Below are 57,443 nucleotides of genomic sequence, written 5' to 3' on the forward strand. Positions count from 1 at the left end.
ATTAAATTCAATGACAATTTGGTATTTAAGTTTGTTTATATTTATTTTTAGTAATTGATCATTAGAGTTGTTAATGACACATTTGATTTTGTTTCGGGTTGTTTGGCATCCATACAAAAATATCGAGAGATACAAACCCGATCGATGACATTGCATTTTTGAGGGATTGCTATGTTTTTCAACATTGTCGAGCTTTACGTTTGTCAAGGGTGGTCGTCGTCGGTTGGGTCACGTGCAACTTGTACCTAAAGATCCTCCAATGCCAAATTGGAGAACAAGAACTGTGGCGGGACGGGTATGAGGTGAGCTAGACCAATATTGGGCCACTTTTTTCCCGAGTCGTGGCGAATCCGTGATCCAACTCTGCAACCGAGGACCTATTTCGCCTTATCCATGGGAGTGTCATCAAAACTACATGACTTGGTATGCGAGGAATTCTCATGTAGTTTTGGTGAACCCCGAAGCTTTTTCCTATTCATCCCTCCACGAGAACCTTTGCCCTAACTGTTCACCGATTGTAAGTATTGTGATTTTTAATTGAGTTTTCTCTAACTGTGATTTTTGCATTCGATTGGTAACTTATCTTGATTTTTCTTTTTCAAATGATCCACGTCATCGATGAAACCGTCGTTTGCTAGAGAGAGGTCCGCAATTGGTAGGAATGAATGATATGCCGAGGAAGCAAGGTCCTCCTTCGAACAGCGCATAACTTGACTAGCTAGGTGCAAGTACATTGGTGAGCTATAGTTGATTTGTTTTGAGTTTAGGGTTTGTAACTTTGTAATTTAGTTTGATGGATGTAATTTGTTTTGAGGTTTAAGGTTTGTAATTTTGTTAACTTGAATGAATTGATGGATATGATGTTTGCATGAATGTTTGAATGGAATTTAATGTTTAGGGTTTAGGGTTTAATGTTTGAATGTAATTTGTTTTGAGTTTAGGGTTTAATGTTTGAATGGAATTTTATGTATGGATGAATTTGATGAATGAGAGTGTTTGATATCGATGTTTGAATGGAAAAGTGGAATTTGATGAATGAGAGTGTTTGATATTTGATGTTTGAATGGAAAAGTGGAATTTGATGAATATGAAAGTGTTGTAAAACAAAAGCGAATTTTGAAAAAATTTCTTCCAAACGACCAGCCCGCATCGTTTGGCATAAAGGCCAAACGACCTCGGCAGATCGTTTTTCCTTTATACCAAATCGACCACGGCGGATCGTTAAACTTTTAATCTCAAAGCGACCCGGCCCGGATCGTTTGGTCTAAAAGGCCAAACGACATGACCACATCGTTTACATCGCCAAACGACATGACCACATCGTTTGCCCTTTAGACCAAACGATGGGTTTTGGGTCGTTTTGTATTAAAGTCAAACGACTTCACCGTGTAGTTTCGGTCATTATTGACAACATACTGAACGTTATTTCAAATCACTTTCGATTAGGGTCGAATCAACTAGTCGATCACTTTCGATTGCCATCCGAATCAACTTAGTCGATCATTCGATTTCAAAATCACTTTCGATTGACGTCCCAAATCAACTTAGTCGATCGCTCTATTTCCAAATCACTTTCGATTGCCGTCGAATCAACTTAATCGATCACTTTCGATTTCCAAATCAAATCAAATAAAAGCCCTAACATTATTTCCAAATAACAAAAAATAAAATAAAATTACATTTGTTCCAAATTACATCAAAATATCAAATTACATCAATATATCACTTAGTCGATCGCTCGATTTCAAAATCACTTTCGATTGTCGTCGAATCAACTTAGTCGATTACTCGATTTCCAAATCAAATCAAATAAAAGCCCTAACATTGATAACATAAAAATCAAATCAAATTACACTTGTTCCAAATTACATCAAAATACAAATTACATCAAAATATCATATACAATACAAACAACTTAGTCGATAACATGTACCGTTGGTCTTCAACGAGCTCATTTTCCCATATTAAATTGGAAATGTTCAATGCCATAAATTACAATTGCCTTCTTGTCAAGGCCAAATTCCAACTTTCAAAGAATATCATATCGAGCTCTAAGCCATTGGCATTCTTGGAGGAACCGGACAATCTTCAACAAGTTCAATATTGACAAAATGATTTCAACCAACATGTAATGCGCTACCCAACACTTGGGTCACTCTCTCGATTTGCTTGGGTTCTCACGGCGGCATGAGAAGGAAGCAAGCGGACGAGCTCCTAAATGCATAAGGACAACATTAAATCTTGAAGCAAATAAGTATCCAAAGAAAAGGCATGCTCATCCACTTATTTAAGGGTGTGTAACCTTCTTCATGTAGGATTTCCTTCATCGAATAAAAAACCTCACTTTGATTGTACAAAGTACAATAAAGGGGAGGTTGTCGATAAGCTCTTCGCATACAACTCCCTTCTCATCCGTGGCCATTCTTCTTGACTTCTTCTTAATGCAATGCGATCAAGCTCTATAACCGCAGTTGCCATTGCCAATGGTCATGGACTCTAACAATGTATTTATGCATTTCTTCGGGAATATCCAACCCGTAATCCTTAGGACCCTCGTCTTTCCAAAGTCTAAGCCATCTCTCACATTTAGGTGGTGTGACCGTTTTTGGAGAAGGTTTATTTAAGTGGTGTGGTTGTTTTGGTGTTTTGGGAGAAGGTTTATTTCTTGGTGTGGTTGTTTTTGGTGTTTTGGAGAAGGCTTATTTGTTGGTGTGGTATGGATGTTTTGGGTTGGTAGTTTTGGAGAAGACTTCTTTCTTGGTGTAGTGTGGGTGTTTTGGGTGGGCGTAATGTTTGGTTGTGGCGACCCACTCTCTTCATGGTCACGTTGAAAATGTTCAAAATGAGATGGATCTCGCTTTGAAGAGTTATCATCTCCAGTTTGAAGCTTTACTGCTGCAGGCTACCTTTCGGCCGACCTTTGGTTTTGCTTCCTCACAAGGCGGTACTAGCCATGTACTTTCTCAGTGCGGCAATCTCCATAAGCTTCCTAATCATAACCCTCGCTCTTCTTGAAACCATTGCAAACCTATTCATGAACAAGTCCATTGAAGGTGCAACATCGGGACCAACACCCACCGACACATTGGGAGAAGGCATAATGTTTTCCAAAGGGGTCGATAGCGATCAAAGGGATGGACCGCTCTTTGCTCTTCAAACTCAATTAATTCATGAGCACATGGCGGTCCATGGCTCGTGCACAAATAGCACCAACACCTTATCTCTCCATCTTTAACACGCTTTTACGCGGGTATCTATTTCTTCAAATAACAAGTCTAAACACTTGCGTGAGACAAGGCCTCCGAGTTCACGCGAAACAAAGGAATCGGTGGTGGTGGTCGAAGTTACAATCATACTTCTCTCGAAGGTAGCTCTAATCTCGGACATCCGGATCTCTAGAATCGGATGGATTAAGCTAAACATACTCAAAAATCATAACAGTTTTGCATTTCCTAGTACACGCTTCACCGGAGCATGAGACCCTTCAACTCTATTGGTCGTTGTACTTCCAAAGTGAATGTGTTGGTCGGTCCCAACAACATACGAATCGATCCCTGTGAGGAAACCAAGTCTCTCGCAAATAACAAACAAAATTGGAGTACTTTCAACCCCGTAATATTTTTCCAAATCATCCCATCTACGGTTGAAAATAACCTCGTCTTCTTCGATTTGACTACGGTGTTCCACGAGAACGGGCCTTCTCTACAAGTTACGTAGTTGGAAAAATATCGTAATATTTTGAAAGGGCGCCGCGTAGCGATATGCCATCTACATAGATGCTTGTGTGCGTTAGGAAAAACTCTCGGCGGCACTCATCGGGGCTAAGTCCCCTCGCCCACGATCCGCGGATGGGCTTATGTCACCAAGCAAGCCACTAAAATGATGCGGGGCCCACTCATAGTTGATTGTTGTTTTGGTGATCGGCGGCAGACTGACACACGATGAAAGATTTCCACATTGAAGTCACCCCAACAAACTGTACGAAAGGCCACCGATACCTGTTAGTTTTGTAAGTAGCGTCTAACATGAAAACTGTTGAAAAAGTCCGAGCCAACTTAACACCTTCTGGATGGGCCCATAACAATCCCGTTATCTCCTCGGTATTCTCATCCTGTCTCAACTCCTCAAAATAATGTTCTTTTGCTAACAACTCACGCAATCTCTGTAATTGTGTGAGACCGTTCATATCCAATTTCCTCACCTTCTGCCTTGCAGTGTAGACTTGGGATATACTAGAGATGTTATCATGATACCTATTCTTGATGGAATCTAATATTTGTTTAGGTTTTATTCCACACTTACTCATCTCTGACAAATACTTAACTCGAACGGTTAGTCGAGTAGCAAATGCATGTCCTTCAAGGGTCTTCGCCAATGGATGGTTGTGAACACCATTAAGAACCGACAATTTTCCAACTATCGACGGTGCGCATTGGAAAACACCTTTTAACTTAACTGGAAATCCCGATTTCTTGGTTCCCGACCTTCTCTTATTAGCCTTCTCTTAGCCTTCCTTCTTGTGTGACCGATACACACCCGAAAGCACTCGCAAGCCAAATTCAATCTTGCTACTTTCGGTTTCCTTTGGCACACTCAGACTTTTAATGACCACAACAACATTAACTTATCTTCCTCTAGCGGTTGCCCAATCGATTGCCTCGCTACGTGTATGAAAGACCTAAACACATAAAAAACAACAACTATTATTAATACACTAATAAAATTATATTTAGAAAATTTAAAAAAAAAATGAAATCAATACCTACTCAAACATACCTCTTCCGTAGTAAAATTTCATTTGTATCACTTAAAATCGGTTGACAATCCACATCATTCGAGTTTGCAGAAGATCGGTTCCCGGATAGCGGCAAAGAATTCTACATATAGAAGAATAAAACAAGAGTCTCAAACAATTTGCATTTAGTTTCAAAGTCACAAAAAAAAAACTTTTAATTACATTTAGTCCAAAACGACCCGACCATGTAGTTTCATCAAGAGTCCAAACGACCCGGCCATGTAGTTCTATAGTGTAATGAAACGACCCGCCATGTAGTGCTATAGTGTAATGAAACGACCCAGCCATGTCGCTTACGTAGTGTTCTCAAACTACACCGCCATGTCGTTTCGGTAGTGTTCTCAAACCATCTGAGGCCCATGTCGTTTGATAGTGTTCCCAAACGACCCAGCCATGTCGTTTGGCTCGGGTTTTGCATTCATTCATTTTGCATCCATTCATTCATTCATTCAATCAATCAAGTGTTTTGTATTCATTTTAATTAAGTGTTACCTCATTATTTAGGTTTGCATTTTGTCGCCGACGATTTCTCGAATTTCATTTGCTCGACTTGTCGCATCTTCAAATTCTTCACCTTGACCTTCAACATTTTGTTCCACTTCTTCACTTTCAACATATCTTCTATTTTCTCCTTCTCTAATTTGTTGTTCTTCTCTAATTTGTTGTTGTACCTCAAACATTACCTCAAATACTTCTTCTTCATCTTCATGTTCCATTTAGAGAAACTTGAGTGTGTAGAGAAACTTGAGTATGTAGAGAAACTTGAGTATTCTATGTAAACCCTAAACTCTAAACTGAGTGAATGAGTATTCTATATATATTTGAAATTTTGATATATTTCGAATAATTGAGTGAAATATATTTGTAAACCCCCCAAACTAGTTTATTATTTACAATTGAATAAAAAAAAATGGAAAATAACAAGTTTAGATATAAAACAAATTATTATTTTAGATTTGGATAATTTAGTGAAATATGTTTGAAATTAAATTTTTTTTTATGTCGGTACAAAATTTGTAAACCCTAAACCCTAAACCCCAAACCCCAAACTAGTTTATGATTCAAAATTTGAAAAGAAAATAAAAAATAATAAGTTTATAAATAAAACAAATTATTATTTTGAATAATTAAGTAAAATATGTTAGCAATTTAAATTTGTAAACAACTCTAAACCCTAAACCCTAAATCTCAACCTAGTTTATGATTCACAATTTTAAAAATAAAATAAAAAATAACAAGTTTAGATATAAAACAAATTATTATTTCAAATAATTAAGTGAAATATGTTGGTACGAAATTTCTAAACCTTGAACTCTGAACTCTAAACCCCAAACTAATTTATGATTCACAATTGAAAAAATAATAATAATAACAAGTTTAGATATAAAACAAATTATTATTTTAGATTTTATAGCATGTTTGATTACATGTAGCATGTTTGATTACATGTTTTAACTTGGTTATAAAGATAATATGTCATAACAGATAAAGAGTGCAGAGTGCATGTAGTTTTATTGATGTAATTGTGTTGTTTCTAACCCAATTTCTTAAATCGGATTTCAATTTTTCTAATTCAATTGAAATCGTTTGAGTGCGTGTCCACGTCGTTTGAGTGTACACTCAAACACGTGACCAAGTCGTTTGAGTGTATACTCAAATTACATGTCCAAGTCGAGTTTGTCCAAGTGTTTGATACTCAAAACTACATGGACAACTCGTTTGAGTGTTACTCACACTAACACACAAACTTCTGGCGGCCATATCGTTAAACGGCCATGTCGTTTGAGTGTACACTCAAACTACGCCACCATGTCATTTGAGCGTACACTCAAACTACGCCATGAACCCAAACTACTCGCCATGTCGTTTGAGTGTATACTCAAACTACATGAACCCGTCGTTTGAGTGTTACTTCACACTAACACTCAAACGACTTGGTCATGTAGTTTGAGTGCACACTCAAACGACATGGCAGCGTAGTTTGAGTGTACACTCAAACGACATGGACACGTGTCGTTTCGATGTTAGTGTGAGTAACACTCAAACGACTTGTCCATATCGTTTGAGTATACTCAAAACGACTTGCGTCATATGTAGTTTGAGTGTAACTCAAACTCAAAGTAACACTTTCAAACGACATGGTAAACGAAACGTTTACATTTTACACTCAAACGACCAAACCACTTGTCGTGTAGTTTGAGTGTAACTAAAACAGTAACTGACTTGGCAAGTCGTTTGAGTGTAAACGCAACCGCCTGCGCTTAATGGTTTGAGTAAAACGAACCGCGTCGTTTGAAAACTTGTAAAACGCAAATTTGAAAATTTCTTTTTTTGGTTCGTTTTAATCGATACCGTTGAATTGGTTCTTTGGGCTTGGGCTTTGATGGCAAAAATTGTAATATGGCAAATTTGTAAAATTTCTTTTTTTTTTAGGGGTTGCCCAATCCAATTTGATGAGTGCCCAGTGGAATCACCTTTATCATTGACTTAGAGCATTCCCAATGCAGATAAATATCAAGGAGATGTGACAATATTCACTTCCAAATGGTTAAAAAAATTGTCCAATGCAAAGGTGAATATCAAGGTGACTATTTTCCCAAGTCAAAATGAGAGTAAAAACTTCAACTGAGATAGTAGCTGAGTTGGGAACTTCGGACGGAATGTTTTATTCCATCTCGTGTGTTTTTTCGATTTTTTTTTAACTTCAGACGGAATATTTTATTCCGTCCGGCGCATTTTTTCAATTTTTACATTCAGACGGAATTAAACATCCTCCTTGCTTTTCACCAAAACGGTGGAAAAGAAGGGAAATAGAACTGACGTGGAGGTGAATAAGAGTGGCTTGCATTGGGAATGCTCTTATGAAAATTCCGGTTGATTGATTGATAGATACGGACTGAATATTTCAAATACAAACGAGAAAGGTTACACTATTATGGATTGATTTAATTATAACCAACTTGTATATTATGTTATACAACTCTCATACAAAAGAGATTCTTTACAAGCTATAGCAAAGAACTGAGGTTCTTAAAATCTATGCAATATTATTCTTTATTTACACCAAAACAAAAAATTATGTTATAGGAAGAAAAAATATAGAGAAAATCTTTACTTTGCAAAAAGTTGTCTGCATCGCCTGCCTGGCCTAGCTCGTATACTCGATGCTTCACCACTTATAATCTCGTCAATCAAATCCTTAAATATCAACCGTTCAACGTCCAACACTACTCCTGAATTTCCACTATGGAAGTCGGTCCATTTCTCAGTTTGAGACATCACATCTCTGCATAAGATGGTTTTTAGGAAGTCGTCTGCATCGTCAAAGCTAGAGTCTGAATTCTCATTTGCTTGAAGCTGTTCTATTTCGGAGCACAGCTCCTTCAGAAGCTGTTGTCCATTTAGTGTTCTTCCTGCAAGTTTATCTGTGTGTTGACACAACTCGGTGGAAGCGAATTTTGCTTCGAGAATCTCATTAACAGCATCAAACACAAGCTTCCTGTGAACCTTCTCCTGATTAGACTTCGACTGGGAAGACTTTTCATGGTAACTTCCTTTTGAGAACCCATTGCTCGATTTGGTTTGTTCAAGGACAACGAACAAATCAGGATTTATTGGGTGACCCGATTTGTGGAGTTGAAGGGTTGACAAGCCTGATCCCAAGTCTCTGAGTAGGAGACCTGATGCTAACAATATCTCAGAAATGTATCTGTGATCTGGGTCAGTGTTCTCACACAGTGATGCAATGTAATCTGTGCTGGCTTCGTCATGGTTTGAGTTTAGTTGTCTGAGCTTCTGAACCAGTTGCTCAACGTTCTCCAGTTTCTTGCGACTGATCTCAGTGCTCAACGTCACCTCCTTGTCGTCTGACAAATAACCCTGGTCCATTGGTTTATAGTTTTTCTCACCAGCTAAGACGTCCAAGTTGTGGATGTCGTCTACTTTAAAATGGTAAAAATAATTCACGTTTATCAGAGAAGCCTATAACTAGTAAAGCGGATATTGAAGACAATATGAGAAACTTTATCAGTTCAACAGAAATATTACATGAAATGAACTTTACCATGAACAAATGAAATGAACTTTTACCACGAACAAATTATGTTTTCATGTCTACTTCATGGACATTTTTGTTTATTATTACATGCAACTTTGCTAAGGTCTGGTACTCTGGTTTATGCAGCCAAATTATGGATAATTGTTACATGTTCAAAGTTGCGGTAGAAATGAGAAAGCCATGGAAGATTGGAAAAAAATCCAGGGGACGTGCTTAACACCAGGGAAAAAAATCAAAGTTGATTCTGGTTGGACGTGCTTGACACCAGTAATCACTTCTTGTATGCAGGTTAAGAATATGACAGACCAAAATGATAAGAACAATATCTGAGAGCACACGCAAAGCAAAAAAAACTAAACGACTAAATCTGAAGACGCGCTCTCTATGGATGACTTCAAATTTTGGCTGAGGCTTTGCTAGTTTAATAGTGGCAGTTTCTTAATTACGCCATACTGGTGAATGCAAACAAGTGCAAAAGAACGCATTTAGTTGATATAAACAGTAGAAATGTGAAATTGCCCAGGAATAAGGCCTTACCTCTAAATGGCTCCAACGTCTTCCGTTCTGGAGATGGCAAATCATCACTGTAGAATGAGGCATCAAGAACAGAGACTGGACTTGGTTGTTCAGGAGCAACTGTCATGAAATCAACCACTGACACATCTTCACTCTGCCTTGTTGATGGTTTCTGAAAGAGAAGATGAGAAACTTCGTTAACTTGCAGTCCAAGCGAAAGAATGAAACAAACATATAAAGAAAAAATTACTTACTTTCTGCTTTAAACTAGTCATATTGTTGGTGATTTTCCTCGATGGACTCCTGCTGCCGTGGTTGAAGAAACAGTTGCTGACATGACCAGATCGATCAGCACTAGTCACTTCTTCATCTATCTGCGAAGCCAAGCTAATGTTGCTGTCTGATTGTACAGAAATTTCATCACCTTGGTAACTCCTATTCCTTGTTTCCCCACTGGCTTCACTCATTTGATCATCACTTTGCTGCAACCTTAAAGACCTTGGCCTCCTTCTTCCATTAGGTGAACCAGAGTCCATTGGCTGCCTGAGAGAGCTCTTTCTAGGCTTGGTTAAATCTGAGGTAGGGGTGGGAGGACGAGATCGCTTCTCCAAATCGAGTTTCTTCTGTTGCAGTCTTGGGCTTACAGATCCTGAGCTTCTTCCTAAGTTTACCATGTTTTCTCTTGGCAACTGTGAAGACCTTGCTGGACTGTTTGTTGATCTTAGGTTCCTGGTACTCGCTTTCCTATCAGTGGAATTAAGAGGGAGCTTGGCAGGCTCTCTGGGATTTAGCTTATAAGGCAAGTCCTTAGCCATTCGATTGTTAACCGAGCTCTTCTTGTTTTCCATGATATTTCCTCTCTGAAGTTTTCGAAGATCTGATATACCTTCAATAGGTATAACAGAGGAAGCAGGGATGCCAGACTTTTTAACGAGTCTGGCTGGTTTCATTATCACAATTGGAGACTCGAATGTCCTTGGTGAACTATTTCCCTTGGCGGTGGTAGAAACAGGATATCTACTTACAGGACTTTGTCGTGCCGATCTTTCATTCTGATCAAGGATATTCTGCCTTAGATTGTCATAGTTTCTGTCAGAAACAAAACGTTGATCTTCTTGCTTTTCGGTTTCCAACAGCCCTTTGGCATGCATTGCGTCCAGTATCTGCTTAAGAGCTCTAAGATCTTTGTCTGATTGCTTGAACTCAAGCTCCTTCAACCTTTTCTCAATCTCAGCGTACACAGAAGGTGAGGCACTAGTCCCCCTAGGAGGGCTATCACGACTCCTGAAGACAGGTTTCTGGACAGTATGACTACTATCCATCTGCCTCCAAGGAGCTGGCTCGACAGGGAACCGTGAATTTGGCAATGGTTTCGTGACGGCATCGGGATTTCTTAATCGTGGTGAAACAGACTCCTTAAGGTAATTTCTGGGGGAGATTGAATTTTGCTTGCAATCACTTGTTGTTCTTGATGACTTTGACAAAGAATCATGATTACCACCTGGGTAGATAGAGGTCCTAGTTGGCCCCGTTGAGCCGTCATTGGCTGCTAAGGATTTGGGGATGGCTTCCAAGCCCATCAATTTTGCCACAACACTGTGATTGTGCTTGTGACTTTCCAACCCTTGATGTGTATTTGAGGTTCTATTCGAATTGCCACCACTGTTTTGGAAATCCCCCAAAAATGAGTTTGATTTGGAATCTGAGTCAGAACCTCTCATGGAACTTTGCCTGCTATCCAAAGAAAGCCTTGGCAGCTCTCTGAGTTTTGTGTTGGATTTGAAGGTGTCTCGGGAATCAAAAGAAGAGCGAGGTATTTCACGTCCATCATAAGAGAGCCGAGGGGTGTCCTTTGGTACTGAAAAGGAAGTTCTGTCTCGAACTTCAAACGGTGATGATCTTGGCGGTTCTCTTGTATCATGAAAATACTGAGGCGCCTCTTGAAGTTTAGTGAGGGCATTCAGAGGGTCAACAGGCACCTTATACTTCCCATTGATCCCCCTCTCAACAGATTCATCTACAGATCTTGTCACCTGCAATGGCCTGGGGGAATCTCTGTGTTTCACACCATGGTTCACTGTATCCTTTTGAGCTGTAGTTTTCACTGATAACGCACGACCTTCCTTGTATATTGAATCCTTCACCACATCTCTAAAATCGGAAGATTTCCTCCTCAAATGAGCAGAAGAATTTGCTTGCCCATAAGAAGGGGCTTTTGATGCTTGTTCTTGGTTAATGGCTCGATCAAAGGAGTAGGTCTCTGGTTGGCTTGTTCTGTTACACTCAACTGAGGAGAATGAAGATGAACAAGAGGAAGATGAGAAAGAGGCCCTTGCTGACTCCATAGAAACTCTATGATTCTCAATCACGTTCTTGCTCGAATTTTTGTCCTGCAATTGCAAGTCAGAACTATATTATATATCCCTCACATAATATTATACAGATTCCAAATACATCAAAGTGAAGCCGTTAATAGTTGAGTTAAGTTTTTACTTTAGCTGTATGCAGGTCACTATGACACTCATCTCCATGGTTGCTATTGCTGAAGTGAGAATGGACTGTTAAGAGAGAGATGCATGGCTTAGAATATGAGAAAAAAAGTTCAATGTTAACATACTTGAACTTGGTAATACAACAAACGAAATGGGAAATAAAAAGAAATCATAAGTCCATTAACCCTTCCTGAACAAGCAATTTGGCCTACAGACCTACAGTCCAGAAATCTATATAGGATAGCTTACCAGTAAAGAGGACATCACCGATTAAAAATAAAATTCTGTATCCATAAAGTGATTTTGTAGCAAATCAAACATTTTGCATAAATATTGAGAACTTTGAATCCCCATTTGTACTCCAGAATTTAAACTTGTAAAAATGAAACAATTGGAAAATTTTCTGAATACTTATTAGAAGGCCATAATTCATGTTCCCTTGAACAATTGGAGGACAAGATATCCTAGACAGTAAGATGAACCACATTGTCGAAAAAGACTCGCACCATAACACATGATGGTGAAGCTGAAATTTTCCTAATTCAAATAATTAAAAACAACACCTGGGCTGTTCACTCATTTTGCCGAATAACATTCAGTGTAGCAAATTAAGGGGAAAAAAACAAGAGAGGAAGAGTACCTGAAGGAGGCTTTTTGTGACTAGTGTAACCGGTAGTTCTCTTGGGTGTAAGTATATGGTGACGATCAAAGAGCTGAAAAATCCCAGTCATGCATCCAATTTGTTTTTGCAAATCTGGGTTCTCATCTGATAAGGCATGTAGAAGCTTTGCAGACATTTTCACTAACTTTCACTCCCACACCTTCTATAACAAAATGCTTTATGTTCCTTAACAAACAAAACCCAAAGCACTGTTTGAAGCTTTTGAGCTATTAACAACACTGAGATTCATGAAAGATCCAAACTTGATGACTAGTGCTACAATTCCCAATTAAGTCTATTTTTAGCACTCAATAAAATCCAAAGTAAATGCTCAGCAACAAGATTTCCCTGCTAAAAAATCTCACTCCATAAATCCTTAAAGAATCAAACTTTTTCCAGCTAAGTACAGGTCAGAAAACAGAAGTACCCTTTCAGTAAAAAAAAACAAGAAATCCTCAGCCAATCAAAAACCTCAGAACCCCCACACTTTATTTCTCAATATACATAAAAAGTATATAGACCCAGAACTCCAAAAGTTGCTAATAACCACTGCATTATCATTCCACAAGAAAATCTTCTTGGGTTTGTGATCCCAATATAACAAGGGTTATTAATGCAAGTAGGAATGTATAAATGAAGAAGTCTTCAGACCCAAGAACAAGTGTTTCTTTAATAAGTTATCTAAAAATAGATGTTGTTTTTGGGTGTTTTTCAGAAAACAAAAACAAAAACAAAAAGATACTATGGTTGCCTTCAACTAAAGAAAGAAAGATAACTAAATCAGGTACGACTTAGCAAATGTACCATATCAGAGAAAGAAAACACTTAAACAAAATATCGACGAAGAGGGAAATGAGTATGAGACTATGAGAAGAAGTGGGTCAGATCTGCTTTTGGAGTCTATTATTCACATCAGCATGTGGAATGCTTATGTGGGTGGGTCTGTATTTGTCTGCATGGGCATGTGAGGTTTGCCAGAAGTAAGGTAAAAGATGAAGCCGAAGTGGATTTGTGCTCTGGATTTCTGGAAAGACTGACAAGTTTTAATGCATTTTTTTCAGCAAATCTTCATTACACTAGATTTACTACACTACCCTTTTTTAGTGTTATCTCTTAATATATATATACCCCAGGAGCACATGGTTATGTGTAGACTTATGGGTTCAACAGATTTTCATATTACTTCCAACTATAATAGTAATGAAGAAATCTAGTAAAACACTCAAATAATTATTGATATTGTGCGGAATAGGTGGTTGCTTTGAATCCTGCTATTCCTGTATCGGTTTCTTTCATGAAAATTATTGATAGGTCGGTTTTTAAATCTTAATAAATACTTGTGTTTAAAGATCTGTAATGCGAGTCAAATTGTTGGTTGGTCTTATTAAAGTTAATGATTTTCATATTATGAACAACTGATAGGTTGTTAAGTTCAGATCATGGTAAGCAAATCAAGGATTACATCATTTGTATATATAATAATATTATAATCAATGACCATGTGACTTGGTCAATTCAGCACACACCAGTATCAAGTTGATTAATTAGCCAAGATTAGTTACTGAAATCATATCATGAATGGTAAAACCTACAAATGAATATTACATCATCGATAAGGTACATATCAATCATTATCTTATATATACCTGGATTAATGAGACAGGAAATTAATCATATTGTTACGCGAAAAAAAGGGACTTAAACTGGCCTCCCCGCCCTGAGGGTGGGTTTTCCCCTGAGCCTCTATATCAATCTACACTGGCGGAACGTCGGAACCCAACTTCGCAGTTGAGATTTTAAAAATATAGTTTTGGTCATTGCTTTTGAAAACAGGAGAGGCTGTTGGGCTAAATCGAGATGGACTGATGGAGTTCTTAAAAATTAGTTTATATTTTTTTTCCTCTTGGACAATGACATAAAATTATGTACATGTTTTTTGGATAAGGACGTAGACGGTAGACCTCCGGTACTTCCTACGTTTCACTATAATTCAGGTACTCATTTTCTTGTGTTCATGTCTCAGAAACTTATCTTGCACCAGTGCTGCAGACCTGCAGTACGTATACTAGATTCAGAGTATCACTATTATCTCAATGTATTTTGTGAAGTAAATATGTGGTCCAACAAATATAGATCAGTTAGTTATCCATGAACGTGACACTTTCAGGGTTAAAAGGCAAGCAGCCGAAACTCAATCAAGTGGCTGATTGGTGCAGGACCATGATCAAGGTCAAAAACTCTCAGATGGCTTCGACATCTCAGGTGGAAATATATGATGAGTATGTATTCTCATATATGGCTGGTGAAATACGTGTTTGTAAAATCTACTAACCATCCCATACACAGATATACTGAAGTAAACCACGAATGTGTCAATGTGCGTATGACTGATCAAACATGCACTTGTACAAGTAATCGTACTATCAACTCACAAGCACATGAACATACAATGATACAAGTATCGTAGCCGAGAATACGATCAAATACGGGATTAATAAAATAAAGTCAGATTTAAGAATTGACGAAAAATACCAATATGGGCAGTTGAAATTTTTGGATTTAGAAAGAACAAAACAAAAGGGCGCGGCAGCTGGGTTACTTCTGAAAGTCGAGAGAAGTTTCAAACGTGTAAATTTGACAATGGCTGCTGTCCTTTGCAGAGGTCTAGGTTGTATTCCAGCCTCATGGGATGGATTTGCACTAAATGGAGTGCAAGATTCCTCACGCACATGGCTGGCCACCTCTTCTGCCTTTGTCAATCCCTGCCTGCTTCTTATCAGTCACCAATTTAATGCTTTGTAGGCTCACATTGTCTATACATAAATCCAAAGAATATTAAGATAGACATTTGTTGCTACTTGCTAGGATGCCATCTATCTGTAATTTGATTTTTGAAAAGTGTTTTCGTTTAATAATGTGAATTAAATATCTCAAATCCTGATCCAGGAAGCAATTCCAATACTTCGCTAATTGGCCGGCAATAATATGTTATCTAGCATTCCACTGCCAAGATTTAGTTTAATAACTAAATGAATATAAATACAAAACTATCTTCTAAAAGGACAATATTTGAATCTTTAGAGCGTTCCAAATAGGAAGTGTAAATTGTATAAGTGTTTGCTTTACAGCTTCCGAAATCCCACTCAACAACCCCCTCCAGAATGCAATGTTTTAATTGAAAAAGTGTAACTCGATGCCAGATACTACCAAGGGAGATTGTACGGCTAAACCGTTTAATATGTGGACCAGTTACGCGACGAACTGACACAATCACTCTGCCACAGAAGTCAAAAAATATGTCACTTAGGATTGGCCACGATGATCACATTCAGTGCAAAAGATGGCGATTTCCTCATTGTGAGTGATAAAAAAAAATACCCAATGCAAGTGCAAAATGTTGGCTGAGTGGCGCTCAGAGGGAACGTATGTGGGGATTACAATTTTCTCAACCATTGATGGAGTTTCCTCTAAGTTGCTAGCTATATAATTGGAAGTGATGCCGTTCGCTGAGACACAATTACAAAACCACTCAAAGAGTGGCCTGGAGACCGCAAGACCCCATCTCTTATATGATTAACCCAATTATAGTAGGTTTGCAATTATATCCATATTATATCAAGTAGCAAGGACGTAGGGCCTTTAAGGTTTGCTAATGCTCAACCAAATGTCTTTTTCTTCACTTTATTTTGTGTTTATTGTCGAACACAACGTGTAGCAGCTGTATTTACTTCGGCTTTATATTGTTGATCATCCAAGACCAAATAATTTTTTGGATCATTATTATAAGAATTAAGAAAATTGTTGGCCTTTTATGTGTAAATGGAAATGTTTGTTATATATAGCTAACTAGCTATCACTCTATCAGCTAAGAGCCTAAGAGCATTTGTACCCTTTCTCCAACTTTGAGTGAGGTTAGGAGGAATGTGCCACTAGCGTGTTGTTTTTTAAACCTAACTCCTTTAGTCCTCTAGTAATATTAAGTTATTAACCAATAAAGCTCTTGAGATTATTAATTTAGAAGTTACCAACATTAGAACATATAATTTATATGGTATTCAGATAATACTCCTAATATAATAAGGTAATAAAATCTTGTCAGAAAATAATTTATGTGAATGGGAATGAAGGGTCATAATATAATAACTCGCGTTAGAACATGTAAGAATTTACGTCGTACACTACAGTCCTACCACTCCTTCCAATGCAGATACGCCTTCAGTCAAATTTACATATCAATATATTTGCGTATTCATTGTTTTCCATAAATTATTTATTTGTGTATTCATCGGGAGTACTTGTATGGTTGACATATATGCCAAAGTACCAGTAGATAATTCTTTTCATTAAAGTAGGCCTCAGTGCCTCACACACATTGGATTTTTCAATTGTTTGTATCTTCAAATTTAATAAAATACTGTTCCTTTTGCCTTGGAAGTACAATTTAATATTTTTGTTCAAATTTCGCCTTTGTGAATTAGTATTTTATACATGTATTACGCTGAACGCGTAATACAGATTGTATATACACGAAACGTAGTAATAATCATGGTGATAGCTACAAATTCCATACTGGAAAGGTGATGGTGATAGTTAAGAATGAGATAGAAAGATTGCGATCGAATGCATCATCACATGCAAAAAAGTGATGGCTGAAGAGATCACATGGGAGATTCCTTGACTTCACTAGGCAGGACCAAACTAACTAATAGCAATCATATGCTCAATCCTCATTCATGTGCCAAGGGCAAACAGCAGCCATTTGCATAACTAGATAATTGACATATGATGACCTACTTTTCTAATCTCTCTTCTCCACCAAATCATGTGCAAAACCAGATCATTGAGTGGGAGTTAATATTGTTACCCAAAAAATAGTGGGGATAAATGTCAACTAGATATGCATGATCAATCTCCAAAAAACATCTTTAATCAATTGGGTTATCATGAAAATCATAGCCAAAATTAGTGTGTGGGAGAGAATTGTATCTAAGAATTTCCTTAGGACTTCATAAAGATATGGAATTTAAAGCAAGGTTTAAAAAATTAAAGTAGTGCCAAAAGATGTACGTACCAGATTGTGTAACTATGATGAATTAAACAAATGAAAGTTCATTCATGCATGTAAAGCACTTGGTCAAAGGTTCCTTATCATCACTTCCTCAACCAAAGAATACGTTGAGCATGATTAAAGGAGGGATTTTAAATCGGAAAAGAAATGCAAGATTAGTAGATTAGGGTGCAAGGAAAGTGCCTCCAGTAGTAAAAAACCAGCATTTTTCCCACTGATGGTCATCTTTCACTAATGAAGCACATAGAATAATATGTGATACCTAAGCTTTCTACCAATTTTTGTATTTTCTAATATAAGTAAAAAATGTGACTAGATGTCCACAATACATCAAGCAAAACTGCAAAATGCTTTCGTGTTGCTTTTGTGTAAAACTATAACAATGAGTAACCAAATAAAAATTTAAAAAGAAAAGAAACGGTAGTTGAGAGGTGTGACAGGACCAACTGTAGGATACAAGTCGCTCATTCCGAGAATTTGATGGGTTAGTAATTAGAAGTCGATGACTTATTGGTACGTAAGTCTCGTCCAAGGGATTGGATCAAAGATTCAAAACAACAAAAATCACGAACTAATCAAACAATTTGACTGTGCTAGACTGCCAGGTAATGTGATCCATCATGCACATGTAAAGTGATTTGAACTCACAACGGGATCATTAATTTCAATATTTCATTAACGAGTGTTCAAAATATTTGAGATTAAACAAGTGCCAGCAATACAATAGTAGTACATAATAAAAACCAAATCAATATCAAAGAAATTAAACTAAATAAAGAAATTAGGTAAAATTTCTTGGGCCATCTTAAGTTGATGTCAATGTTGAGATGGCCCGCTTTATTAGGTTTTGTAGGCCTAAAATTTCCTCACTTGCCCTGTCTATCTCAGATTCTCAGAACAAAGCATATGTTCTTACCTGCCCTTTTAGATTGGTTAGGCACGCTGCACGCATGACACATGAACTTATATGATTCGTATTCATAAATTCGACAACAGATTATGAAGTCTATAAAGTGGGGAAGACCTCATACTTGGAAGTTGAGCAGTTAGCTACTTAGTTCACTCAAAGCTTTCAACACCAGCTGTGCATACAAATTAAGTAGGATACTAAGATCAGATAATATGGCATTGTTTAAATCATCTAATTGTTCGGTTAGCATGTTCACAAATCTTTTAGTAGAGATCGTATTAACTGGGCTAATTCGACAATCCTTGCCTTCGATTTTCTGTTGACATTCTTCAAGTAGTTCATGGGTTCATCATTGGCCTACACAATTAAACTCGCCATCAAATGAAATTCGAACAAGTTTAGCCGTTGAAAAGCCACATATCGGCCCACTTCTTTGAATGTTAAGTACTGAAATAACAATCAAATGCATTGAATTTTTTGTTTTGGAAAATTCATTATACGCGCGAACATTTAGGATAAGAGGTGTTGGTGCTATCAGATGTCCATTGAAACAAAACATTTCTCAAACACGAGAACACGTGATTCTCAGTAGACCTTCCGGCAGTACGATGCTTGTTATTAATGTGAACCTCTTCCATTCAAGGTACCCACATTCTTGTACCATATCCCAAATTTCAAACTAATGTGGCCAGTCTAAACTAGTTTCTGGACCATAGTACCACACCTACCCAAGGATCATTCCTTTTTCTCCCAAAATAAACAAGCAGTTTAGACTTTAGAGTTTAAAGTTTAAAGTTTTAAACCAAGGAGGTCTAAAAGATGAAAATATGGTTTCCTTAAAAACTGATCTGAATTTGAATCCTCAAATGGAAGAGGCACGGTTAAATATTTTTTGTAACATCCCAAATTTTAATCCTTAAATACAATTATTATCTAAAAAAAAGTGATGTCATCACATACCCGTAAGTCGGCGATCAGACACTCCAGAAACATTGCACAGAACAGGGGTAGCTTCATCTCGAAAGATGGATCCTTCATAATAAAATGAATTGCTATTGTCATACTTTCAAAATGTCATCTCTTTTTAGTCTGACACATTGTCACCAAGTACGGTATAGGTTTTAAACGGTAAAAAAACATAAAAAAATGTGGAGCATAAAAAACGGGTTTAAAACAGTAAAACGGGTTTAAAACGCATAATACGTAAAAGAAACGGTAAAAACCGATGATAAATAATATAATAGATAAAGAGTTTCATTTTTTATAAGAGTGAAAAAAATAATAGACACATAAAATAAAAAAATAATAATAATTCAAACGAAAGAAATTCAAATACATGAAAGTATCAAATTATTATTACTCATCCAAATACTATAAATTTTAGATTAAATACCAAAATCACTCTAAATAAAATGCTACTAATTACCAACCATAATGGCATAATCAAGTACTACAAATAAGTTAATAACTTTAAATTTTCCAATTATTAATAGTCCAAAATAAAATATAACTATCTCAATAAATCAATATAACACTCACTCTTTAAAAAAGTAAACTCCAAAACCTTTTTTTTTTTTTTCTTTTCTTTTAGATTTAAAAATAAATAAACGGGAGATTTTTAAAATCTCGGATTTTAAACGTTTTTTAACTTTAAAACGCGTTTTTTTTTAAAAAGTCGGGTTTTAAACTAGAACAAGACGCCTTGCCAATATCTCGGGTTTTAAACGCGTTTTTTTCAAAAAAACGCCGAATTTGGTGACAATGATCTCTAACTCTCTGACAAGAAAAAATAATAGTGTAGTATAATCTATGTTACATGGACTCAAAAATAATCTGTGTCGGATACGTATCCACACAGACACATTGTGTGTGATATACCTTAACTTTTTATATTTTGCCGTGCCAAACACTCCACATCCGTGTCGGATATAGGAAAGTTAATAGCCCAATAACACAAAACATTGAATTATTTTATATGAACAAGATCTCTGTTTTCAATTATCTAACAAATCAACCCAGTTTTCCTTTATTGTAATGCAACATGACTTGATTGCAAAATCAACACCATTCATCATAAATAAACAGGTACAGTTAGTCAAAACAACAATACCTCCATATACAAGCATCGGAAAGAAGCATGTGATTCTGATGACATATTATTGGCCAATGAAGAGATCAAAACACATTCGCAACCACGTAATACCACGTATTTATTTGCTTCAGCAGCAAAAAGGAACTCCATAAAAGCAAAATGTAAGGCCAAATTGATAAACTGGGGGGTACCCTATCCACATTTGTGCCAAAGCTTGATGAAGTTATTATCTTGTTTCCCAGCAGTCTTGCGAAACATATTTCTGCATCCTCAGTTTCATACTTCATAGTAGGTATCTCATTAAACTTCTGCAAAATTGAAGAGGTAACACCATAACAACATCGTGACACCTCTAGTTTCATCTACAACTTTTCCAAAAAGTGTTGATCTTCAGGTTGGCAAACGAAACTTGTTAATAATCTTAAGGTAATAACTCCACGATTGGTTCTTATTTGTAATAGAACCCTGCCCAAAGGGGTGTTGCTCAATGTATTTCTGAACATTTTCTGCTATTGCTAGACCTTCCAGGTATATCCGAAGATCACCTCCAGGCGCTGTTAGCAAACACAAGGTAAAAAGATGAAAAACTCTGATAACAAAAACTGAAACAATGAGAAAATTAAAGCGGGGGACATAACGAAAACAAATACAAAATATTTTTAAGAACACCTTTACCAGAATTCAACCTTCAGGAGACTAAACAAGTAACAATAAACAATAACTGGGTATCATATTTTTTTTAAAGGAGCAATTTTTGCATTAATATATAAAATAGAAGTACATAGTACAGGTTGGGCTTACAGTCCACTGAAATCCAGTCATAGTTTGGAATTTCGGAATTCCGACAAATCCAAAATCCGAAATTCATTAAATTTCGACTCCTATCACATTCGGAATTTCAAATGATTTCAGAATTTTGGATATTTCAACTCTATATTCGGAATTCCGTTTTTTTGAAAAACCAAAATTCCGGGCGGAATTCCGAAGTTTCGTTCGGAATCACGAACTATGAATCCAGTGGCACTATAAGAAGTTAACCAAATCTGAATTGACTGGGTATCACTCTATCTAACCAGTCCACCAAATACATCATTAAATGGTGATTAATCCATTGGGTTAAAAAATCAAGGCTGATTTCCTTACTCTTTACCATTTTGTTCCACAAAGGAGATGCACCAAGTGACCTTAACTTTCCCTTAAAATAATCATAAAAAAATGACCTTACTCCTTGAAACATATGATTTGAAAATCATGTTTGGAAGAAGTCTTACCTAATGAATTATCATTGGAATTCTGAAATTTATACGAAACAGGAAAGATTGCGGTGTGTGGCTGAAAATGGAACAACAAAAGAAGAGCTTAGGACACTAGAACAATCTACAAAACCAAAGCCATACAACTCAAAGAGATAAAGTAAAAAACGAAAACAATAAGAAGGAAACTGAACAATAGTTTTTTATGGACTCACTGGATTAAGCAACGCTTTATAAGGAGAATCATCCAGTAAAAGTGTGTTTGATTCGTTATACTCGCCCTTCTCCCATGGAAGAGAAGGCACGTGCTTATCCCACAGTTTTCTCAGCTCCTTTAATACCAAAGGCTTATGTCTGTCCGCAAGAGTGTAAAACCCTGTTGTAGTGCAGTGGGATTGGTCCTGTGAAGACAAAGAAACCCGACATTAAAAACAACCCAAAACATTTGCACCCATCCAAAAGATGAACGTTTAACTGTAAGCTTAGCTCCAGAACTGCTCCTGCATCCTAGCAGATAAGAGCAAATCTAAGAGTAGGGCCCGAACTAGGATTGCACAGCTTTTATCATTTTTATTGCTTTTACCAACAACTTAACAAGAATAGGTCAAAAACAACTTAGTAGTGGTAAAAAAAAAAAAAAAGAGATGTATAATTTACTGCCTCTACCATCCGTTGACTCATACCCTAGCTTTGCACCCTAGAAGGTTGGAGAAAAAAGAAAAAACCGAACCAAAAAAGAAAGAAATACCAAATAACTGTATAGAGGTCTTCACAGGATGAAATTTGAAAGTAGCTTTGCTCGGAGAAAACAATAATATGTATAACAGAATGAATCACTTACCCAACAAAACAGCAGTTCGTGTCTAAAATCAGCCATGATATAATCAACAACAGTGTCCACATTTCTCCTGCAAACAAAATAGAAAAGATCAATGCATCAACAAAACAGATCACATCACCAACAAAACAGATCACGTGAAATATGAATTGATCAAAATCATATGTTCAACCAGGAAAACCTCAAAATGAGTTGCATAGCAAGTGGCAGTATAGCAATTACCAGCTATAGTGGTAAAACTCTTTTGGTAGTTGCCACAGACCTGGGTATCGGTACTAACACTTAAGCTGGCGGTTGTGTTTGTGTGTGTACGTTTCTGTGTATGGTGCTGGTGGTAACTGGGAACAGAATAGTTGTTCATGTTTCACGTCACCCATGATAAATCGACTGGACGGCAGGAAGAGTCCATGACTCCATGTCCATGCCTATCAGTCGTTCCAATATAAAGTCACTCTATCCACAGTCCTCATATCATACATCACCAGTAAAAACTAATCATGTGAATGCATTGAATAAAACATTTAGTCAACCAGGAAAGAAAATGAAACAAACAAAAAAATCAAATCAAATGTTTATGCCTGTTTGGGTAGTGGTACGTGAGTTGGCACAGAGGTGGAGGCTTAAAAAGAGGAGGGGGGGTTTACGAGGTGCATACCTAGTTCTTGATGACCAAACACCAACCCTGAATCTCTGAAAACAGAACTTCAGGAAATCATCACAGAATGGCCTCTTTAAAACTGCAAAATAGCAACAATTACTGTTAGACTGAGCCGCTGTGATAAAAACAGGGATTCCATGTTCAACATCAACTCTTACGTGCTTTTTTTGCAACCCTCTTGTCAGCTTGGTATCCATGAGGAAGACTGGAAACAATGTCGACAAGAAGACCATTCAGATCGAGAATAAGAAGTTTTCTCCTGATATGAGGTGCTCTTTCTGGAACAGAATTCTCTAACTCAAGTTGCTTAGTATTTGTTATAATTGAAACACCAATACAACCACTTTCCAACAGATTTTTGTTTTCTTGATCAGCACACCTCTTCCTTGCAATCTTCCTCTTTTTCCTACTCACACACACTTCTTCATGTTTGTCTGCTGATTGTGATGCAGCCTCTACACATTTATTGACTGGAACAACTATATTATGGACCTTACATGAAGTGGCATCGCCCACCTTATGGTTGACATGTGAAGCAGTTCCAGTAGTTAGTGAAGCACTAGGATTATTCCTGTCAGATGCATCCAACTTTTTTTCCATCAAATCTTGGTCTGAATGATTCTTTTCTAAAATGCTAGGCAGCTTATTCATCCCACTCTCCAATGGACTATTATTTCCTTGATCATTACGCCTCTTGCTGGTCTTCCTTCTCTTCTTCTTTTGCTGAACCGTACACTCTTCTATGTTTTCTGCTGTTTGCAACGAAGCCTCTGAGCTTTTATTGAATATAGCCTCCTGATTCTGGACTTTGTCTAATTCATTACCATCCACCTTATGATCCAACTTGTCCTCTACCAAATCTTCCACCAAATGATTCTTTTCCAAACAGCTAGACAACTTGTTCCTCCCACTCTCCAATGGATTTTCATTTCCTTGATCAGTACAACTCTTGCTGGTCCTCTTTCTCTTCTTCTTTTGCTGAACGCCAAACATTTCTATATGTTCTTCTGCTTGCAACAAAGCCTCTGAGCTTCTATCGGCTGTAACCTCCTGAATCTGGACTTTGTCTAATCCATTACCACCCACCTTAGTGGTAAACTCAGCAACAGTTTCTGCAATTGGCAAAGTAGTATAACTTTTCCCATAAGACGATTTGCACTTCGCTTCCTTCGGATTTTGCTCCATATTTGTGTTGTCTTGATCAGCACGCTTTTTCCCCTTGCTCTTCCTCTTTCGTACTGTTGTTTGTGACGCATTCTCTAAGCTTTTATCGACTGTAACCTCCTGATTCTGGACTTTGTCTAATCCATTACCACTCACCTTATGGATAAACTCAGCAACAGTTTCTGTACTTCGCGAAGAAGTGCAAGTTTTCCCATCAGACGATATGCACTTCCCTTCCTTCGGATTTTGCTCCATATTTGTGTTGTCTTGATTAGCACGTTTTTTCCCCTTACTCTTCCTCTTTCGTACTGCTGTTTGGGACACATCCTCTAAGCTTCTATTGACTGTAACCTCCTGATTCTGGACTTTGTCTAGCCCATTACCACCCACTTTATGGTTAAACTCAGCAACAATTTCTGTACTTGGCGAAGAAGTACAAGTGTTCCCATCAGATGATTTGCACTTCCCTTCCTTCGGATTTTGCTCCATATTTGTGTTGCTTTGATCAGCACACTTTTTCCTCTTACTCTTCCTCTGTACTGTTGTTTGCGACGCATCCTCTAAGCTTTTATCGACTGTAACCACTTGATTCTGGACTTTGTCTAATCCATTACCACCCACCTTATGGTTAACCCCAGAAACCAATTCAGTATTTGGAAAAGTAGTACAAGCTTTCCCCTCAAACAACTTGCATTCCCCTTCCTCCAGATTTAGGTTCATATTTGTGTTTTCTTGATCACCACGCCTTTTCCTCTTACTATTCCTCTTTCGCTGAACAGGAGACACTTCTTCATGTTTCTCTGCTGGTTGTGATGCAACCTCTATGCTTTTATTGACTGTAAGATTTCTATTTTGGATCCTACTCGAAGTGGTATGGTTCACTTTATGGCTGACCTTCGAAGCAGTTCTAGTATTAGGTGAAGCAGTAGGAATATTCCGGTCAGACAGATCCAAGTTGTCTTCCGTCAAACTTTGGCCCGACTGATCTTTTTCCAGAGCACTACATAACTTATTCACCCCATTCTCCCTCAGACTTTTGTTTCCTTCAACAGTACGCCTCTTTCCTATTCTCGTTCTTTTCCTCTTTTGCGAACTTTCTTCTTCATGTTTAACTGCAGTTTGAAATGCATCCTCTGAGCTTTTATCACCTGTAACCTCCTGATTCTGGAGTTTGACCTTAGAAACAGTTTCAGTATTTGGCAAAGTAGCAGTATTTTTCCCGTCAAACAAATTGCACTTACTTTCCTCCAAATTTAGGTCCATATTTTTGTTTTCTTGATCAGCACGCCGCCTCCCCTTACTCGTCCTTTTTCTACGAACCACCCACACTTCTTCATGTTTATCTGCTGTTTGCAATGCCCCCTCTAAGCATTTATCGACTGGAACATTTCCATTCTGGACCTTACATAGAGTGGCAATGTCCACCTTATGATTGACCTTTGAAGAAGTTGTAGAATTTAGTGAAGCAGTAGAAACATTCCTGTCAAACTGATCCAACTTGTTTTCCATCAAATTTTGGTTCGAATGATTCTTTTCCGAAGAGCTATGCAACTTAATTTTCTCAGGCTCTACAGGGTTATTGTTTCCTTGACCAGTACGCCTCTTTGACATCCTCTTTTGCGGAGCTTTACGCACTTCATGTCCATTTGCTGTTTGTGGTACAGCCTCTAATGCCAATATAACGTTTGCGTTTCTCTTAACTGATGCAGACAACCTCCGATCTTTTCCCATGGAAGATACTGGCAGTTTATTTTTGGTTTTCAAAATGGTTGTAGTAGTGGAGCCCATACTATCATTCAAGGAAACCTGGGGTGCTTTTCTCTTCCTGCTCTTACTAGGACCCACTACCGCACCCTCCATATCTCATTCAGAGTATTTACAAAAGAAGTGTGCTTCTCCATTCCTCCTTCTTGATTCAGATCTGCAATTACACACGAGCCATATGAGTTCAAGTCCAGTTACGCCGCATACTTAACCTCTTCAAATAAATCAGCTAAACTTACATCTATAATCCCCTAGAGCAATAACAAAACAACTCTAAAGGTTACAATCTAACGAATCGTGGATCATCCATTCTGTTATTAACTTTAACTAAACTTGATGGAACTACAAATTACCAAAAAGGTTTAATCGTAATAATATATATATATATATATCTACCAATTCATTAATCAAACACAGACTACATGGGAAAAAGGTATGCAATAGCCATTTTCTAAAAGTTAGTACACAATATGGCTATGTCTATTATAAGTTGAGGGTGAAACACAATCGTTCCTTCTAACCAGTAAGTATTACTTGGTGTTTGTGATTTCAAGTCATACACTTACTCACCTGCCACTAACAAAGCCCCAATATATAAAAATTACCTGACGCATCTTTAATAAGAGTTAAATTTGAAATTAGGGTTCTGAGTATGTACCTGATTTAGTGTTTTGGCGAGGCGAAGGATCTAATAATAATAATAACTAAACAAATCTTTAAACAAAAAGTAGCAATTTTCCAGCGATATTTCGGCATGGAGTGTTGTGAAGAAGAGAGAGAGTTTTGGGCAGGTCAGAAAAACTATACGGACTTGTTTAAGAAAATAAAAACGGCGGAGATCATTTTCTTGTGTTTTTTCTACACTTTTGGCTGTACGTGACACATCCACGTTAGATCCAACCTAAAATTTTATTATAAGGTTTTTTTCCGACTATTTTATAATGGGAGTGACTCCCAACGATAACACTGCCGAAAAAGTAACTCTAACGACATTTTTTTTTTTTTTCTCACACATACCGGGTAGATGAAAGGTCAAGTATACCAATGGATCAGGTAGATGAAATATCAAGTATATTCCTGACGCGAAATAATTAACGGCCCGGCCAGACGAAACAACCCGGTGTATTGTGTGTGAACACTCATTGTTCATACTTTTAAGCAGGTGTGAACACTCATTGTTCATACTCTCAATTATGAACATTAGCTATGAACAATGATCCAATATGTATGAATATTGATCCAGTTATGAATATGGATTGTTCATACCTATTTGGGAGTATGAAAAATCATTGTTCATATATCAACAGTGTTTACACATCAAACATGCATGAACAATCATTGTTCATGACTACTTTTAAATTTTTTTCAATTGGTAGGTATGAACATTGATTGGGTACGAACATTTAATGTTCATAGTCCTTTGGGTATGAACATTTAATAGTGAACATTCAATATTCATAGTCCTTTGGGTATGAACATTCGATGTTCATAGTGAACATTCAGTGTTCATAGTGAACATTCAGTGTTCATAGTCATTTGGGTTCAATGTTCATAGTCTTTGGGTATGAACATTGATTGGATATGAATATTCAATGTTCATAGTCTTTGGGTATGAACATTGATTGGATATGAATATTCAATGTTCATAGTCCTTTGGGTATGAACATTGATTGTGTATGAATGGTATGAACATTGATTGGGTATGAACATTTAATGTTCATACATCAATATATTGTATAAGGTACATTCACCTGTTTGGATATGAACAATCATTGTTCATATACCAGCAGAATGTATGAACACTCATTGTTCATAGTAAAATGACATAAAAGATAAAATTGGAAAATATTTATTTTAAATCCAGGCCATTTGTCCTTGAGGGTTATTTCCATGAAAGGGTATAACTGGTATTTAAAAAATATAAAAAGGTTGGACCAACTTATTTTGTCTTTGAGGGTTCCTAATTTTGAAATAGTGGGTTTGTGAGTTACTTTTCCCCAAAATTTGTCTTTGTGAGTTACTCACAAAAAACAGTGTCCTCCAGACTTCATTTTCCCTGAAATTGGGCCTTGGGACCAATTTCTTGTATTTTATAAGCAATTCTAGATTTGCCAGGCAATATTGTGATCATATTGAAATTCTTTAATTGCTATAATACTTAATGCACTTGTAATGACGAAGTTTAAATTCAAATGCCTCGTAAAATATTGCTTACATATTTCTTCATGTTGTAGCTCAAAGTTTATTATCTTACTGATACTCAAAAAGGTTGAGTCGTTAAATGTGTGGATTTAACTTATTTTCTTTACTAAATGAGCGTTATGTTGTACTGTTTTTACTAAATGACTCTAGAAGCAAAATTTAGCATGCTTCATATATGTTATGCCATCTCTGAAATTTTGATTTTATTTCAAATTTAATCATATACAAGAACAAAGTTTGGAAGGGGTACATCCATATAGTTATACCATAAATAACCTTGATGTTAATGCAAGTTAAACCTATTGCTATATGCTATTTGTTATGTGTTGAGCTATTTTGTACTTGGTAGCCTTACTGAGCTGTAAATGTGCATACTAACAACCATTTTTAGGGTGACAATTGGACATTTCGATTGCATCAACATCACTTCTAGGTGGCAAACATGGCAGCCTGCCCCACACAATTCCGCTATTACCTTATCGGCATAGAAAAAAGGCCATATCTTCTCCTCCCAGAGCATCCAAGGATGTCCCTACCCTCTTATGACGAAAAAGCCAAAGTGGTATTGGAGGATATTAGCCTGCCTTTCCTATCTCATGCCACTTCACAAGGCATAAATGTATGCAGAGACAGCATACCATCTCCACCCATTCTTAGAAGACTTGGAATTCCTTACTTATCATTTCCTTGAAGCCATTGGAAGGCTTCCCAATTGGTTCATAATGACATATTTCTTTGCGGCTTATTTTGGAGTGCTGAGGAAGAAAGAATGACCACATTTATTTCGGTTTCATGTGGTTATGGTGATGCTCTAGGAGATTACTCTGCATGTGATTAGGACAATAAGCCATTGGATGCCAATGGCAGTGTATTTGGGAAAACTTGGGATGCACTTCTAGGCGCCCATATCATTTGGATGCATGTTCACAGTGATGGAATGCATACATTGTGCTCTTGGTGGCATGTACACTGACATTCCATTTTGTATGTGATGTTGGATATATTCAATGTCAAAAAGATTAATTAGCAACCATATGTGGAAGATCAGAATATTTACTTTCATGTTTTTATTTTTATTTTTGTTTGGATTTCGTGATGCATTTTGTTATGTGCATAAGAGTTCTTTCCAGGTTGAATTCAGTGGAGAAGTCGTATCTCTTATTTTTAGTTGTCCTCTCCGGCTATAGTTTGGCTTCTAAATGTTTCCTGATGTGATTTTGTTATCCTACTTTACTTTCAATAACTGCTCTTAATACAGCTCTGGCGAAGATACTTGACTCCAATTTTGTGACACTTATATTTGCATGAAATAGTAGAAAATTGACCACTCATGTTCCTTTTTGAGACAATGTTTAATTATAAATTGTTACTGCTTAGGTGGACATGAAGTTTTAAAAAAATAATAAGAAGAAGAAGAAAGTGTGAGTAGAGATGATTCTTAGATGTCTCTCTTTTGGTTGGAGATGATTCTTTGTCCTTGGAAGCCCTTAGAGGCCCTTCTAATTTGCAAGGAACTGTACTTTTTGTGGGTAAGGCAGACGAACATAATGAGCTTTTTCAAGGAGAAGTTTATGACTATATGTGTACGTACGTAGGACTCTCCTAAGAGCTTCCACACTTGCAAATGTGCACTGTTTGTAAAATGGTTCTCAGGAGAATTTTTGCTTCGAAGTGCTTAGAGCAAAATTTTGAACATATGTCCCCTTCAAAAACCTTCTATGTGCAAATAGTCTTAATAATTCATATACTGTTGAAAGTGGAGTGATTTTTTCTCTAATGTGTGATTTTTTCTCTAATGTGTGTCAGCCTACAGAAGAGTCAAGATGAATAATCATTATTGAGGGAATTTTGAATATATCAATAATACTTATATAAACAAGATAAATAATTGCCGTAGTCTATTATGTTGTGTGATGAATAATTTCAATATAGACATGCTTTATATGATATGAAGTATACAAGTTCTTTATTCCCCAGGAATACCAGAATTTGATTATGCTTTCTTCTGACAATTCATGCTCAAAAGACACACGTATTTGATGGTTCACACACCTTCTTTGTCTTCCGTTGACTTAGGACAGTGAGAAGTATAAAATTTACAATAAGAAAGTTTGCAATTTCTACATGTTGTGGTCTTCTGCCATGATATCTGACGCAACTTGCACAAACTATGTAGAGTACATGCAGTCCACTTTGTATTGATAAAATAGCACTTTCAAAGTTGGAAATTGAAAAATGAGAAACTTTGGCTATTGCCATTTTCAAAATGTTCTTCTCATTATTTTTTGAGAATGTACGAAACAAATTATTGCTTAACCTAATGTGCATATATTACTACATTGTATCTAGAGTGCCGACTTGCACGGGCTTTCACTAGTTATAGTACACTCTAAACCTGGATTTTTAAAAGTTTTTGTTAAGTTGAATGGATTGACAGAAAGACACAGAAATTAAATGAAGTTTTATGGATTTTCAAAATTTGAATCATGTGTTCTATTTCGTGAAGTCTCTTTGACTCATTTCAGTTTGTTTGCTCCTTTAGTTTATTGAAATTGAGCAAGATTGTTTTGAGATATACAATTTTCATTTTGCTATTTAATTGTTGCTTATGTCTTTTTCTTGATAATTCATATAGAATTGATTTTATTGTTTGGTTATGCAAATCAGTGTTAATTCATGTCATATTTTATTTATTTTAATTATTGACGCCTCACTTCAATAAGGCGAGCACCACACGCCTTGCGCCTAAGGCACAAAGTTAGTAATTCACCTTAATGCCTTGACTACACTGCTCCTAATGGGTCATGCCGTAAATTTTCACTGGCAAAAGAAGAAACGCAAAGAAAAAGGAAAAAAAAAGGTATACAATTATTCGACATTCTTTTGTTGCAGCCACATTAGAATCAAGAATGAATGTCCTAACAAGTTCGACAAAATACCTACAAGGAGTAGGAGTTTAAGTAGACATGAACACTTTGGCATTTGGAATTGGATCGATGGATAACTATTGATATTGGGATGATGTATTTTAAATGATGCTTAAAATTTGGATAAGTTTAAAAAGTTATTTTGTTGAACTTGTGAAATTTTTTTGTTGGATTAGATTTGTTTGATGGTTTAATTTCTTTGCATATAACTGTTACCAAAGACGAAAAATAGGGAAAAACATGAAGAAAATGGAAAACTTGAGAAGTATGGTAAATTATACAAGTTTTGGCTATGCCTAGAAGTGTGGGCAACAACAAGCTAAGGCTCTGTTTGGCAGTAACAACTTATCTTTGTACTAGGGTGGTACTTAATAGCCAAATTTAGTAGTGGTTCATGTCCCGAGATGATCAATAACACAAGTTGTTTGGTTCTTGCCTACTCTTCTTAAAAGTTATTGCACCCCAAGTCAAAACACACAAAATAATCATGAAAAACTTCAAATAGAAAACCCAATACAATGTTAGTTGTTAATCAAACTTTAATATACCAAAACAACCACATATATATTTCTATTTTCTTGAAAGAAATTTACAAAGAAATATTACATAAACTTTTTTAGCAACAATTTGGAAATCATTGAAAATCAAGTGGGTTTCATTTTGTATCTTCAAAATTGGAGAAATCAAGAGATGATGTGAGTAGAGAGATGTTCAAATTTGATAAAATGGAGATTTTTGTGATGAAAACGGTGGGTTTTGGAGATATTACACTTTTCATTTTGTTTAAGTAAGAGAAGCAAGGTGTGGAGAGAAGATGGTGGTGGTGGTGGTGGGGGGAATAAATTGTTGAAGTGGTGAAGAAGATTTTCTTTTTTTTTTTTTTTTTTTTCGGTCCTTTTCTTATTTATTATGATGTAGATTGAAATCCAACCTTTTCCAATGGATACCGTTATTCATACTTTTGTGGTTGGGCCAACCAACTAGTAGCTTAAGGTCTACAGGCTTGGGCTCAAAAAATAGGAACCAAACATTTAGTGCACCCTAACCCATGAATGGGTTGGGCAATACAGGCTACCAAACAGGGCCTAAGTGAATAGCTAGTAGAGTAGTAAATGCTTTTAACCACGCTTTCAACGTTTTGCCAAAGCTTGTTACTGTATTGAATATTTGAATCACATCAAACTTGAAACTGAAACAATTTTTTGCTACACCTTCAAGCATTGCTAATGAAATAGTATTTGCAAATTGCAACGCATGGAAGAGTATGGACAATACTCTCTTTAAGTTGCTAATAACTTTTAAAAATAATTATATATTTTTAAAATGAGAAAATGAAAATGCTATTTGCTACGCCTTTAGGAGCTTCATCAACGCTTTTTTGTGTAGTAAACAATATGATTATTAGCAACGGTTCAAGTGTTAGTTGTCAATTATCTTTTGTCTTGCCATAACCAACAATGACATCACAACGCTTCTCAAAGGAGAAATTTCTTCTTTGCTGACATGATGGTGAACTGGGATTCTCTCATAGCTCCACTCTGAGGGTGAGCTATCTGGATATAGTGTATGGTGCAAGCCTTCTTTGTACGGTTCTGTTTCTGTTTAGTTTTACTAGATAAATTGTGTTGCCTTGTTTTGAGGACCTCCCTCAAATGTCTTCCATTAGGAGAAGATGCCCGGTTTTATGTAACCTTTGGTCCTATTATATGTTATATATCACCTCTTTTAACCCGATAAAAAAAACGCTTCTCAAAGTGTGGCAAAATAATGTTTGCCATAGTTGAGCCAATTTTTGCTACGCTTCAAAGAGTTGCGAAAAGCCTCATTTCTTGCAGTGTGCACGCTATGAAACAAACACATTTTATTGGAATTATTATGTCCAGTAAAATGTTATTGGTGCTCTAATACTCTACAACTCAAAGATTACAGTAAATATAAATGAATTCAGGATAAATATCAGGCAATAAATTTGGGTCCAATTGAGTTGTAATTACTCTTTGTCAATTCAATTTGTAGTGCGTTTGTTTGTCAATAATCAGACTTGTGGAAAATAATTAGATAGAATTTTTGGTGGACGATTGTTTGGATGACTTGGAATTGTAAATAATTAAATTATAAATAGATTCCATTTTCTTATTTGCATTCTTAAGAAGACCCTTGTTAATTCTACGGAATTTATTTCTTTATTTTCAGGGCCGCCCTGAGATTTGAGAGGCATTAGGCGAGCTCTCAAAGCGGGTCCCTGTTTTTGTTACCTAGGCTTTAATAAATTGGCCAATATTTAGGCTTTAATACATTTTCCATATTTAGGCTTTAATAAGATGTCCAACGTATTTGGGCTTAATAAGTTGAGCTAGATTAGACCATTTACATATATAGTGCCTAGCGAATTGGGGGCATTTTTTTTTGGGTCACCAAGTGGGGCCCTAGGTTATCTCCTAATTAGCCTTGCCCTGGAGGCAGCCAAGTTTATTTCCTTATATGCATTTTAATTAGAAAGATAAATCAATTTGATTTATAAAATAACGAAACAACGAAATTGAGGATTCTATATGACAACCAAACACAAAAACATAAGTAGGAATTGCAATCCAATGATTTCTAAAAGTTTGCCAAACACATATTTTGTAAGTTGGAATCGAATTCTTTTCAAGTGGATTCCATTCCAATAGTTTCTAACTCATTTTATTCCTAATTAGTTTATAGTTTCAGTTTCCAAACACACTCTTGATAGCCTGAACTCTGAAGTGCATTGGTGTGGAATTGAGTGTGACACCGGTTACGTTAAATTGCACCAACAATTTCACTAAAAGATTTGCTAAGTCTTATGGTGACGTGGTAATTTTATAACCACTGGTCGGACACTCCAAGCATCCAACCAAGTCAGACCCACTATCATTTTACTTTGTAGTTTGATTATTGAAAAAATAAATAAGGTGATTTAATTGGGCACTCATCAAATTGCATTGGGCAGCCTACGGCCCAAGCTCGACAGCTAAGTCCAACAACACTAGCCTAATACACCCCCCACCTCAACGCATACCGGCTACCATTTTTTTCAAACCTTTTTAGCCGATATCATCTCATCTCTTGCGAGACCCAAAAAAAAAAAAAAAAAAAATTGAGTTTTCTGTCGTATTCATACTTTGAGTGTTGAGTTGTGAATCAACAATGGGAATTGAAGTTGGCGACTTCACCCAATTCGAGTCGTGTCCCGTTTGAGTATATACTCAAATTTGGTTGGGTTGATTAAACTTGATTATATTGATTAAATTTGATTGGGTTGATTAAACTTGATGATTTCAAACTTGATATTTTTTTGAGTTTGGGTACGAGGAAGATTCGGTTTATTAAACTTGATGATTTCAACCTTGATGTTTTTTTGGAGTTTGGGTGGAATATTGGGTTGATTAAACTTTAGTTCGAGTTTGCCAAAACTTGATGAAATCTTTTCGAGTTTGAGTTCGAGTTTGGTTTGATTAAGTGGAAGTTGATTTTTAAAATGAACATCGTGACAAACAAATTGAATTTTTTAAGTCCAAACGACCTAGCCATGTCGCTCAAGATAGTCCCCAAACGACCCCGCCATGTTGTCCTAGAGATTGCCTAAATGACCCCACCAAATCGTCTAGTTAAAAACCATGAGTTTTGTCTCAAACGACACACAAAGACCGTTTGAGTGTACACGCAAACGACATGACGAGACCGTTTGAGTGTACACTCAAACGACCTGAGGGTTTCGTTATGACGAGACCGAATGGATTGATCATCAAACTGATCCAAGTTAATAATTCGGCCATAGTAGTCTCAGGGCTCACCATGCATCAATCAACAATTAAACAATACTAGGACCACTTGATAATTTGATATACTGCTGAGAAATTACCAAGTTGTTTGATTGAAAACAAACTCCACTCACTTTTCTTTTATAAATACTAGCTCTTCATCCTTCGCAATTCCCAAATTTACATTGCTCACTACTAAAGAAAAGGTCATATACCACTGTTTTTTAGAATGGTAAAAAACCTTTTACCACTGTTTCTAAACCGTGGTATCAGCTGTGGTGGTAAATACTTCCAGTAAAACTGTGGTATAAACTTGTACCCATTAACCACTGTTTAGTGTAAAACTGTGGTAATAAATTTTCAAAACCGTGGTATATGGTATATGACCATTACAAAGTTCTACTATTTTGGGAAACCGTGGTATAAAGTCTCCATATTAGCCACGTTTCTTCCAAAACCGTGGTATATAAGTTTTTTTATTTAAAAAAAATCCTTAATTATTTAAATATTCCAAATCACCTAATAACTTCATAAAACTAGCATATCACATTCCATTTCATCACATATTCAAAACACCATGGTCCACCATATGACTAATTCTAAACACGATTTGAAAACAATCCATTCCCAATCAAAAATCCAAATTCTAATCAATACAATATATTATAAAAAAACTCCAAACCAACTTATTCCATTTTGTTTTGTATTCCAAATAACTTCACCAAAAACATCCTCCTATATGTTGGCATTCTCGTCCCAAGAACATTTAGCCAAGATTAAACAAAGTTTGGTCACCCTACAAAAGAGATAGTCGTGATTAAAAAATAAAATAAAAAAGTACTCATTCAAGGATCAAAACAATTAAAATCGGTGGCATGTATTCATTTAAGGAATTTAGCCTTGTGGACTCTTTAACAAGCAAACTTACAAAAAAAAAATGCAACATTTGGCACTTTTCTAACAGACGAAGGTAAGTGAATGCATTATATAAATAATTACGTTACAAGTGCATAGAGCTTGGATAATATAAGCATAAAGAACCCGGATAATACCTTACTCAAATAGCAGTGATGATCATCAGATTGGAGAGCATGCAATTCTTTTTTTTCTTTTGGTCTTCTTGCTTTTCCCCTTTCATCGAATTGATACCCTACACAGCACACCCAACGACAACAAAATGATCTATCGAGCTAGGAAAGTGTCATGCCCCAAATCTCAAACAACTATATACCTAAGATACGTGACTTTTTCTGGAAAAATTTATGCAGAATCTCTTCTATATTTTCAACATTTCATAAATAAAAATCCTGTCATAACCTAAAAATTTAAGCAATATATACTTCTCATTGATTAACTCAGCTACTTAACCGTCTCGACTAATGTTAGAGCAGTTAAGTAACCGGTTTGCAAAATAAGATCACTGCAACACTAAGACTTAGTACGCCAAAGTGCTTGAATGTCTCGACTAATGCCAGATCATCCAAGCACCTCGTACAAAGTCATTATCGAAAACACAAGTTAAATATATACATCCAAGTCCCATAACTATCAAAAAGTTTACATCCTTAAGAAATAGTACTTACTATAAAATTTTCTAAAAGAGATACGAAAGACGTTCAAAGATAATAGCTATGGACCTTAGCCACCTTTTAATACTTTTAACCAACAAACTCCTGTAAAACCTTTAAGCAAAGAGTGAAACCCAATATATAAAAAGATTAAAATAAGAAAAATTAGATGCACCAATTCATTCAAAGCTTTCTTTTCCACTTTCTTCTCCTGTGTTCTTGCTGCCCACTCCTACTTTTCATGTAATTATATCGAGGTGGATGAGTGTACCCTCAAAATTGTGAGAGGGAGACCAAGGAAGAGAAATTGTGTGTGTGTGTGTGTGTGTGTGTGTGTGTGAGAGAGAGAGAGAGAGAGAGAGAGAGAGAGAGAGAGAGAGAGTCCTCCCTTTCCAGCCCCTCCCCCCCTTTTTCCCGTGGGTTCTATTGCACCCCTAAATCCACCTTAGGCCCATTACTGGAAGTAATGGCCCAACTCATTCTAAAGCCCAAAAATGTGGGGTTTTACAAAAAGAACTTGCCAATGTGAAAAGATTAATTTACCAAACTATTAGAGAAGGTTTTAAAATACTTTAGAAACAAAAACACCACTTCTACAAACCTAGGACTGTCCAAAAAAACAATTCTCATGCATGTACTAGCAAGCCATGGACCCAACTTAACACTAAAAAGCAGGGGAACATTAATCTTGATCTATTTGGTCTCATTCTAGATGAACATGCAATGTAAGCAATAAACAGATTCATCAAGTACCTAAAGCTTCGTGAGGAGATTGATCTAAACTATTTTTCAACTGGAACCAATGGTTTTGAAACTTCACGAGCTTTATCAACTTCCATTAATTAGTTCTTGTGGAGTTCTAGAATTGGGATCGAACTCTTGAACTTGTATTCTAAGATAGATTGTTTACATTTCTAAGTGTATGCCAGATTCTCATAAATTGAAAAATAGCATATGAAGCTCTTGGATGCATTTGGTAGTCGTTTCTGTTGAATATAAAAGAAATGATAGAATTAAATAATATGAAGAGAAGTCGTGGTCCAAAGAAGCAAGAACAAGATATTGTATACAAGAAGTTGCACTCGCGAGATTTGCTAAAGCAACTGTATGCAATGTCTATATAGGTTAAGAAAATATATTAAGCACAACACCCCTAAGAGCAGGTTCAATTCAGTAGTTTAATTTGTAGATGGAAGCTAAAACAAACCTGGTCTATTAGCAACAATATATCTTAAAAAGAAAGCAACCCCAGGCCAGCACTATAAAAAATTGATATTTCCGAGCTCATCACAACATACTTGACCAGAAAAATGCCACTGAAAAAACATAAGACTGCAAAAAACTTACATAGCAAACAAGGGCTCGCGTACACTGCCGTGATCAGCTAATCTTTTGTTTTACCTTGTCCTCCATCCAGGCATGAATCAGATGCTCTGCCTCGGTGGAATTAGTGACTACCCATCTAGAACAAATGCATCCTAAACTACAAATTCAACCTGAACAATTGAGTGTACTGGAATTTATCTCATATGCTTCACAGTATAACAAGAGATATAGTAAAATGATGAGTGAATACCCTGATTCATAATCATATACGTATACCGTATTTAGGTTTATATGCATATATACCTTGAACAGTTTATCTCAAGCGTACATTTTAGGTATTATCTACTTATGCTCCTATTGTTGATAATTAAGTTAAGGGAAGACATAATGAAAACTAGTAATTAACACAGTCTACATATATAACATAATTCACAAGAAATGAAAGTAAAAGGAGCAGAAAAATTCAGTTTAAACAGCCTATCTTTTAGGAAGCATAACTCCTTACATTGATGTTCAAATGCTATGAAACTTGGTTTGTTTGAAAATAGACTCAAAGAACTAACTTTTTGTGTAGGCCATCTCGGCCATTCGACTCTAACTATGATCTCCTCAACTTCAAAGTAGCTACAAAATGGCATCCCCTTCCAAAAACATTTTATACTCTAGCTTGGATAAAACGCTCTCCCTCAACGCCTTATTAATTTGGGCCTCGTTCGTGGGGTTGGTGATGCACAACCCATATGTGCCGGGTAACACCAACAAATGTGACGCTATGGCAACAACTGGAAAATTGTTAATGATGTTTCAGATAGCCACACTTGTCTTCTCCCTCACTTCAGCCAGTGTAAGTACCCTCTGTTCTCAAACATATCACTACAGCACACGTGTCCACACTCCAGGTCGTATCTGCACAGCTCGTACCACGCCACCATGACATACCAACGACCCAGACTCAGGCGTCCCAAACATCAGATACAGCCATATATGAAAGCAAATAATCTACCGCGATCCTAAAGCTCAGTCAACGCACCAATCAAGGAGACATTTACTTTGTAACATCAGAAGTATGATGAATCATCAAGATAGTACAAAATATGGATCTACACTTGACAACGGCTTGGAGCAAATAAGAAAAGTCATCTCAAACATCTATAAGTAGAGAAAGCTGAACTACGTAAGGCTTGATTCAAGTTTACCCAAGAAACTTGATACGTAGAAAACTCTTGTCCAAAGAAAGAGTGCAGTCATTCTCTACCAAACTCAACATTAGGTCGTAGACACAAAATCCACACCTCTACAGTCAGTTTGGGTTATCATGCCAAACTCAACATCGACAAGAAACTTTTTGTTTGGGTGGTGGTGTTTTTCGTCATGGAGTCTGCTTCTTTAATCGGATCAGTGACTATGCATGCTCATGTAGCTGAAGCTGGGGAAGGTTTTCTGCTCCAAATCCGCCACCATCATAAAAATGATACCTGTGATGGCAATTGTGGCTCCACCTTTCTTTTATGTCAAGAATATTGTAGAGAATCTGGTGTAATTGAGAGTGATGAGAGGAAATTTAAATAGTCTATAAATAAGAGCATGTTACATTAATATATGTTAAGACTCATTCCCTCCAATCTTTTCCTCGTATATTTGAAAGGATTCTTTTTATTCATGTTTTCTTCTTGCATGAGTCTATTGCCTATATGTGCTAGAAACATTTTTTATTGGTTTATGTTGGTTTTGGAGGTAAAGGATTTATGTTGGTACATGCACTGCAATATTGAGAGAAATAAAATGTTTCTTGCAATATAAATCTAAGCTCGACAATACATGCAATATTGAGAGAAATAATGATGGACTTGTTCTAAAGATTCCATCTTAAAGAAAGGTGTTGATTATTTTATGAATCTCTATTTGTATCCTAAAATGACTCTAGCTATATAGAATCATCATGGCTAGGTGGCTCATTTTAATTTTGAGTTACACCATATATATGTAATACCGTATTCCTTCATAAAACTTTATGTAAATATTGCAAACGTAAGATTCATAGTATGAACTTAAAACAAAATTCCCACAATGATAGGTTAAGTTCAACGATATCATTAATTCCTTCAGTTGTATGGAAAACACTGTTTAGCAATGTATATACTTGAAGGTCAATGAGAGTTAGTTTATAATTTCAGTCTTGTATGTTTATGACTTTTACGCTAAGCAACTGTGATTTTGGTTAAACTCAAAACTAAGAATATTGAAGAGGCAAATTATGGAGTTGTCTCAGAAAGCATATATATCTTAGTAAACTTCCTTACAAATTATCTATATTGATTTGTTCAACTACTAACGTACTTTATATGAATAGGTGACTATCTGCTCACATTTGTGATGATTTATCTTCACATAATCGTAATTAAATGTTTAAACTCAGATCAAACAAATTATCTTGGTACTGCTGAGTTTGTGGTTTGCTTTATTTGAGGTCACAATTTATAATATATAGTGTGCAAATTGTCTTAGAACTTAGATTAGTTGTTTACATTATTGCCAAGTTGCTAAGAACTTATGTTGCACCCTATCTTCTCCAAGAATGATACCCAATATTCAGGTGCAAGACTGGATTTGGAGAAAACTTATGGATTGCAGAAATATTGAGTGTCTGTAGATGATATTAGCACCAACTTATGATAATTGATCCATTAACCATTCGGTTTCTATCAAACACTATTATAAGACGTCGACAATATGAGTATTTGATAAAACACATGACGTTGTGATGGTTAGTTAATTGGATTTATATTTTATGTTTATTTCATCAGACACCTAAAGAGCTCAATTATCATGTTTATGTCATTTTGTTTTATTAGTAGCAATGTACTTATTATGAATGAAACAGAACATTACTGTTGGATACTAATAAGCAATGAAATTTTTGCCTAACTTCTTACTTATAGATCATATCGATCATATTAAGTAAGTTGCTAGTGATGTGGTGCATAGAAGGAAAGGTGTCGCACACGAGCATTATCGATATAATATTGTCATTGCAGGTGCTAACTAACAAAGTCGGTAAAACCTTTGGGTGATGATACCAGAGGTATGGGGCTCAAACCCTGCCAGCTAGGGGTGACTTCGGATCGGATCGGATCGGATTAACCTCCTTCGGAGTTTTTCCAAATTTTTTTCGGAACCTAATATGCTAGCCAAATCCGATCCAATTTTTTTTCGGATTCAAAATATATTTCCAATTTCGAACTTTCGAATAACTCAGAAATTTCGGAATACTTGGTAAATTTTCAAAGATCTCTTTACTTTCAATTATTTTTGGAATATCATACGCCAATGTTCATTGTAGGGAGAGAAAACCATGTCCACAACACCAATGTACCAACAACAATACGCACTTGTTTACTGAGAAAACCCATTTTCATTCAAACAAGTGATCCAAGAAAAAACGAGAAAAAGAACCTGCAGCCACCAATAGCAAGCATTGCATTCTGTTGAGGTCCGGTATTTATAATGTTTCAATCTTTTTTTTTTGTGTGAAAATTGAAGGCGTGAAGTGTCTGCATAAATAATGGATTATGGTCTTGGACTCTAAGTAGCTTTTACATAATATTCTATCTATTGGATTTGGCTTTTGAATTGGTCCGAAGTCATTGTATGACTCAATGACATTTTTTTTTCATATCATTTGGTTATGTGTCGATGGTGTAATGATAATAGAGTGGTCCAATTCAAGTGGGGAAGTAAATTTAGGTTATGTTTTGTTTTTGTTTTTGAAGTAAAAAACTAGAAAATGAATGAACGGTCGAGATCTAATCAAGTGGATAGTGAGAGAAGTATATATTTTCGAAATAAATTGGCAATAATATCGGAAATTTCGGAATTTTCGGATCGGATCGGATTTTAGAATTATATCCAAATCCGATCCAATTTTTTTTCGGAATTTTCGGAAATCGAAAAATCAAAAAATCGACCCATGAAAACTACACCTAGAGCCAAACCAATTTCGGATCGGATTTCGAAAAATCGAAATTCGGCAAAAAGAGACACCCCTACTGCCAGCATCAAAAGAGTTACTGATCTCATTTAAAATAGGTTTACCAATAAAAATTAATAATAATAATATCGTCATGACTCATTAATAATTTGTTTAATAATGATATTATGATGGCCAAATTAATGATAATAGTTAGTTTGGATGCAATTTTAAAATTTGCAATCGCATGTCGGTTTTATGTCGAGCCCATAAAGAATCGTTTTCAAAGAATATTATGTATTAATTAAATTATTTTTTGAAAAACCTATCATGTGGGCCTAGTGGGAGAATGTAAGAATTTTATGCCCCACATTATAGCATGTGACACGGGCTAAGTAATTAACAATACTTAGGCTTTACGTTTTACTAAAATATGGGCTTATTATTAATATATATCCAGTCCATAAGAATATATTGACAATTAGAAGCGTTCATATTTAATAAATAATCTAATTATTATAGGTAAATAGAAATTATGGTTAAAATGTGAAACTGTCCTCTCTCTCCCTATTCTATAAATACACACTATCCCATAAGTGTGTATTAAGTGTGTATGAAGAGTTTTTAAGTTACAACACATTAGGAATAGAGAAGGTTTAGAGAGAGAAACATTTTTCCTCCAATTGCAAGCATTTCCTTTAATTGCAAGCATAAAACTATGGATTGAGGTATTTATTTTAATTTATATATTATGTTGGTAAAATACTCGTGATTCAAGATATAAATAATATTTTTTAGAGTAGCATGTGGAGATTTACATGTAAATGACACGTAATTGTTACCGACACACTTACTCAAATCATGACAGACAAATCAAATCCAAAGTCAAGGTGATGAGAAGGGTGCCAATTAACATATCCACTTTCTTTAATAACCAAGATGCGTTAGCTAATCCATTTTGTAATTTGGTATGGATTGACAGCAAATAGATCAAAGGGGTGTACAATCTATAAACAGATTCTGAAATAGATGCTCAAAGTCTAAAGAAGTATATGGGCCTTTTTTTTTCCGAGAAACACCACTCCAGAAAGAAGTAAATGGAGCTAATTATAACTAGTTGAGAATGAGTGTTATATTGAGCTAGAACCATATTTCATGATTCCGAATGAAACTCCGAATTCTGAATATAGAGTCGAAATATCTGAAATTCCAAATATAATAGAGTCGAAATTGAATGGATTTTGGTTTTTGAATTTATCGGAATTTCAAAAATTCTGAAATCCCAAACTATGGCTAGAACTGATGCACAGTACATCCATGGCCTAGGAGGTTTTTTTTTTGGGCCTAGGAGGCTAGGAACCCACTCTCCTTCATGTGGACAACCTTTTCATTTACATATTTTTGATGAATTAATGTGGCATGAAACAAGGGAGATTATTAGAGTACAAACGAAAATAAGGAGTAAATGGAAACTTGTCCTTTTATAAAATAAGGAGTCAAACAATAGCACACTTTTTCCTTCATTGCAGTGTTACTACACAACTGTATCTGGTGATGTTGAATTGGGAATAAGCTATGGAATGTCTTTCCATATGATGTTATTTGGTATACATGGAATGCACGCAACAATCTGATCTTCAAGGGCAAGCAGTACAACCATAGTAAAGTGGTTTTCGACATTATGGCTATCCCTTGGTATTGGATTGGAGGTCTAACTATTAATCGAGAATATCAATTTCAGTATAATCGCAAACTGGAATTCTTTGTTTTTTTGTTTTTTTGTTTTTTTTATTATTGGTAAGTCTGTTTTTAAATCAGTAACTTTTTGATGTTGGCGGGTTCGAGCCCCATACCTCTCATATCATCACCCAAAACCAAAAGAAAAAAAAAACCAGGATATCTTTCTTAATTGTCTACTGTTTTCTTCGCCTTGTAATAGCTAAGGTGTGATCTTTTCCATCACTCTTTCTAAATGTACTACTCTTTTTCTCATTTTAATAAATTCTCAATTATCAAAAAAATAAAATTAAATAAGGAGTCAAACAGTTTGAAATTTAGTAAGACAATCAAATCAAATCAGTTTCAAAATCACAATTCAGGGAATTCACACTAGCAGGGAGCAAAAATCAGTTAAGGAGCTCTATCAAAAAAATAGCACCAATGGCAATATTGATTAAGGCACCCCTATCATGCAATCAACAGAATGAGTAGGCTGCTTTTGTGGAAAGCACTAGCAAACTAACCTAGAATAAGAAAACCGTATAAGAGAAGGAAGTGTGGTTTAAAAGTACATTTATTCTATTCAATGAACTGACAGTAGGGTTATTTCAGGTCCTAAGCCAGCCTTACAAACGAGTAACCCACCTATAAGGTGCCATATTAAGCTCCCACGAAATATCATTTTGTACCTTTTGGCAGTCAAACTGGCCTCTAAAGAGGAGTACGTGTTAGAGAGACAGCTTGGAAAACAACAAACAGACGTTTGTTTCGCTTCTGAATCCTTAATTAGTAGAAAAGGTCGCTGTAATGAAATACGTGAGGTTTCCTCACAGAACTTTTCCAAACCGATTCTTCTCACTCACGTATTTCAATTACCCACACATACTCAAAAATACACCTATCAACTTAAGCGTCCTCACATCTACAGATTGTTTCAAGACTATTCCACGGCTTTGGCATGACAATGTACCAGTGCGTTAATTTGCTTTTAGTAGAAACAACAATTATTAGCATGGGATTTCAAAAATAACTAAAATTACTAACACGAATGTAAAGGAGTGTTTTCTGTTGGGACCGAGTTCGCTTTATGAGCTTAACCGCCTACGATCCTCCTTGTAGGTTTTTTTTTTTTCTTTCGGGGAGAGGAATCGGCCCGACGTAGTTCAATCAGTGGTATTTATAGGCTTAAGGGAATATCAATCCGAAGGCACGCGTGGCTCGTACACGGTAAGGTGGAGATCGTGAATGAGTGTTGGGCTAGTTATATTATAAGTCGCCCCGCTAATTGGGTGTTGGCGAGGTCACCCCTATTTCCCGTGGTGGGAAATACAACCAAGATTTTGGTAATGATTACCCTCGGTGGTCATCTTATCCGAGGCGTGCTCGTCTAGCTATGTGCTCGTCTTCGAGACATCTTTGTTCGTACCACCTATTTGAAAGGAACTACTCACGTGTCGGTCTTGGGTACCGAGACATCCGAAGTTCGCCGCACCTCGCATTATTCTCGAGGGAGCCGCCACGCCGGGTCTTGGAGTCGATGTCCCGAAGTTAAACTTACGTTGCACGCGTGCATGATAGGATATCGCCCCTACATAGCCCCCTCAAGTAGAGTGTTTATGCCACGAAACGCTCACGAGAGAAAAAATGGAAGAACGTGTGGAACGTGAGCGAAGCTGTGGTGGACACTTCGACCAGGACGTCGTAACTTTTGAAGTCATGTAACGTGATGATTTGGCGGGAAAGGGAAGTTGTGTCGTAATATGCACGTGACAGAATCGTAGCAGTTGAAGAAGAAACGTGTCGCCGCATTATACCTGAACTGCTTTGAAAAGACATGCATCGCGGAACACGCGTCTGCGGGCTAGAGCCTAGGCTGTAATCATAACTTCTTGGTAACTGAACGGGCGGTTTATACAAAATCAAATTTGGGACATCGAAAAGGTATTGCGTGTTTTCATCTTCTGCAAAAACGCAAGCTATGGTTTCTCAGGTGAGTGCTTCAGCTGCTGTTACCTTTCCATTTTCAATTTACTTTCTTCTCATCGGTCGCTTTATTAAGTTGGTAGGTCATCGTAAGGCTATAGGGTTTAAGCTTGAGTAATTGATAGAAAAGACTTGCTATAATGTCTGATTCGGATGATACTCGATCGGAGGAGGTCCAGGAGATATCTTTGAGTTGTGGAGAGTATGAGGATGAAGAAGCAGTGAGTGTTGGCGTTGAGGTTGAGTTGGATGAAGAGGATAGGATAGATGAGGGTAATACCCGATCTAGGTCGGCGTATGAAGTAGTCGATCACGCCAGTCGAGGGGAGATGTCGTCATCAAGCGATGTGCCCCTTAGAAGTGTAAACCGTCATGCTGCTAGCTCGTTCCCCGAACTGAGGGCACCGTATGGGATTAATGTCCCCGACCTGGAGATATACGAACCACGGTTGAGTGAAAATATTCGTAGTGAGGAGTACAACCCGCCGAATGGTGGAATAATAATATGTGAGGGCCAGCTGAGAGCGCATATGCAAATACCGTTCTCGAAATTGGTATGTGACTTCTTGGCCCATTGTTGGAAGTATCCTTGTCAGTTCGTTGGTAACACCTGGAGATTGTTTAAGGTGTTTGACTTGTTAAATGCTAATGGGGAATACGACATAGGGGTATCTGACATAGTGGAGCATTATGTGGTAAGGCGATCTGGGAATCTGAACTTTAGCTTGCAAACCATGACAACTCGTTCTGCTGTGATCGATGGAGTAAGCAATGAGGCCTGGACCAAGAGGCCGTTGTTGCTAGTTGGCAACTACTGTATGAACGGGTGTAGATTGCGAACTAGGATTTGTAACATTTCGATTGGGTAGGAACATTCTTCCATTGTTGCTTTACATAACGATTGATAGTTGTTCTAACAGTCAGTCGTTGTTTTGCTTTGATTACGAGTTTTACGCGGAAGAAGCCGAACCCGATCGTGGGGAGATAGAGAGGTTCGCGCGGTTGACTCGTGGAAGAAAAGCAAAGCGAAGGCCTCGGTTGCACACTTCTTTGTGGAGAGGCGGCCCGCGATCCGAAAAAGGAAGGCAAAAAGACCGAGCTCGAGGTCAGACAAGGGAAGAAGTGATGGAGACACGAACGAGTGACTTAGTAACACGAGAAGAGAGGCAACGGGTGCACGGTGGTGCGAGGCGACCTGCTAGAGGTGGTGCCTCGTAATCGGAGGATCGAGCTTTAATACGGAAAGCGGTTCGATCGATCGACGTGGAGTTGAAACGGTGGTTTTCAATCCTGTGAGCGAGGAGCAGTCGAGAAGAGGCCGCCACGACGCTTCTGGAGCAAGACGTCGTCCGTTATTACGAAGTAGCGCCGCACGCCTTGGGAGAGCTCTAGCGCCCGGGCGGTTCTCGATGGTGGCCCACCAAATGGGCTATGGTTTCGCCCGGAGTGGAGGAGCGACTGAAAGGTGTCATGGACTTGGCCACATTTAGGGCGGGTTCTAGTATCGTCCCGACGGGGTGTGAACCCACCCGCACGCCGAAGCCGAAAGCTTCGCGTAAGGCGAAAGTGGAAAGGCTGTTGTGGTGGCCACGACTTGAAGGACGGTTTGTATTCCTAGATGAGCATAGGCGCAACGCATCGCGGGAAGCGGAGTGATTGTAGCTTCCGTGTCGAGTAAGATATCGGGTTGCCTCGTTAGAACGGATAGCTCAATGGCAACCGCAGGAGCCGGATGAAAGGGCTAGTCGATAATCTGAGGCTTAATGGAAATTGCACAATGTTTGGTACGTGTGTCTAATCTTCATTTGATGTATTTGTCTTTGTACGAGACGTTGTTGTTTTGTGGCTATTAACCATGCGTGTATTTTGCAAATGGTAAGTGGATTTCAAAATTGAAGGAGATTGCGCAGTTACCGAGGCGATAGAGAGACGGTGGTGAAGTTGCCCGATGAACTCAAGAACGCCCAGAGGCCTCAAGATGGAACGCGAGGAACCGGAAGATCCAAGAAAGCCCATCGTCACCGAAGTTTGGCCAAGATGTTGAAAAGACACCTGGTCAAGAGTCGAGGCAAAACTACGTGGAGCCAAGAGAACGCCCCGCAGCCACCGTGGAGATTGGTAGGTTGAACGATTATGCCTTTACACCGCAAGAAGGTTGCTCGGGACGCTACCAAAGCCTATGATGTTCGACGCAGATTTCGTTGAACCGAGGCGGACTACAACGCTTTGAAGACAGATCATGCATGCCGCATTATCGCATTATCGGGTGTAGACGTGTGTTTGAGGAATGAGTAGTGCTCCGCTTCCGAGGTCGCGGCCTACGATCGCGATACCGCTTAACCGATGTCGCCGCTATTCACGTGTCTCTACCGAAGTTTAGACTTGATGGAGTATCCGTTATGGTAGGTAGAGGGAGGCCGAGATTGACCGAATCACTTGTGCCCGGAGGGTTAATTGTTGAGCCCGAGAGATGGCGAAGTTGTAAATTTGTTATGTTAAAGGCTTGCCGCCTTATAGGTCGCGGATACATTAAAGCGGTTTCCCAGGGTAACCCGGGCAGTTCGCCTTTTATTTGTATGCTTAAGCACGATGAATGACTGGTGCTCCGCTCTATGTTGGGTATTCATGTGAAACGAAGATTGTTTAGTCGGGTTGGATTTCACGAGTAGTCTCAAAGAACTGCTAACTTATTATGTTTCTATCTTGCTAAGATTGATCGCTGATTGTATGTATGCCATGCTTGTCGCCGGTTCCCTTTATTATGTATGAATCGCTTGCTTAACTATAGTCAGGTCCGGATCACGGTCGCGTATAACAAAGAATGGCGGGGACATTGCGGTGACAACTTCTCCGGGCTGGGTAAGTAAGTTTGCATGAGCGCCTTGTTGTTACATGACCTGCGACTCGAGGTGGTTAGCGTAATGAGGCCACCGGTCGGTGGCCCGGTTTTGTGAAGGTGCCTCGAATCGCTTCGTGTTCGGTCACTAACGGCAAGAAAATCCCTCGCCGTGACGTGGAGGGATACGGCCGTTCAAAGAACGTAATGATGGCGTGCGGATGGCGTTTGGCGCCTCAAAGGTAATTAAGAGGGCGCTTAGGAAAAGACGCTTCCTTTGAATAAAACGGTTCATCGAATACCAAAACAAGTATTTGCTTGTCTTTGTGCCAAAGCTTCACCGCTTCTTCTTTGCTTTGCTCGTTCACTTGTGCATTTCCTCCATTGTTTGCTTATTCGTGGTATGTTCACTCTTCCGTGAGTATTCTTTCGTTGAAAAAGTTGGGGATAAAACTGTAGAGCTCATGTGATGACGCCTTCTTTCCTAGGTTTATCATGGCGAGATGTCATCCCTACGCGAGAGGAAAGGACAACATAAGAGAAACTTCTCCGCTGATAATGGAAAAGATGGAGTTTCAACCGCACGTGCATGGTGATCGCGGGAAGAGGAAAGCCGATCTTTGTAGGTTAAGAGTCATAAGCGTCCTAGGAGGGCTGGACGTCCAACTGGCGGCATTGTCTTTAGGTCGCCGCAGCGGGTAGGCGACACTGATCGTCACGCTGCGGAATGTAGCGACACAGCAAGATCGCCTATCGGCCGGTGAGAGTTCAACCTCGCGCTGTGGTGACGTGGGGAACGAGTTCTACTACGTGGGGAAGACTGGGAAGAAGCGTATGGTGAAACGGTCGATCAGAAGCTTCCACTTTCAGGCGCCCATAGCGACCCGCCGCTTCGGCGGATCGTCTTTGGATGGCGGACAAAGCGCGGCGTAGATGAAGGATGAGGACATGGAGACGCTTACCGGGGACAATGGATATGGCCGCTTGTTTTGGTAAGTTCATGATGCACTAGGTTGTTATGTCAGTTACCAAGGCAAATGACTCTTGACTTCGCTCGCGGTTTTCTTGGGATATGATAAATTGAAAGAAGTTGTACAAAACACCGAAATTTGTTGATAACCCTCACGCCGAAATGGGTGTATCTTGTATCAGCAGCCGCGGGGGGGACAAGAGAAAGCCGGAGGTGATGACTACCAAGTACCGAACGCCTTGACCGCGAGAATGCCGCTAGTGCGACCGTGGACGGAGTTAGAAAGGGAATTAGGCGTGGTGATCGCTATGCTAAGAAGTGTCGGGAAGGTGGCGCGCCGCGAAGAAGGCGATATCAAGCCCCAGATGCGCTCACTGCTCTGGGCGAAAGTACGATCGCGGTTGAAGAAAACGATTGCGAACGACGAACGAGGTCATGAGATGCGTGTGATGCTGAGGTCGGCTCGGCATACTGCTTCGACTAGCGCAGCGCCAGAAGATAAGCATGTCATAAGTGAGATTTGATCCTGATTTGGCTCATCGACCATGAGTTGTAAGTTTCGTTTACATTTCCTCTTATATCAGAGTTAACGGTAGAAATGTGTTTTCGAGGCTTGCCTGAAAGCGTTCACACCTTTTATTCGTGGAACTGGTTTCCACGAAAGTGGCAGTTCGATACTTGGTTAAGTTTTGTAATGATCACCGATCTGGATTTTCTGGGTAATCCCAGCAGATCGGTGGATGTAGTTGTTGTGACGAATGGTCATATAATTTTATTGGTGATGTTCCGTGATGCATGTTGCGTGCACTTGTGTGTGACTAGCGCTGCGTGGGATTCTAGAAATATCGTTACGCCTTGGGTCAACCCTAGAAATATAGGTCGCCGACGTGACAGAATTGGAGAGGCTATGTAGCAGCCCGTGAGCTCCGGAGAGTGCGCTCCGCGGAGAGCGCTTCTCGTAGTCGACCCTTGAAATATAGGCCCTTGACGTAACAAGAATTGGGGAGGCGATGTAGCCCGTGAGCTCCTCCAGAGTCGCTTTTGCTCACGGAGAAATGTTCTCGTAGTCGATCCTAGAAATATAGGTCCTCGACGTAACAAGAATTGGAGAGGCTGTAGAGCCTGTAAGCTCCAGAGAGCTGTATGCTCGAGAGCGTTCTCGTGTGGTCGATCCTAGAAATATAGGTCCTCGACGTAATAAGACTTGGAGAGGTCAGAGAGCACAAAAGCCCGTCGAGATGCGGAGAGCGTTATCGTGGTGGTCTATCCTAGAAATATAGGTCCCTCGACGTAACAAGACTTGGAGAGGTCAGAGCCCCAACTGAAGCTCCGAGAGAGTCAGATGCTCGCGTGGCGTTCTCGCTTCTGCATACAATCTTCTTGGCCGAGGATGGCGCACTCCAATGAAACGGTTGATTATCTATGCCGTGTAAACCGGTTTTGACTTGTCAATACAAGTAAATAGATTATATTGTGTTAGTTAACACAAGAAACTTATTTTCATTAATGTGGTCAAAAGGATATACAACATGAATGGCGCTTGGTAAAAAAATTCAGTGAGATAGGTATTCCAAGGTCGAGGCAACATCTTCCCCTCTTGGGTTCTTATCCAAGATGCTCCATTCTTAATTTATCGCGTTCCACGATGTAGGGGCCTTCCCATGTGGGTGCTAACTTGGAATTGTCTTGCGCTTTTTTCAGCACTAGGTCGCCAAAGTTGAAAAGACCTAGGATGAACTTCGCTTGTTGTAGGAGTTCTTCGAGTTTGTCGATAAGATGCGACTCGATGGCGTTTAAGTCCCGCTTTTCTTCCAACAAAGTCGACTTCGTGCTAACACGAGTCGTTATTAATCCGACTTCGACAAGTTCGGACGAAATCGTAGTGATTTGTCGGCACCGCGGGAATTACGGCTTCGTGCCATAACATAAGGAGAATGGTGATTCACGGTCTTCGATCGAAATGTGCGAGCTCATAGAATATTCTCCAACCGATTTGGCTATTGGCTCTTATTATTTTCAATCTTTTTTCTTCAAATTTTCCAAGATTGCTTTGTTACTAGCTTCCGCGACCATTACTCACGAAGCGATCTTGGGAGTAGAAAATCGTGAAACGATTTTCCACTTGGCTAGAAACTCTTTAACCATTCTCCTTTGAACCGGGCCCATTATCCATTACTAATGTATGTGGCAAACCAAATCGGGTGATGATGTGAGTCGGATGAAGTTTCCGGACATGTGACTCTTTGACGTGTGCTAAAGGAATAGCCTCGACCCACTTGGTGAAGTAGTCGGTTCGTTGCAGCTAATACAAAGCGGAAGCCCGTGATTTCTTTGGGATGAATGGTCCCATGATGTCCATGCCCCACATGTGGAATGGCCATGGGCTTGCTATAATTGATCGGGCCAGTAGTTGGTTGGATGATATTGTGGCCAAATGTTTGACACTTGACACATTTGAGGGCGTATGCTTTAGCATCGATCCGCATACGGGGCCAAAAATATCCTTGTGAAATGGCCTTATGGGCTAAAGAGCGCCGCATCGCATGATTTCCACATTCTCCTTCGTGGATCTCTCGCGAAAACTAACCGACCACGCCTCGAGTGATGCACCGCAAGTGTGGGCCACCGGGATTTCCTAAACAATTTGTTATGGAACCAACAATAACGCCGTGCTTGATAGGGGATCTGCTTAGCCTTGGGTACGCCCTCGGGAGGACCGTATCTTGATATAGTCGATGATAGTTTGCATCCATGTTTGACTCAACCGACCGGGCCGAGAGAGGAATAGGTCGCTTATTGTCGTGGTGTGCTCGACTTGGTATGCAGTCGATCGACTACTTCTATCGAGTAGTTGTCTTGGGGTGCAGCTCCGGGTCCGGGTTGCTAGGTAAGCTAAACCGTCCGCATGACGGTTTCGCCACGCAAGAAATGATGTATGTGTACCGCTAAAAGAAGACAATAATTGATGAACGACACGAAGATATTTTGAAAGATTACCTTCATGGGTAGTGTACTCTTTGCAACTTGGCGAACAACAACCGCCTACGAGTCACTAAAGACTTGGAGCTCTTTGACACCGAAATGCAGCCATACGAAGTCCTCGACGCCCCAGACTCGCCTCATTATTGAAGTTCTAAATCGATGCTTAACCGACTTCTCCATCACCGTTCCATCGGGTGAAACTAAGACGACCCCTATGCCACTACCGCCAGGATTGCTAGAACCATCTACAAAGAGAGACCAGGTGGACTTGATGTGCTCTTTCGAACTGAGAGTCGGTTTCTTGTTCCCAATTAGGGTCATCCACGTGGAAATCCGGCTAGAAAAATCGGCGACGACCGCCCTTTCCGAAAATCCGCGGGTAACCTAACTCCGTGGTGTTCGCCTAGTTCTTCGCCCAAACCGCCATTCGAGTAGTCTTGTTTTCTTTGTGGAGGATTTTCTTTAATGGGAGGTCGGTAAGAACTTTGATTTGATGCTACCGAAAAGTAAGGCCCGAACTTCCGTCTTCGAATACAACAAAGCAAGTACGACTCTTTCCGTGAAGGAGTAGTTCTTTCATTTGCGTGGCGTCTTGCTTGTGAAGTAGATCGGTTTTTCTGAATTGTTTTCCTCTTTGAAGAGAACTGAAATGATGGAAATCGATGTCGGATAGAGCCCCGTGAGTCTCCATCTACGGCTCGCTTGGCTAAGGCGGGTGAGGTAATCTTGTTTGAGAGTGGCGAATGCTTGATGGCACCGGACGCTTCCATGAGAACTGCCGCTCGCTTTTAAGGAGTTGCAGGAACGGTCTACACCTATCGGATGCCCTTGATATGAATCGGTTGAGTCACCGACATGCCCGACAATTTCTGTATTTGTTTCTTCGTATGGATCGGGATGGGCATGTCTAAAACGCCGGATCTGGTCCGATTCGCTTCGATCCCTCATTTGTGACACTTGATACCCTAAAAATTTGCCGGGAGGATCGCCCAAAAAGGCATTTATCCGGATTCACTTCATGCCCGTAAAGGCGTAATCTAGAGAACGCTTTGTTCAAGGTGGTCGAGGTGATCACCGACTTTTTGCTTTTGACGACCATATCGCCGATGTAGACCTCCATGGTGTCAGCCTAACATGTCTTGGAACATGTCGGTGACCCGGCGTTGATATCGCTGTTTCCGGCGCTTTCAGCCGAACGGAGAACGCTTAGAAATAGATCCCTTTGCTCTATAATGAAAGAGGTCTTCTCTTGATCCTCCTCCGCGAAAGTGGGATTTGGTTGTACCTAATCGCGTGACGCCGTCCATGAAGGAGAGAAGCTCATGACCACAGTCCGGTCGACAAGTCGGTCAATCGGAGGTAGGGGAAACTGCCTTTTGGTGTGGCCCGATTTACATTCAGTAAAATCGACGATAAAGCTTAACCGTTCCATTCTTTTTAGGTACTTTACACGATGTTAGCGATCCACCCGGATAGTTTACTTTTCTGATAAAACCGACTTGCTTGAGTTTGTCGACCTCGTCGTTGATGACTTTTTGAAAACGCAGGGATAGTCGGCGAGGTCGTTGTCGGACTAGTCTAGCATTGGGATGAACATTTAATTTATGGCATGCGATTGCGGGATCTATTCCGGGCACATCGATATACAACCAAGCAAAAACATCTTTATTCATAGATAAGAAATTTACAAGGTGGGTCTTGATTGTGGGGTCGAGGTTAGCCCCTACATATACAAACTTGAGGTCGTCTTCGGTGCCTAGGTTCACTTTTTCTCTTTACGCGAGGAGGTTTTAGAATCGATGGCGAAGCTTGGCGATTCGCTATCGGGGGATGTCTGAACACTTTGTGGGACGACATGACCGGGTCACGAGGGTGGAGCGACTGCGCGCGGCAACGCCGATGGGGATACCCACACTGGGGAGTGGGACTCGGCCGCATGCACATTGATGGTGTGTATATCGCCGTCATCCGGCGCGCCTAACACGAAATGAGCCGGTAGGACGACCTCGATACTCTAATCGACGGTTATTCGACGTTGGATCAATCTTTGAGACCTTTTGTCGGGCGGGTAAGGACTCGGGAGCCGAAAAGCGGTATCCGCATTGAGAGAAAAAATCATTGCTGCTAGAGCCCCCCGATTCTTCGCGCCGCGGGGCGGACTTCGCAACTAAGTCATGTGCCATTGTGTAACCGCGGGTTCATGTGTGGGGGGTCGGTTCACGGGCGGGCTCACTTGTTGACATGATCCGTTACAATGGTATGCTTCAAGCCGATTGCTTCTAAGTTCCATCATTCCTCAGGTCCCGGAAACGGAGAACTTGATGCAACGTTGACGCATCACCAGATATCGATGGATCCAACGCCGCTCGAGTATGGCATTGTATGACGACTTGTCATCCTAGAACGCAGAACCGTGTATTGCGGTGATCTTGTCCTCTCTAGATCCCACCGACCCTTCGGAAGTATAATATCACCAATGGGATCGGCCCGGAACCATTGAACCCATAAAGCGGGGCGACGGGTCTACGAGGACGGACTTGGGAAGGTTCATCTCTTGCATGGTGTGGTAGAACAAGATGTCACAGAACTAGCCGGGGTCGATCAGACGCCATTTGATCCGTCCGGGCCGCTAATTTTGACATGGACTACCAATGCATCATTATGAGGAAGGCGGACTTTGCTTAAGTCGGCCTCCGCGGAAAGTGATATCGCTGTACGCGGCTTTGAACCACGTGGAGCGTGAGCTGCCTGTGAAGTGAAATGATAGACTTCCTGAAGAATGCCGACACGACGTCTTTTCTCTCTGGATGAGGTTACGGAATCGTCCGGGAAAGTAATCACGTGAATAGTTCGATCATTGTCACGATCGGATGAGTGCTTGCGCCCCGCGGTGGCGAACGATCTAAATCGGGACGTCCTCTGCTGTGAGGATGAGCTTGAACCTCTTGGTAGTGATGGCGAGGTGGAGATCAACTACGTTTCGGGCGCGCCATCGGTTTGACGCAAAGCGCTTATCGAATGCTAGTGTACTATTTTATATGGCGGCCTTCCACTAGATCCTCGGAGATAATGTTTAAGCCCCAAAGATGCATCGGTTTCATGGCATTTTCGCGTTGTGAAATCGCGCAAATGGCTTGTCGTCAATCTATTTGGTTGCCTCACATCGGGCCGAAGAATGGGGCTCAAGCTTAATCTTACCCGTATGTAACCGGGGAGCGGTCGATAGCAAACTCTCTGCTGTTGTTGTCGATCGGTATCGCTTTTGGTACAAAGCGACCTAGTTCTTGGCCCGTGGAGTACGATCTGAAACTTTACCACCTCCCGCTTCGCCTAAGCCATGGAGTTTCAAAGTTTCACCGCAACTTGATGTACTTGTCCACGCTGTAGAGAGCTCGGACGGATGTCTCTCGGCGTTCCTTCATCAACGACACGGAGAGGTCGGTTATTACGCGACTCGAAAACATTGGAAAAGGCTAGTGTGGCGAAAGATTCTTTCAAGCCGCTTTCCATGCCACAACAACCCGGTTCGACCTTGAACGTCCTAGGAACTCCACGAATAGTTTCGTTTTCCTTGAATGATAATTGAAACAAAGAATCAAGATCTGCCTTCTTCCGCTGTTGTGGGCGATTTGGCCGAACAAATCGATGAAGTTGTTCGAAGGTTTTGATAGAATCGATTCCAATTGAAAAGAACCAATCAAAGAGCCATCCTTGAGGACCGGCCGGAAATAATCTGCGATGGAGATGATCAAACTCGGGTGAGTGTAAAGTGCCAAACTCTGAATGTAGCAAGCCACATAATCTTGACCGGGGGCACATATGCCGCCATCGTATACATGGGAAAGCGTGGCTGGATAAAGTCTTGTGGAGAGGGTTTATTGAGGACCTCTGCATACCGAAGCGGAGACGCGCGATATGTCTTAAGCATCTTGTGCAATAACTGCGGTCGAATCCTTCTTTACGGCGTTGACCAATCCTTTTTGTGATAACTTCGTTAATTTGTTGATTAACGCCGTTGATGCCATTCTCTCGCTCCGCTACCGACTTGTTGTTCTTTGGTAACTATCCACTTGAGCTCGTAAAGTAGCATTTTCCTCCCCGAAAGCAAGGAAATGCTCGCTCGCTTATTCTCAACCGTGGGCAAGGTCTTTGGACTTGAGCTTCGAGGTCAATTCCATTCGTGGGCTTGAGAATTGGTGATGTATGAACCGATTTAAGGTAGTTCTCAAGTAATCGAAACCACGGCATGGCTTGATGTAAAGGAGTGTTTTCTCGTTGGGACCGAAGTTAAACTTTATGAGCCCGAACCGCCCACGATCCTCTTGTAGGTTTTTCTTTTCTTTCTCGGGGAGAGGAATCGGCCCGTGTAGTTCAATCAGTGGTATTTATAGGCTTAAGGGAATATCAATCTGAAGGCACGTGTGGCTCGCATAATGTAAGGTGGAGATCGTGAATGAGTGTTGGGCTAGTTATATTATAAGTCGTCATTGATTGGGTGTTATTTCCGGGTGGGAAATACAATCAAGATTTTGGTAATGATTACCCCCGGTGGTCATCTTATCCGAGTATGCTCGTCTCTAGCTATGTGCTCGTCATCGACATCTTTGTTCGCATACCACCTATTTGAAAGGAACTACTCACAGGTCGGTCTTGGGTACCGACATCCGAAGTTCGCCGCGCACTGGCGCATTCTCGAGGGAGCCGCTCCACAGTTCGGTCTTGGAGGTCGATGTCCCGAGTTAAACTACGTTGCACGCGTGGATGATAGGATATCGCTCCCCTACAACGATAATATAGTATATGCTTCTACTGTATAACTGTTATCTTTTTCATATCCTACACTTCATTAGAATGCCAGTGGGCGTTTCCTCTTGAATTATTGATTTTGGTGAAAATCTTGTGTATCATAT

The 57,443-nt window shown here is 38.9% G+C and overlaps 2 protein-coding genes and 1 pseudogene across 2 annotated transcripts; 1 reads left to right on the forward strand and 2 right to left on the reverse strand.

Annotated features, from left to right (window-relative positions):
- Positions 1 to 7,739: 7,739 nt before the first annotated feature.
- On the reverse strand, positions 7,740 to 13,593 carry TRM4 (LONGIFOLIA protein). Its single transcript, XM_086589525.1, has 5 exons — positions 12,501 to 13,593; positions 11,862 to 11,926; positions 9,623 to 11,758; positions 9,390 to 9,540; positions 7,740 to 8,736 (listed from the first exon to the last, which is right to left on the reverse strand). The coding sequence occupies exons 1-5, from the start codon at positions 12,655 to 12,657 to the stop codon at positions 7,907 to 7,909; spliced, it is 3,339 nt and encodes a 1,112-aa protein (XP_086445651.1). The 5' UTR covers positions 12,658 to 13,593; the 3' UTR covers positions 7,740 to 7,906.
- Positions 13,594 to 20,448: 6,855 nt separating this feature from the next.
- Positions 20,449 to 27,200, reverse strand: LOC147521933 (uncharacterized). The gene is made up of 7 exons (XM_086589533.1): positions 26,927 to 27,200; positions 23,499 to 26,425; positions 23,338 to 23,419; positions 22,686 to 22,752; positions 22,060 to 22,245; positions 21,863 to 21,923; positions 20,449 to 21,145 (listed from the first exon to the last, which is right to left on the reverse strand). The coding sequence occupies exons 2-7, from the start codon at positions 26,362 to 26,364 to the stop codon at positions 20,982 to 20,984; spliced, it is 3,426 nt and encodes a 1,141-aa protein (XP_086445659.1). The 5' UTR covers positions 26,365 to 26,425; positions 26,927 to 27,200; the 3' UTR covers positions 20,449 to 20,981.
- Positions 27,201 to 29,012: 1,812 nt separating this feature from the next.
- LOC147521934 (protein TIC 20-I, chloroplastic pseudogene) lies at positions 29,013 to 29,493 on the forward strand (annotated as a pseudogene).
- Positions 29,494 to 57,443: the final 27,950 nt, after the last annotated feature.

Source organism: Coptis chinensis, chromosome 1 (assembly GCF_015680905.1).
Source record: "Coptis chinensis isolate HL-2020 chromosome 1, ASM1568090v1, whole genome shotgun sequence".
Classification (NCBI taxonomy): Eukaryota; Viridiplantae; Streptophyta; class Magnoliopsida; order Ranunculales; family Ranunculaceae; genus Coptis; species Coptis chinensis.

What these genes read in the sequence shown, in the direction of transcription:
- TRM4 (XM_086589525.1), bottom strand. Translation starts at nt 12,657, where the DNA reads ATGTCTGCAAAGCTTCTACATGCCTTATCAGATGAGAACCCAGATTTG. An exon ending in TCACAAAAAGCCTCCTTCAG is followed by an intron (nt 11,927 to 12,500) that starts GTACTCTTCCTC and finishes CTCTCTTAACAG; the next exon opens with TCCATTCTCACTTCAGCAAT. An exon ending in TGACTAGTTTAAAGCAGAAA is followed by an intron (nt 9,541 to 9,622) that starts GTAAGTAATTTT and finishes CTTCTCTTTCAG; the next exon opens with AAACCATCAACAAGGCAGAG.
- LOC147521933 (XM_086589533.1), bottom strand. Translation starts at nt 26,364, where the DNA reads ATGGAGGGTGCGGTAGTGGGTCCTAGTAAGAGCAGGAAGAGAAAAGCA. An exon ending in GAGGGTTGCAAAAAAAGCAC is followed by an intron (nt 23,420 to 23,498) that starts GTAAGAGTTGAT and finishes GCTATTTTGCAG; the next exon opens with TTTTAAAGAGGCCATTCTGT. An exon ending in TTCCAATGATAATTCATTAG is followed by an intron (nt 21,146 to 21,862) that starts GTAAGACTTCTT and finishes GTTTGCTAACAG; the next exon opens with CGCCTGGAGGTGATCTTCGG.